Here is a 72,089-nt window from a genome sequence, read left to right as displayed (position 1 = left end):
AATGCAACATATCACCTATCATATCCTTTTCTATGTTCATCTAAACTGTTATATTTCCTACAACATATGTGGATAAAATATGGTCATGACAAAATGCATGAAAACCACAAAAGTCTGAATTTTTGCAGATTTACAGGGTTTGAGTCGACCGCAGGGTCGGCGCATAGCACGGTGCATTTCCTCACGGGTCAGCGCACGAAGGTTTGAGTCGACCGCAGGGTCGGCGCATGAAGGTTTCACTTTCCCACGGGTCAGCGCACGCCGACCTATGGTCGACGCATACTGATTTGTTTTTCAGATTGTCCAAAACTGCAGGCTATGCGTCGACGCATAGACCTGCTATGGTCGACCATTCGCGCGCAAATACAGCTTTTTGAGTAATTACCACTGTGTTTGAAAAGCTGTTAAGTGGGTTGGTTGGTTTGTTATTATAAATAAAAGTTCAGTTACTTGTATCAACAAACATTTTGAAAAATTGATTGAAGTGTACAAAGAACAAGAAAAAGTGAAATAGGTGTCCAAGATTCTTCATCTTCATCTTCAACATCTCACAACACATCAATTACACACAACCATTTTTGAAGTGCTTTGTGATTGGTTAAAGGTGATAACATTCGAAGCCGAGATTGGGGAATCCGGTTCGGGTTGAAGCTTGCGACATGTTTTTTCTTGAATAAAACCTTTAGGGTTTTGTCCTCCAAGATTGGTTTGATTTTGGGGGTTTTTTGGACGATTTCTTCATCAATTTTCAGCTGAGCAAAGGTGATTGAGAAGAGGAAGTCTTCATCAATCTAGTAGCGGATTCAGTGATATTGAAGGGAAGATTTCGGGTTCGATTTGTTGTATTTGAGATCAGCCAGGCCGAGGGTTTGAAGAAATGAAAGTTATTCAACAAAGGGGCTGGAATCGGAGGTCTATCAACAACAATCGAAGGACTTGATTCACCTTGAATCAAGGAACAAGGAGTGGAAGCAACATTCAACGTCTTGAGAATTTTGTTGTATAATTGCTTGTCAATCCTTGTATAAACTGTCATACTCAACAGGTGATATCTATTAAAGCAATCTCAATTCTAGTTTTAGAATTGAGGGCAGACGTACCCCGAAGCGAGGACGACGGGGGAACTGCCGCATCAAATCTTTGTCTTCTCTATTTTTCAGCATATTTGTTTTGGCTTAAAAATAAGTGATTTTTGTATAAGCACTTTTATCAAACCTTGATATTAATTGAGTAAGAAGTTAAAAATTTATTTTTGAATCCAAAGTACAATAAGATATTGTACTAGACTAATTGGAATCCCTTACTCAACATAAATATCACTTGGAGTGTTTTTGCACACCAAGTGTTTGATAATTTGCCCAAACCAAAATTATCTTAGTTGTGTATCTAGTTTGGTTTGCTCTTTAAATCATTGGAACTAGGAATCCTAGCAAGTGAAATAAATCATTGATAGTGTGACTAGTGTAGTGATTTTTATTCTATATTATCACTAATCCATAGGCTAGACGTATATCCGGTTTTCCAATAACCATTCGTTTTAGACTATATTTTCCTCGGCCGCTTCCGCACTTAAAACCAATTTTCAAAACCAATTTTTAATTGGTAGCGCCGACTCAAATTTTAATTGGGATCTATTCAACCCCCCCCCCCCCTTTCTAGATCCGTGCCATACTCTAACAAGTGGTATCAGGAGCACCGATTCACTCCGTGCTTCAAAATATAACTTTGATAGAAAATGGCTAACGAACCTAAAGGGGCTTATAATAGAGCTCCCATTTTCAATGGTGAAAATTATAGTTATTGGAAAGACTGTATGCGGGTGCACATAAATTCCATAGATAGCAAAATATGGAACGTTATTCTCAATGGTCCAATTGAAATAACCATGACCAATGAGAATAATTAATTAGTGCCAAAGCCCGAAGCACAATGTACCGATGATGATGAAAGAAAATACAATTATGATTGGAAAGCCAAAAATATCTTAATCTCCTCATTAGGTGTAGATGAATACTATCGTGTATCCCATTGTCCTACTGCTAAGGCCATGTGGGATTCACTACAAATCGCCCATGAGGGGACGAACGATGTTAAGTTGGCAAGAATCAACACACTAACACAAGAGTTTGATCTCTTTTTCATGGAGCAAGGGGAAACCATTGTTGTCATGCAAAAGAGATTTACTCATCTCATCAATCGATTACATTCATTAGGTAGGCCGGTTTCCAATGATGTTGCTACTAATAAGATCTTGAGATGTCTCAACAGGGAATGGCAGCCGAAAGTGACCGCCATCAAAGAAGCAAATGATCTTAGCATATTAGACTTGACAACATTATTTGGCAAACTACAAGAGCATGAACAAGTACTCTTGAGCCTGGAACAACACGAAAAGAAAGAAAAGAAGGACAAAACAAAGGTGAGTGAAAAGAAATCTATAGCTCTTAAGACTTCCTCCTCGAAGTCTCAAGCAAAAGAGCAAAGTGATTATTCCTCGAGCGACAAAGAAGAAGAGGACAAGAGCGAAGATATGGGGTTGTTCGTTAAACGTTACAATCGTTACGTGAGAAAGAACGACATCCAACATTCCGAGAAGAACTTGGTAAACTTCCGGAAACAATCGAGGTACTCTAAAAATGATGACTCAAAAGGTAAAAAGACTAGAGGGTCGTGTGTAACACCCCAAAATTTGCCCTCCTTATTCACGCATTCATTTTTAGGTCATTTAACATTAGATACATTGCATTTCATCATGTCAATCGGGATTAGCTCCAAGAAGCTTGAACATCATCCAGAACACTTTGTGGGTTCTATTTAGATGATCAGTCAACACAAGGGAAAGACTTGAGTTACTTCCAACAGGGGTCTATTCGTCAGTCAAAACGTTAATCTTGAAGGAGCAAAGGTTTGTTCATGAGCTGTCACGCTCGCTAGGCGAAGCCCACGTGTTCTGAAAAAAAAAATTAAATAAATAAAAAAAACAAAAAAAAACAAAAAAAAAACGAAAAACGAAAAAAAATACGAAAAATGAAAAAATAAATAATAATAATAATAATAATACTAATAATAATAAATAAATAAATAAATAAAAGAAAAAATCTTAGACTTGGACCTCTCTCATTTGAGCCCACAGGTCCACAAAAATCAGCTTATAAATTCAGAGTTTCAGTGAAACAAAATTTCATTCTATTCCTATTACCCTGTCTGGGAAAAGGATAGTGAGAGAAGAACCCATGACAAAACCTGAAGAGAAACCTAGACAGAGAGAGTGAGAATTAATTTGCAGCAACCTCCAGGCAACTCTGAAAGGTTCATTCTGACTCACACACTTTCAGCTCAAGCAAACCCTAAGATTGCTCTGCAAACCCAACAGTGCAATTCAATTTCATTCTATCTCTCCAATCAGGTTTTCCCTATATCCATCATCTTTATGCCTTTAATTTGAATGCTCTAAATGTATGAGGTGTTATGGGTGAATTTGATACCCTTTTGATGCATGTGTTTGTGTGGTTACATTTTGATTTGGGGGCAACTCTTGGTTACCCTATTTAGTTTTGTGAGGGCTCATATGAATCTTGCAGAGATGGTTTGCCTGGTGTTCCACTTTATTTGTGGGATACCGCCTGGAGGTTTCATTCCGATTACCTATACTGACTCACTTTCTTTGATGGTGTTAGCTTGGGAGGATCTCAGGGTTTCCTTGTTCCGTTAATTACTGTTACTTCGGCTCTTTATCCGTGTGGTACTTTTACATTTTCCCGTATTTTTACCGCTTTCTTAGCTGGAAGACCTCGATAGGAGGCAATGCTTTGTGTGTTTACTTTATGCAGGTTCCTTCGTCTAGGATTTCCCTTTTTCCTGAGCGGCCCTAACCCTACCAACTCATTGATTTTTCTTCTCCTAAGAACACGTTAACTCCTTCTACTACAGGCGAGTAAGTCTCCAAAGGTCGAGCATCCGGTAGATTGCGTATTAACGTTGTTCGTCCAAAACCCAATCCATAACCCTGTAGTTAGCCGAACTACGACTTGCTCTGATTCTTATTCCAGATGAGATACGTAGGCATAAGACGTGATGTCTTAGCGAGCACAATTACCCTTAACCCCTAGGTAGCCGAGCTACGAAGACTCTGATTCTCATATTCAGATGAGATACGTATGCAGTGGATGCGACATCCGTGCGAGTCATTTTCTTTTGACCCCCTTTTTTTAGTAAATAACACGTTAGATAAACCCACACCCTTTAGACAAGAACTACAAAAGTGGATCCCATAGAGTACCACGGATGCGTAGGGGTGCTAATACCTTCCCTTCGCATAATCGACTCCCGAACCCAAGATTTGGTTGCGAGACCCTGTCTTGTCCTTTCCTTTTTCCAGGTTTACTTCAAGCGTTTCCTTTCCCGCCTTTGGGATAAATAACGTACGGTGGCGACTCTCCTGTCTTTCTTCGCCGGTTGTTTTTTTTCGCATACCATTTTTGAGGTTGCGACATCGTGCTACACTTGTGGGAAGCCCGGTCATTACAAACCGGACTGTCCAATGAACAAGAAGACAAAGGAAAAGGAATCATCCAAATCACACAAGAAATCATCAAAGCCAAGGAGAGCATACATAGCTTAGGAAAGCGATAGCGACTCCTCCGATGATGAAAGTTCTAGTGATGAAGATGAAGCTGTAAACCTATGCCTCTCTGCTCATCAAAAGAACAAAAAGAAACAGGTACGACATGCTAAATATGAAAAATCCTCTAGTATGTCTCATCATGAATTACAAGCTGCATTTGATACTCTATACTGTGAAGCTAAAGAGGCCTTTAAAAGGCTTGCCTCAAATAACCAAATTTTTATCCATTTGGAACAAAAAATTCGAGAATCCGAAAGGAAACTTGAGGCACTCAAAGCTTCTATGGTAGAAAGCACAAAAGCAGGTTGTGAGGACCTTAGAAATACGATAATTAACTATGGGTGTGACACCTGTTATATTTGGCAAGGTGAAGTAAGAAACCTAAAGACCAAACTTGACAAGGCTCTTGAGCCCAAGATTACCTTTGCAATCGATAAATCTAACTTTCGAAAAAAGTATGGTTAATCCATAACAAAAATATAAATATGTTATAAAGGACGAAGATAGCAAAGGCAATCAAAATGTTAATTTCTCTTGTCTTTATTGTTGCAAGAAAGGTCACTCCATTGCTAAATGCAGGTTTAGGAGATTCTTAGTTCCTAAAGGCATTTATCAATGGCTGCCCAAATGCAACCATCTCATTACTAACTATTCAAGACCCAATAAGCCATGGGGTACCTTCTCGTGTTAATTGCATTTCCATAGGTACAATGCCTCGAGACCACCGAGAGAAGATGGGTTCTCGACAGTGGATGCTCAAGGCACATGTCAGGAGACATATCACTCTTCATTGACTTCGTGGCTAAGAAGAAAGGATATGTAACCTATGGTGACAACAACCGTGGAGCAATACTAGGTAAAGGTAGTGTAGGTAACCCTTCTTCCACTACTATTTCTCATGTATTGCTTGTCGAAGGTCTTAAACACAATCTACTTAGCATCAGTCAATTATGTGACAAAGGATACAATGTATCTTTTTCAACAGATTGTTGCAAAATTGTACATAATGATGATAAGAAGAGTATGTTTAATGGCCTGCGAGTGAATAATGTCTATATGTTAGACTTGAACGAAGTATCGTTAACAAGTGACAAATGCCTTGTAACAATGAGTGAAGATTCATGGTTATGGCATAGGCGTTTAGCACATGTTAACTTTGACTTACTAAATAAAGTAGTCTCAAAAGATCTAGTCTTAGGTCTCCCCAAAATAAAGTTCACCAAGGATCACCTTTGTGATGCTTGTCAAAAAGGGAAGCAAATGAGGATCTCATTTAAATCCAAAAATATCGTTTCAACAACGAGCCCTCTCGAACTTCTTCATATGGACTTATTTGGGCCGTCTAGGATTAAAAGTCTAGGAGGAAACTATTACGGTTTCATAATAGTGGACGATTTTTCTAGATTTTGTTGGACTATCTTTTTAGTAAGCAAGAGCGATACGTTCGCCGCCTTTGAAAGGTTTGCTAAGCTTCCCAAAATAAATTAAATACAAACATTGTTTCAATTAGAAGCGACCATGGGGGTGAGTTCGAAAACCATTTATTTAAAGAATATTGCGGTAACCATGGTATCGATCATAACTTCTCCGCTCCACGTACTCCTCAATAAAATGGGGTTGTGAAGCGTAAAAATCGAATTTTGGAAGAATTGGGAAGAACAGTGATTAACGAAAGTGGTTTACCGAAATATTTTTGGGTCGACGCCATTAGTACGGCGTGTTATGTTTTGAATAGGGTGCTCATTCGCCCCATTCTAAATAAAACACCGTATGAGCTTTCAAAAGGGCGAAATCCAAATGTTTCTCACTTACATGTTTTCGGTTGCAAATGTTTTGTATTAAATAATGGAAAGGAAAACTTGGGCAAATTCGATTCCAAGGCCGACGAAGGTATCTTCCTCGGATACTCTCAATCGAGTAAAGCATATAGAATATATAATAAACGATCACTTGTTGTGGAAGAGTCTGTACATGTCACTTTTGACGAATCCTATCTGAGAAACGTCGGAAAGGGTAGTGTTGTTCATGGTGCATGTACATCTACGGAAGACATACTCAAGGGTGGCGAGCCGGGGATTGATCAACCCGACAAAGTCAAAGTTGAGGAGGATAAAGATGTACACCATGAGGAAACCGAGGTAGCTCATCCGCCTTCAAACGATGATCTCCCTCAAGCTTGGAAGTCTCCCAAAGACCATCCAATTGACAACATTCTCGGAGATATCTCAAAGGGTGTTACAACTCGATCGAAGCTAAGTAATTTCTGTTATCACTTCGCTTTCGTTTCACAAATGGAACCTAAAAACCCTAAAGAATCCCTACTCGATGAACACTGGTTTTTGTCAATGCAGGAGGAACTAAATCAGTTCACTAGAAATGAGGTTTGGGACCTTGTCCCTCCTCCGCGAGGTCATCGAGTAATCGACACCCGATGGGTGTTTAGGAACAAGCTGGACGAAGACGGGGTAATAACCCGTAACAAGGCGCGTTTAGTAACGCAAGGGTATAACCAAGAGGAAGGCATCGACTATGAGGAAACTAATGCGCCGGTTGCCCGACTCGAGGCTATACGCCTTCTCCTTGCCTTCGCTTGTGCGAAAGACTTTAAACTATTCCAAATGGATGTTAAGAGTGTGTTCCTTAACGGTTACATAAATAAAGAGGTTTACGTCGCACAACCTTCGGGTTTTGAATCTCATGAGTATCCCGATCATGTTTACAAACTAAAAAGGGCTTGGTAATAGCGACTAAGTAAATTTTTACTTGATCAAGGTTACTCAAGAGGAAAGGTTGACACAACTCTCTTTATTAAACGTCAAGGAAAGCACTTGATATTAGTACAAATTTATGTTGACGATATTATATTTGGGTCTACTAACATGAATCTCGTGAGAGTTTTCGGATCTTATGCAGGGTGAATTCGAGATGAGTATGATGGGGGAGCTCACATACTTTCTTGGTTTGCAAATTAAACAACTCAAAGAAGGAACATTCGTGAGTCAAACAAAGTATTGTTTGGACCTTATCAAGAGATTTGACATGGCAAAAGCCAAGGCCATTGACACCCCCATGCCAACATGTGGAAACTTGAATAAAGATGAAAACGGTAAGGACGTAGAGGTAAAAAGGTATAGAGGTATGATTGGATCACTTCTCTATCTTACGGCTTCTCGTCCCGACATTATGTTTAGCGTGTGTATGTGCGCAAGATACCAATCATGTCCCAAGGAATCCCATCTAAAAGCTGTCAAACGAATACTTCGATACCTATCCGGTACTCCGAAGTATGGACTATGGTATTCCAAAGGTAATGATTGCTCATTGGTAGGTTTCTCCGATTCCGATTTTGCCGGTTGCAAATCGGATAGGAAAATCACTAGTGGTACTTGTCAGTTATTTTCAAATTCCTTGGTCAGTTGGCATAGCAAGAAACAAGTTTCAGTTGCTTTGTCAACCGCCGAAGCGGAATACGTTGCCGCCGGTAGCTGTTGTGCTCAAATCCTATGGGTTAAGCAACAATTATTGGATTTTAATCTCAAACTCGAACGTATTCCCATTTTCTGTGACAATACAAGTGCCATTAATCTTACCAAAAATCCTGTGTTGCATTCTCGCACCAAACATATCAAAATTCGACACCATTTTCTTCGGGATCATGTAGAGAAAGGTGATGTTGTATTTGAACATGTTAACACTAAAAATCAACTAGCGGACATTTTCACAAAGCCGCTAGCTACTGAGCCTTTCTTTCATATTCGCCGAGAACTTGGTATTCTCGATATTTCGGAACGGGCGTTATAAATTGCTTGCTTTATCTTATTTCATTTAAAACTATAATCTTGTACTTCTAACAAGTTAATGTTGTTGCAAGCACAAGTATATTGTTCATCAAGTTATTCCGGCATCGAGGTGATATTGTTCCTTTACCCTTCTCTCTCTCCCAACCTTCATGGTTAAATAGTTGTATTACATGATAATATTGTATATATATGACTTGTTTCTTATACCATATCTGTTTGGATGTTTAATGTTGTGTGGCATTCTATTTATGCATCAAACATGTGAGCATATGTGCATAACAGTGAAAATCTGCAAAATTTGCCTGTATGAGTCGACCATAACAGGGCAATGGTCGACCACACCTTAAAAACTTTCCTTTTTTAAAAAAATCCAAACAGTATGCGTCGACGCATGCAAAGGGTATGGTCGACGCATCGCACGAAAAATCAGTTTTTCTGCATAAAATGTTCAAACTTCCCATGCATTTGCATTTCAAATTCTCATTAAGTGTGCATTTAACCCACTACATTGTGAGTTGCACCTACCTAGTGCCTATTGTCTCTTGGCCTCTCCTCTTCCCAAAACCCTAAATCTTCATCTATAAAAAGGGCAAACCTCCTTCTTGCAAATCATTCTCAAAATCTTACACCAAGCTTCACTCTCCACCTTTACAAAAAGCTTCAGAATCTTTACCCATGGCTTCCTCATCCCGCAGACCTACCGGTAAGAGATCAAGGGTATCATCCTCTGCCTCCCTACCCATTACCGCTGTCTCATTAGTTCCACCGGCTCTTGTCGACACCTTCAACAAAGACATTGGTCATAGAGGAGTTGGGAGGCAACATGCCTTCTACAAACTCACAGCAGAACGCATGCATCTCGTAGACATCATGACTCTGTTACAGTATCATGGTATTGTTAAATTCCTGGAATGCAATGCCAAATATAGAGAAGACCTAGTCCGTGTGTTCTACACTTGCCTTCATGACAAATTTCGTGGTCAAAAGTTTCACTCCAGGATCGGCACAAGAAAGGTATCTTTCAAGTCTGTTGTTTGGAATAAATTTTTTGATCGGACATTGGCTGCTGATGAAAATCCTCCTGCTGAGGTAACTGATTCTCACACAATAGAAGGATATGAGTTTAAGAGCTCTTTGAACGCTATGCTGAAACGACCCTACCCAGACCACATTGTGAACAGTGATGCGTTCCCACGAACCGTCACTGTCGGTAAGCTGAAAACAGGTGAGCGCATTCTCCAGTGGATTGTGGCGCGCATCCTGCGGCCTAATAAGGGTGGCCTTTCTCGAGTTGAACAGGCTGAGGTTCATCTCATATATATCCTGAAAAACAAGCGCAAAATAAACTGGCCCTACTACATTGCTAGTAGGATGTTCAGTTTACGAGACTCCGGACGAGGCACTGCTCTTGCCTATGGATCTTTCATTCAAGAGGTTCTTACTGCAGCAGATGTTGATTATCCGTCCTTTCCGTATACCTCCATTTCCTCAGATAAAGAATTCAGCCCAAAAACTTTCTCTATGATGGGATACTTTTGGTGTGATGAGCGGAGAACATACAAATTTGTTCCCAGGGGGTATATTCCTAGGATTGAAAGTGATGAAAGTGATGAAAGTGAAGAAGAAGACCAAGAGGAAAACGAAGAAGAAGAAGCAGGACAAGCATTTGAGCAGCATGATAATCCTCCACAAGCAGACACACACGACTACACAAACACCGCTTGGGTTCAGAATACCTATTCGACTGAAGAAGATGCCCCCAACCGTGGTGGCTGGGGTGAATGGCAACATATGGGCTGGTCAACACAACTCCAATTCTATCAGTCATATCAATATGGTGCTGAAGAATCTCCACCGTCTCCTCCGCAGCAAGAAAATTCTTCTGAACTTTTAGATATGATGCGAAATATGCAGCTGGCTCAACAATCATTCATACAAACTCAGGATGAGCGATATGCTCATATAAGCAGCCAACTTCAAGCACAAAATGAGAGGCTCGATAGCCTCTCAACCAGCATGAATGAACGGTATGCAGCATTTACCGAAACATTTGAACGACAGGAGCGGTCCGTCGATGTGGGCCTCAAGTATCTAAGTAGTGTTGCTGACCAAATATCTTCTCTGGCAGATCCTTACAGAAACCCGGATATTTGTTACCATCGAGGACGAGGCCATTAGGGCATAAAACTGCATGTGCATCTGTACTTTTGTTGCTTGACTGAACTTATTATCTGTTATGCTTTTTTGTTAATCTAGTTTAATGTTGTCTCCTTTTCAATTTGTTCAGTAATAATATTTGGTGTGGTATTGTTATATGATTCGCTATCTCCTGTTGAACATCATGTTATGTTGAATAATAGTTCTCTTTCTCTTTTTGATATTGTCAAAGGGGGAGAAAAGCATGTACCAAAGCCAAGCCAAGATATTCACAACAATTAACAGTTTGTTTTGCAGCCAGCCTCAGATTACAAAAGAAAGGGGGAGTGTGTGTAAATATTGCATGTTGTTTTTCTTTGGTTTCACACAGGTTGTCATCATCAAAAAGGGGGAGTATGTAAGGGCAAACTGTCATACAACATACGATCATAGGTTTCGATGATGACAAATTACCACCATGGATGAATCGGCATTGTCGATTCCATCTCTACAAAACAAATGCAACATATCACCTATCATATCCTTTTCTATGTTCATCTAAACTGTTATATTTCATACAACATATATGGATAAAATGTGGTCATGACAAAATGCATGAAAACCACAAAAGTCTGAATTTTTGCAGATTTACAGGGTTTGAGTCGACCGCAGGGTCGGCGCATAACACAGTGGATTTCCTCACGGGTCAGCGCACGAAGGTTTGAGTCGACCGCAGGGTCGGCGCATAACATAGTGCATTTCCTCACGGGTCAGTGCACGAAGGCTTGAGTCGACCGCAGGGTCGGCGCATGAAGGTTTCACTTTCCCACGGGTCAGCGCACGCCGACCTATGGTCGACGCATACTGATGTGTTTTTCAGATTGTCCAAAACTGCAGGCTATGCGTCGACGCATAGACCTGCTATGGTCGACCATTCGCGCGCAAATACAGCTTTTTGAGTAATTCCCAATGTGTTTGAAAAGCTGTTAAGTGGGTTGGTTGGTTTGTTACTATAAATAAAAGTTCAGTTACTTGTATCAACAAACATTTTTAAAAATTGATTGAAGTGTACAAAGAACAAGAAAAAGTGAAATAGGTGTCCAAGATTCTTCATCTTCATCTTCAACATCTCACAACACATCAATTACACACAACCATTTTTAAAGTGCTTTGTGATTGGTTAAAGGTGATAACGTTCGAAGCCGAGATTGGGGAATCCGGTTCGGGTTGAAGCTTGCGACAGGTTTTTTCTTGAATAAAACCTTTAGGTTTTTGTCCTCCAAGATTGGTTTGATTTTGGGGTTTTTTTGGACGATTTCTTCATCAATTTTCAGCTGAGCGATGGTGATTGAGAAGAGGAAGTCTTCATCAATCTAGTAGCGGATTCAGTGATATTGAAGGGAATATTTCGGGTTCGATTTATTGTAGTTGAGATCAGCCGGGCCGAGGGTTTGAAGAACTAAAAGTTATTCAACAAAGGGGCTGGAATCGAAGGTCTATCAACAACAATCAAAGGACTTGATTCACCTTGAATCAAGGAACAAGGAGTGGAAGCAACATTCAACGTCTTAAGAATTCTATTGTATAATTGCTTGTCAATCCTTGTATAAACTGTCATACTCAACAGGTGATATCTATTAAAGCAATCTCAATTCTAGTTTTAGAATTGAGGGCAGACGTACCCCGAAGCGAGGACGACGGGGGAACTGCCTCATCAAATCTTTGTCTTCTCTATTTTTCAGCATATTTGTTTTGGCTTAAAAATAAGTGATTTTTGTAAAAGCACTTTTATCAAACGTTGATATTAATAGAGTAAGAAGTTAAAACTCTGTTTTTGAATCCAAAGTACAATAAGATATTGTACTAGACTAATTGGGATCCCTTACTCAACATAAATATCACTTGGAGTGTTTTTGCACACCAGGTGTTTGATAATTTGCCAAAACCAAAATTATCTTAGTTGTGTATCTAGTTTGGTTTGCTCTTTGAATCATTGGAACTAGGAATCCTAGCAAGTGAAATAAATCATTGATAGTGTGACTAGTGTAGTGATTCTTATTCTACATTATCACTAATCCATAGGCTAGACGCATATCCGGTTTTCCAATAACCGTTCGTTTTAGACTATATTTTCCTCGGCCGCTTCCGCACTTAAAACAAATTTTTAAAACCAACTTTTAATTGGTAGCGCCGACCCAAATTTTAATTGGGATCTATTCAACCCCCCCCCCCCCCCTTTCTAGATCCGTGCCATAGTCTAACAGAAGTGACTGCCCCAGCTTCATGGATCCAAGGCCGACCCAATAAACAACTATACGCAGCTTCTATGTCCATCACCTAGAATATCATCTGGAAAGTATGAGGTCTGATGGTCATAGGAAGGTTAACGTCTCCAATGACTATTTTTCTGGAACCATCAAAAGCTTTGACAATAATCCTGCTACTCCTCATAGGAGAACCTTGAAAAGAAAGTCTGAAAAGTGTCGACTTCGGCATGACATTGAGAGACGAGCCTGTATCCACTAACACACTTGACAAAGAGTCATTCATATAGTTGATTGAGATATTTAGTGCCATGTTATGATTTCTTCCATCTTCGGGGAGCTCTTCATTACTGAAACTCAAGTTGTTGCAGGCCGTGATGTTAGCGACGATACCATCAAACTGTTCGACCGTCACATCATGGTCTACATAGGCTTGTTCTAAGACTTTCTGCAAAGCTTCACGATGAGCCTCATAGTTCATCAACAAAGATAACACAGATATCTTGGAAGGTGTATGCAGTAATTGTTCCACCATAGTGTATTCACTTTTCTTGATGAGCTTCAACATCTTATCATCATCACTTTTCGGATTCATGTTATCGAATTGGCCAACCGGTTCAAAAGGGACCTCAACATGAGCCTGCTTTCCTGCTGCGATATCCTCGATCCTTTTTGCAAATATACGTCCACTCCTTGTGACTCTTCTTACATCAGTGACGTTAACAATTGAGGGTAGAGGAACATCCTTTCCATTCTCAGTCATTGTAGCATTATACTTGTAAGGAACAGCTTTATCAGATTGGTAGGGAACTGGGCCCGGTAAGTTAATGACCAGAGGAGTCACAAAAGTCTTTCGACTGTCATAAGTAATTTGTATAGGCTCAGAGTCGTTGAACTGAGGAACTATGATATTCACTTTGTTGTCATTATTGACCATATTGACTTGATTATAATCTTTGTCTTGCCAGGCTTCAATGTAACCTTGGTCCATTTGATCCTGGAGATCCGTTACAATAGTTAGTCATTCTTGAGAGTTCCTAGAACAAACCCTACAAGAGTCATAGTTATGTGGAGGCACAAAACCATTTTTGCTATATCTTGCGTGTTTCTTTACTAAGTTCTCTCCCAATAATCATACATCATAGATCCGGAAACTGCCCGGGCAACCATATACCATGTTAACTGAGGCTGAACCATGTTGTGGTAGAGGATTAACTTGAACATTGGGGTTTACGTCCTTAAATGAAAGGATACCACTCTTAACATCTGACTTTAGACCAAAACAGTTTTCAATGCTATGTCCTAGTGCCCCTTGATGGTAAGCACAAAATTGATCTGCCTTGTACCAATAGGGAAGGTCCTTTGGCACAGGTGGTGGAGACCTTGTCTGGACATGATTTTTAGCTCGCAGTGCAGGAAACAATTATGCATAGGACATTGGGATAGGATCAAATTGTGGCCTTTTATGAATACGATTCTGATTGTTGAATTGAGAGCGAGCCTGTTATGGAGGCTGTTGATGTTGTTGATTTGGTGGTTGTTGTTGAACATGTTGTTGTTGCTGATGTTGTTGAGGATAATGTTGTTGATGTTGATGCGAGAACTGTGGCTGATAATTTGGCGCTACCATTGGTGGACTAATGATTGGTGAAACGACTGCAACATGTTGATACTTTCTTCTTTGTCTGCCATATGAAACGACACTAACATATGATTCTTTCTTTTTGGAGAAATTATTGGTGAATTTCTTAACATGACTAGAAGCGCTGGCTTCCTTAGTCAAACGTCCCTCTCGGACTGCTTCCTCAAGTCGCATGCCCATGTTTACCATCTCGGTGAAATCACTGGGTGCACTAGTGATCATGCGGTCATAGTAGAATGAACTCAGAGTTTTCAAAAAGATTTTAGTCATCTCTTTCTCTTCAAGTGGAGGGAAAATTTGTGCAGCAATTTCACGCCACCTTTGAGCATATTCCTTGAAACTCTCTTTGTCTTTCTGAGACATGGCCCGGAGTTGATCTCTGTCTGGAGCCATATCTACATTATATTTGTATTGATGAACAAAAGCTTCACCAAGGTCATTGAAAATACGAATCTTTGCACCGCCCAAGCCCGTGTACCACTTAAGAGCGGCACCAGTTAAACTGTCTTGAAAGTAGTGGATCAGAAGCTGATGCTTATCAGTCTGAGTGGACATCTTCCTAGCATACGTAACCAAATGACTTTGAGGACATGAATTTCCTTTGTATTTCTCGAAGTCTGGTACTTTGAATTTAGGCGGAATTTGAACATTAGGAACCAAGCAGAGTTCGGAAGTGGTCTTGCCAAAAAGATCCTTACCTCTCCTTCTAACCTTTCATCTACTCCCACAACTTCACTTGGAGCAGCATGAAAATTTTTTTCTTCATTATAAGGAGTTGTATGCACCACGAGAGGAGGTACAAACATCACAGCAGTCACTACTGGAGCTTCAACGTTTTGAGGGAGGTATCCTGTTGGCATATAACCGTGAGGCATGCCCCAAGGGAAACCAGGTGGAATGTGATATTATTGATCGTTGACGGCCGCCACTGGAATGGGCGTCGAGATGTTCTCAGAGATTGTTGTTCATTGCAATGGATCTTGATGAATTGTTCGATGACCGATTCTGAGCAGCCACCAAAGTGTCCATAATAGCAGTAAGCCTTTCCAAACTGTTTTTCAAGGTGATTACTTCCTCCCTGAGCTCTTGGTTTTATTGTTCAAGTTGACTCATCCTTCTCCGGCGACTGGCTCGAGTATTGTACTGGTGATTCAGTTTGACTATTGGAGGGAGGAGACACGTGTAAGTTTCTTGAAATGCAGGAACTTGTGCTTGAATGATGCATGATATGCATATGCAAAGTATGAGTTTTAATTTTTAAGAAACTCAATAATTTATTGCAAATGTTATAGATACAAAATTTGGTATAAGCTGAACAAAAACCTATTTTTATTAAACAATTGAGGGATTACAAAGGATGAAATACAATTTCAACGATCCTAAACAATACAAGAGGAAAACAGCTAAGTTTATGAGTCCTAAGGAATCTCATATGTAGAAGGTCCTTCTGCTCGCTGATGCTTCCTTTTCTGCCTCTTTAGCTGAGCATTCTCGATCATAAGCTTGACGACAATTCCCTTCCAAGCACCTGAGGTGGGAGGTATGCTGGAGTATTCATGAAAAGGCTGGACTTTAGAGAGAAGTAAACCTTCTTGTTCCTCCTGTTTCTTCATAGCTTGTTGTTCCAAAATCTCAATCAAATCATCCTTCTCCTTTAGCTGCTGCTCCATCTCCATCTTCTTATCATTCAAGACATGGTACTTGCCTTCCCAAGTGTCTCTTTCCAATTTCAACCTATCCAAAATTTCTTGAAACTCTTCCCTATTCTCAATAGGAATGGTGGATGATGATGTTATAACATAAGGAAATGACGGTTTCTCAAGAGCATATGGCATCTTAAGTTCATTGGCTCTAGCACAAACCCATCGGGTGTAGGGCTCAAAAGCAACATAATTCTTTCTTCCTAATCGGTCTTTTCCTTTTCTGTGAATGTTGCTCCAAGCATGTATGATTCTATCCTTCAAACCGGAACTCTCTTCGTCATTGAGGTAAAAGAAACTTGACAACAGAAGGTTGTCGGGTTTATTTGCCATAGGATATCCTAACTGGCGTCTGGCAAGGATGGGGTTGTAGTTAATTCCCCCATGTACACCAATGAGAGGTACATTAGGAAATTCACCACAACTGTCAATAATTACTCCAACATCATAGGAGGGGTCATACCAATGTATACTCCCTTGATCAATGAACATGAACCTCTGAGACCATCTCAGCTTCTACGGATTCTCCCTGAAGAGCCTGGATCTGGGCAAGTGAGAAATAAACCACTTATATAGGAGAGGTGCACAACAAAGAATGGTTCCACCATCTTTCTTAGTCATGTGATGGATAGAATGGTAGGTATCTCCAAGTAATGTGGGTACTGGGTTACCAATTAAGAAGATTCGTATAGCATTAACATCCACGAATTCATCAATGTTTGGGAAGATAAAGGCTTTCTCTACTATCTGCTTCTTCAAAGGCATCTCTATTATCTGCTTCTACAAATATAAAGGCTTTCTCCAACAAGAATCTAGAGGTTAGACCTAGAATCCCTCCTTTTTTAGTGAAGTTGTCCTTCACAACAGACGTTTCTAGGTGAAGTGCTTCTGCAATAGCTACTGATGTAGGGGTCTTCTCTGAACCACTGAATGGTAATTTGTCAGAGACTGGCAAACCAAACCAATAAGAGTATTCTTCTAGAGTAGACATAAGCTTGTAGTCTGGAAATGTGAAGCAATGATAGAGTGGATCATAAAACTGTACCAGTGTGTTGAGAACTCCATTTTCAACCTTAGTCTTCAAGATACCCATAAGTCTTCCATATTGAGCTCTGAAATCCTCTGGACTAACTATCATAGAACCAAGCTTCTTCAACTCTGTTAAGTCAGAACATTTCAAAGTGTATTTCTTGGTATTCCTCCTTCCCAGTTCCATTTTACCTATCGATATTTGCAAAAGAAAACTATTGAGTCTCTTGGTTTTTATGCAAAAAGGTTTTTTATGGATGCATGAATGCATGAATGAATGTTTCATAAATACAGGTTTAGGATTTTGACATTAAGCATGGAGCCAAGGGTCTAACCATCCCACAATGTATGAACTAATAGGTTTATTTTGTACCTGTAGAATAAGGTTCTAAAATGGTCCCCAGAGTCATAGATCCATCTTTTGGATATTATCGGTTTAACGACTTGCTCGCAGACCAATAATATTCTCAAGAGAAACTCGTCCGAGTGTAGCATCGCGTAACAATTAACTCAGATCTTACACCTGAATAATCTCCGCACCACATCCTAAAAAGGCTTAGAGGGGTTGAAAGGGTTCTAAAGGTCCTCAGTTTCTTAGACTCCCAGATCGAAGATAATAATGCCACTACGATTTACTCGTAACAACAAATATTACCATCAAATGGGTCTCCACTGAGCGGGGTTATATCATATGTTAATCATGCTTAGGATTACTCCAGACATGTAACTTTGATTATACCACCATCCTATCTTATTTGTATTCTCTAATCCGGGTTAGGATTTTGTCACCACTTATAGATCTCCATAATGAAACCCAAGAAAACATATCAACAAATAATAATAAACACATATAAACAAGTTAGGTATCACCCACTTAATATTATTTCCCCAGTGAAGTCGCCATTTCTGTCGCGGTGACGAATCAGAGATCAAGCTATTGATTAGACTTGACTCATGAATCAAAATATCACCACCGAACTTTAATTTATCCAAGGGAAGGGGAAAATATTCAAAAATAACCCAATATGTATATGCAAGGTTATAAGATTGAACTTAAGCTAAGCAAAAGGGGGGAGATTCTAAAGGTACCGGGGTGTGTTATGAAAAGGGAAGGTATTAGCATCCTAATCATCTGTAGTACTCTACATGAACCTTTTAAATATATGTGTTTGGTTTAAAATTGTTTGCTATTTTATTGGGGAGATGAGGAAAAGAACATCTTTTTATTATTTGATGATTTGGAAAGACGTTGAGTCTTATGCCTACGTACCCGTGAAGGATCAAAACCTCGTAGTTCGGGTTCAAAAGTAAAAAGGGATTTGTTGAGGTTGGTTTTATGAGAAAGAGACAAAATGTACTCTAAAGGAGAAAACTCACATTTAAACCACCACAAACATGTGGAATATAGATCTTTGCATCAAATTGAAAGAAGGGCTCTCACTTGGATATAGAATCAACAAGTATGCCACATACCTCTTCTAAATGGAAAAGAATCAATATCAATCTCAACAATGTTATGGGGTAGGAGATTTAAATCTCAATTAGGGATGACTCATGTCTAATCCTTTTATGAAAAGGTTTTAAACATGGAAAAGCCAAAGTGGAAAAAGGGTTTGAATTAAGTTTGTGTTTTTTAGGTCTTATGAAAAGATCTTTGAATATGCTTAAGTGTTTTGAAGCATTTGATTAAGAAATAAAAAGGGAAACAATGACCTAAGTCAATGTTTATTATATAAGTGGTTATAAGAAGGAGAGAGATATAGAATCCTATGGTTTAAATTAAGGGGAACCTAAGATTGTATCTAGAAATTTTTGGATTAAGGGGAATAAAAAGTTGTATAAAATGTAGATGAACACACACATGCAAAATGACAATAATGTCATGATTTTTTTCCCTTGGATATAAACAATAACAAGATTGAACATGCATTAACATTAGGGTATAAAATATGGCTAAATACAATGGAAATCACAAGGTAGGGATAACAATATTAAACATGATTTTTTAGGCATTGAGGTAAGCATAAACAAGACATGACGAAGTTTCACACAACATCACAAGACACAACATATTGATGGTGAAGACAAAATCATACTTAACATGGTAAAAGCATTAATTGGTACATGGTAAACATAACATGGATAAAATTAGGTCAAACATGCATCACATTATAAGTCTTCACAAAATAAACATTAGACTTGAATCAAAGTTCATGATAAGACCAAACTTAAGTGGAAACATAATCACCTCCTAACCATTCAATCAAGCATGTTTTTTAAGGTGAATCAATTGATACAATGTATAAAGATACTCAAGTTCAAACATGTTAAGGATAACAATCAACATTTAAAAGAGTATGCTTTAATCATACAAACTTCCAACATCAAGAACAAATAAGACATAAGCCAAAAGAATCAATTAGGAGCCTTAAAAAACACTTAAAACACATGTTTTTCTATCCAATCAAAAGTGGTGAAATAAATAATATTTTTTAGTATTTTTGGTGTCACCATAAAATAGACATTCTCATGAACACATGGCAAAAAGAATGCGTCAAAAATGTTAAGGGATCATGAAGTTATGGATATTTGAAGCTATGAAGAAAAATGAACATTTTTTAAGAATGGGTCAAAAATGAAGAAAAATGTTAGGATGAAGGACAGGGTAAACAAAGTCGAAGGGGAACCAAGATGATGTCAGGTCGGAAGTCACGTATAGTGGTGTTGGTCGAAGTGATTACACGTCGAAGGGCATTGTAAGAGTTAGGTGACTTAGTGAAATTGAATACTTTGGTATGTGTAATACCTCAAAATTTGCCCCCCTCGTTCATGCATTCATTTTTAGGTCATTTAACATTTCATATTGCATTTCATCATGTCAATCGGAATTAGATCCAAGAAGCTTGAATATCATCCAAGACACTTTGTGGGTCCTATCTGGGTGATCAGTCAACACAAGGGAATGGCTTGAGATACTTCCAACATGTTCAAATGGGGTCTATTCATCAGTCAAAACGTTAATCTTGAAGGAGAAAAAGTTTGTTCATGAGCTGTCATGCTCGCTAGGCGAGCAGAATGGGTCGCCTAGCGAGTCCTAAGAAAAGCAACCAGAATCACCTACGCTCAGAGGAATTTCTTGAACTGTCATGCTCGCTATGCGAAGCCCACGCGTTTTGAAAAAAAAAAAAAAAATATATATATATATATATATATATATATATATATATATATATATATATATATATATATATATATATATATATAAATAAAATCTAACAGAAAAATCTTGGACTTGGACCTCTCTCATTTGAGCCCACAAAGTCACAAAAGTCAGGTTATAAATTCTAGACTTCCATCTCCCAAAAGACCCTGGGAAAAAGATAGTGAGAGAAGAGCTAACAGAGTTCAGAGCAACCTCCAGAGACTGAAAGGAACTCATCTGCAAAGAGCCAATTCCATCTCATATAAACCCTCAGATTGCTTTGCAAACCCAACTGGGGAATTCAATTTCATTCGATCTCTCCAATCAGGTTTGCCCTATTTCCATTACTCTATGCTTTCAATTTGAATGCTCTGAATGTATGAGGTATTATGGGTGAATTTGGAAGAGTGGGTATCGTTAGGTTTTGCATGTGGGCACATGTTTTAGTATGTATGTCATGTCTTGATGTGTGGATCCTTGCCCCCTGACTTTGAATTTTGATACCCTTTTGATGCATGTGTTTGACAAGAGGTTTAGGCCTCCTACACTTGGTTGCTTTTTGTGAGCTCTTTTTGTGAATTTTAATGGCATGATTCATGTGGTTACATTTTGATTTGGGGCAACTCTGGATTACCCTATCTTGTTTCTCTAACCTGTTTGTTGAGTTTTTGTGAGGGCTCACATGACTCTTGCAGAGGTAGCTTGCTTGGCATTCCACTTTATTTGTGGGATGCCCTTTGGAGGTTTATTCCGATTACCTGTATTGACTTGCTTTCTTTGATAGTGCCAGCTTGAGAGATCTCTGGGTTTCTTATTTCTTTAGTTGCTGTTACTTTGAACTTTTATCCGTGTGGTAGATCTCTTGATCCATTTATCTTTCCCGCGTTTTACCGCTTTCTTAGCTGGAAGACCTCAATAGGAGGCAATATTTTCTTTTGTTTGTTTACTTTTGTGCCCAAAGACCTCCGTAAAGAGGCAATTGACGGATAAAAGGGATTAGTAGTCAATCCCCCGTTATTCAGTGTGTCGTTCTATAAGATCACACTACGTGTTGATGCTTCAGAACAAAAGCCCAAGATTTTTTATCCGGTCAGTCAGTGGAGAGGGTTCCACCTTTCTGAATCCCCACTTTTTGTCATGAGCTCACCCTGTCCAGGGTTAAGAGCTATGAGGTCTTATCCTCATTACCCTTTTGATCTGCTCACCCTGACGTTCAATGTCAGTGGTTAAGAGCCCATTTGATTACCTATTCCATGGCTTGTTTGTCGAGGTTGATATGACCCCTCTTGACTAAAGCCCTACCCATGTATGTTTGAGCCCCCTTGGTGGCATTTTACTTTATGCATGTTTGTTTTGTATGGTGTGATCGTCTCCCCATAGGATTGCTAGGCTTCGTATAGTCTCTCGTTTGCATGTCAATTAAGGTAGCACTGTTCCTTCATCTAGGACTTCCTTTTTGCATGAGCATTCCTAAAACACAAACAAAATCATTGATTTTTCTTCTCCTAAGAACACGTTAACTCCTTCTACTACAGGCGAGTAAGTCTCCAAAGGTCGAGCATCCGGTAGATTGCGTAGTAACGTCGTTCACCCAAAAACACAACCCTTAACCCGTAGGTAGCCGAACTACGGCTTGCTCTGATTCTCATTCCAGATGAGATACGTAGGCATAAGACGCGATGTCTTAGCGAGCACACTCCTCTTTAACCCATAGGTAGCCGAGCTACGAAGACTCTGATTCTCATATTCAGATGAGATACGTATGCAGTGGATGCGACATCCGTGCGAGTCATTTTCTTTTGACCCTTCTTTTAGTAAATAGTACATTAGATAAACCCACACCCTTTAGACAAGAACAACAAGAGTGGATCCCGTAGAGTACTACGGATGCGTAGGGGTGCTAATATCTTCCCTTCGCATAATCGACTCCCGAACCCAAGATTTGGTTGCGAGACCTTGTCTTTTCCTTTCCTTTTTCCAGGTTTACTTCGAGCGTTTCCTTTCCCTCCTTTGGGATAAATAACGCACGGTGGCGACTCTTCTGTCATTTCTTTCTCGGCGGTTGTTTTTTCGCATCTCCTTTTTCAGGTTACGACAGTATGTTGGCTAAGGTTGGAGTTCATTATTAAAATGGAAACAATGTCATCTTGGGCATTGCATGAGGAAAATTTTGGAGTGGGTTATCGTAGCATGGTTAACATTAAAGACTTCGACGTGAGAAGTCGGTTCCTAATGACAAGTAAAAGTAGTTAAGATATTTGAATGATGTTAAAAGAGCGGGAACTGGTGTAACATAGACGGTTACTCAAGGACGCGTGGAGGTTGGTTGGGGAGAACCGCTGCATGGGGATGAAACGTGTCGTGATAGGATTAGTCGATCTTTCTTGGGTAGTTATTTTAGAGTAGTATATAAAGGAACTTATGTTCATTTGGGAAGAGGTTTGCAATTGTAGACATATTCTGTAAACTCAAATTATATGCGCATTTGAGAAATGAGTGAGGAAAATGTACCTATGCGTTTCATAATTTATAAATTTCAGCTCTTTTCATATTTAAGTATCTTTTATGTATTGAATTACCTTTCGATTTCACTTTATAGTTCATGCTTCTACTTCACCTTGCATTTTGTTTTCAATCTTTATTATTATAATCTTTTTTCCAAATCTTACTTCAAACTTTGAAATAAATCGAAGAAGTAACCCTTCGATTTTGATACATAATGTTGTTTAAAACCATAAATGCACATAAACATGTCCCGTCGAGTTTGATCCCTTAAGTATTAATAGAAAATTGTGTTTGTTTACGAAATTTCACACTAAACACATACCACCATCACCCACTATGGGGGACAACTGCAAAAATGCGAACAAAATTTTCGGTAGTTCATTCAAAATTTCCAACAACATACCAAATTTCTGGTAGTTCATTTTTAAATTGTCGGTAAGAATTTTTCTTGAAAAGTGTTGTAGTTTATCAAAAATTTCGAAAAGTGTTTGTATTTTATCGGAAATTTCAAAAAGTGTTGTAGTTTACTTGAAATTTTGAAATTTTTGATAATATAATTTTTTTTTCTAAATGTTTGGAATTTTTTTTCAAAAGTTCCCGTATTTCTTCAATTTTTTATAGAAAAATATTAATTTTTTATAAGAAACTTTTGATAAACACAATAAAAAATTCAAAAAAAAATAATAAGGACGTAAGGGTAATAACAACCATGACATGGAGGTGTAAAATTTAATTAAAGACCAACATGTTAAATCCTATACTTATTCATTAAATTTCACTTCACGGTCCAAAGAATATTTCAACAAAGTCCAGTGTAAGAAAATGCTCTATGTATACAAATAGTCATCATCTTCTTCCTAAGTTATCATTGTCATAATAATCATCAAGAAAGCAGAGTAGTCATGCCTCGTTTACAATACAGTAGAGTCGTGTCTCATAACATTAAAAAGGGGGTATATTGGCGTGGAAGGAGATGGAGGTTAATACTTCATGATAACCAAGTTAAGATTCCTCTCAATGTAAACGAGAATCAGATTCGGGTGAGTAATCTTGATTTTTTTTTATTTTAAGGTATATTCACATTGTATTCATGGGGTTTGTCTATATTTCAGCTCAAGTTTGACAGGTTACTGAATGCTAATCCCGCCCTAGAATTCATGATCGAGGGTCCTAAAGAGGAAGCCATTCAAATTTTGACTCAAGAAGTCGAGACACTGTTCGTTGATATCGACTTGAACAATGTAACTGTTGTTCATGGTATCATGTCATTTTTAAAAGTGATTTTATTTCAAAAATTAAAATTAAAATTAATTTTGCTTAAAAACAATGATACCTAGTCAAAAATATGAATACTAAGAATTTACCATTAAATTATTGCATTACAAAATGCATTTTACTAAGACAATGTAAGTATTTTGAACTTAAAGGTCAAATGACAAAGATAGATTTATTAGGTAATACTTTCACTTACCATTAAATTAGTGTATTACATTTTTTTTATAAGTTATGCAAAATAACGTTGGAATTTATCATTTTTTATAAATTTTTTAATATTGTTTTAATTATTAAAATAAAAAGTTTATTTTTTTTATATTTAACAATTAACTCAACGTTAATTTTTTTTAAACAAATTATATTTAATTTATCGCATTTTCTTTACTTTAAAAAAAATCTTTATGCAAAGAGTTACTAATATGTTCTCATTCTCATCATCATTAGAAAACATGATAGATTTTAAAAAGGAAAACGTCAAGTAGAAAAGTAAAACTTCAGGGTTGATTAAGAATCTATTTTCCGGAAAAATCTTTCTCTTTTCCAAAGCAATATATCTTGTGGCTTGCTTTGGCCCGACAAATTTATCGGTGTCGAATTGTATTGGTACGGAACGGGAAGTGTTCCCTCCCTTTCTCTTTTTCGAAGCTCCGGATCTGGATTCCATCTGCACAGACATAGAGAGGAAACCACACAACACAAACAGATTAGAAAGCAAAACCAGAATTCCAAGTACTGTCATGCTCGCTGCTGCTTCGCCTAGCGAGAACCTAGCAAACCTTCGCTACAGGTTCGCCTAGCGAAGTGCCAGCGAATGCGCGCCACTGATTCGCCTAGCGAGTTGCTAGCGAATCTTACGGGTTTTTGGGTTCTGCAATGTTTACAGTGAAATTTTGGCAAAACCCAAGTTCTCATGGTATCTATTTCAGAACACAATGATCTATCAAGAAAAGCATCGTTATAATGTACATGTAATTCTAAACCCACATGCAAAACCTAAAGTTTCCCACATGCAAAACCTAAAGATTCCCACACCACCAACATCACCCTAAATGTCTCATGTTCAGAAATTTCAAGCAATTGGAAACAGAAAGTAATGAAGAAGGGGCAAACCTGATTTGAGATCAGTTGAATTTGAAACGCACAGGAGGTTGGTATGCAATGTTAGGGTTTAGAGTTTTTTAGATGAAATGTGAGAGAGTGTTTGTGAGAGTGGTGTGTGAGTGCTTCGGTTCAGAGTTACGAAAAGGAAAATTGCTTTTGGGCCCAAAATGAGTGGCCTGTTGAGAATTAAATTAGTGTTGCCATGCAGCGCTCGCTGCTGCTTCGCCTAGCGAGCAGCTAGCGAATCTGCTCGCTACTGCTTCGCCTAGCGAGCATCCAGCGAGCATGACAGCATTTTCTTTTTCAAAAATAGCATTCCTGGTACATTCAGCAAGGTTTTAACAATTGGAATCCCAATACGACACAACAGAAAAACTGTAAATACTTACAATGGTGGGGTGCCTCCCAACAAGCGCTTGTTTAACGTCGGATAGGCTCGACGGTGCGATGCTCACAGAGGAGCATCCAAAGGAATAGCACAGCTCTCGCGATCCACATGACCGCCAAGATAAACCTTCAAACGTTGGCCATTAATGGTCCAACTGTCCTTCTTTTCCATGTCCTCAATGACAATAGCTCCGTACTCCTTAACTTATTTGACCCGAAATGGCCCGGACCATTTTGATTTCAACTTTCCGGGGAATAACTTCAACCTGGAATTGAACAGTAGGACCAACTGTCCGGGCACAAATTCTTTCTTTCGAAGCTTTTTGTCATGATATTTTTTTACCTTTTCTTTGTACAACCAACTTGAGTGATATGCAGCATTGCGCATCTCTTCCAACTCAAGCAGTTGCACCTTCCTTTTCTCACCGGCCAAATCCTTTTCAAAATTTAAAAATTTCAGAGCCCACAAGGCTTTGTGCTCCAATTCGACCGACAAATGGCAAGTTTTACCAAACACCAATTGAAAAGGAGTTAGGCCAATTGGAGCTTTAAAGGCGGTACGGTATGCCCATAACGCTTCATCCAATTTTTGTGACCACTCTTTTTTCGAATTTGACACAGTTTTTTCGAGGATTCTCTTAATCTCACGATTAGAGACCTCGGCTTGCCCATTAGCCTGTGGGTGATACGGAGTTGCCACTCTGTGTGATACACCGTAATGTTTTAAAATGCTTTCCAACGGTGCATTACAAAAGTGTGACCCTCCGTCACTTATCAACACTCGGGGGGTTCCGAAACGGGAAAATATGTTTTTCTTCAAAAAATTTATTACCGTTTTCGCATCCGCCCGAGGTGAGGCAATCGCCTCAACCCACTTAGAAACGTAATCAACTGCGACAAGCATATACTCGTTACCATGAGAGGGTGGGAATGGTCCTACAAAATCGATGCCCCAACAATCAAATACTTCGACCTCTTGGATGTTTTGGAGAGGCATCTCGTCTCTCTTACCAATCTCACCGCTTCTCTGGCAACTATCACAACTTTGCGCATGGGTATGTGCGTCTTTGAAAATAGTGGGCCAATAAAATCCTGACTGAAGGATTTTAGTGGCCGTTCTCACCCAATTATAGTGTCCGCCGTAAGGCGAGTTGTGACAATGCCAAAGGATGCTCTGCGCTTCATCGCCAGTAACGCATCTCCTTAAAAGGTTATCACTACCCAACTTAAACAAGTACGGGTCATCCCATACGTAATACTTGGCATCCGACAGAAACTTCCTTTTTTTGTTCAAAGTTAGGTCGGGAGGCACAAAACCACTAGCCTTGTGGTTCGAAAAGTCTGCAAACCACGGCCTAACTTGAACTTTGAACAGTTTTTCATCAGGAAATTCTTCCCGGATTTCCTTCTCTGACGCGGTAACCTCCACATTAACTAAGCGGGATAAATGATCCGCCACCAAATTTTCCGATCCTTTCTTGTCTTTGATTGCAACATCAAATTCTTGCAACAAGAGGATCCAACAGATGAGCCTTTGCTTCGAATCCGGTTTGGTGAGCAAATATTTAATCGCCGAGTGGTCGGTATACACTACGACTTTAGACCCTATAAGATAAGACCTAAACTTTTCAAGCGCATACACTATCGCAAGTAATTCTTTTTCAGTGGTGGCATAGTTAATTTGAGCCTCATTAAGAACTTTACTTGCGTAATGTATCGCATGAATTTTTTTTCTTTTCTTTGGCCTAATACCGCTCCGATTGCATAGTCGCTTGCATCACACATTAACTCAAAATTTAAATTCCAATTTGGAGCGACTATAATTGGAGCGGTAACCAATTTTTCTTTCAAAGTTTCAAAAGCTTGCAAACATTCATCGGTTAAGAGAAATACCTGGTCCTTAGCTAGCAAATTACTCAAAGGCTTAGCTACCTTTGAGAAGTCTTTGATAAAGCGCCGATAGAACCCGGCGTGCCCCAAAAAGCTTCGGATTCCCTTCACATTCACCGGAGGCGGTAACTTTTCAATCACTTCAACCTTAGCACGATCAACTTCAAGCACTCTTGAAGAGACTTTATGGCCAAGCACTATCCCCTCGGTCACCATGAAGTGGCACTTCTCCCAATTAAGCACAAGATTGGTCTTCACACATCTTTCAAGCACCGTTTTCAAGTTTGCCAAGCATAGACTAAAGGAACCACCAAATACCGAGAAGTCATCCATGAAGACTTCCATTGTTTTCTCAATAAGGTCGGCAAAAATGGCTTGCACACATCTTTGGAAAGTCGTCGGTGCATTGCACAACCCAAAGGGCATTTTTCGGTATGCGAAAACTCCAAACGGACATGTGAAAGCCGTCTTTTCATGATCGGCCGGGTCAACCGCAATTTGGTTATACCCGGAATAGCCATCCAAGAAACAATAGTATTGTTGCCCCGAGAGTCTTTCGAGCATTTGATCCATGAACGGGAGTGGAAAATGATCTTTTTGAGTTGCGGTATTCAACCGCCTATAATCAATATACATTCGCCACCCCGTTGCAACTTTAGTAGGGATCAACTCATCCTTGTCATTTCGGATCACGGTAATTCCACCTTTCTTCGGAACCACATGCACAGGACTAACCCATGGACTATCCGAAATCGGGTAAATCATTCCCGCATCCAACAACTTTACAACTTCCTTTCTAACAACCTCCTTCATAGTAGGATTTAAGCGGCGTTGTGGTTGAGCTACCGGCTTAAAATCCTCTTCCATTAAGATCTTGTGCATGCAATAGGAAGGACTAATTCCTTTTAGATCGGAAAGAGTCCAACCCATGGCTTCTTGATTTTTTTTCAGCACATTGATCAAACGAGCTTCTTCATCATTTGACAAAAGGTTTCTTATGATGACCGGCTTTGCTTCGGTCTCATCTAGGAATACATACTTCAAAGTAGAAGGTAATATTTTCAATTCAATAGGCACTTTTTCGTCATTAACCTCCTTCTTCAAGTCTTCCTTCTCAATTTCCCACGGTTGTAGTTCGTTTAAACCATCAAGTTCCCTTAAGCATTCATCAAGAGCTTGCTCTTCTTCAGCTGTGAAAACTTCAAATGAGTCGTCAAGAGCTAACTCCATAGGAGATATCTCATGAATATGCTTAGAAACCTCCAAAATTGCCTCTTCGATCACATCGATGCGAAAGCTATCACTTCTATCTTTTGAATGCTTCATTGCTTCGAATAGATCGAATGTAACTTCTTCATTTTGGACTCTTACCTTCATCAAACCGTCATCAACGTCTATCATCATGCGCGCGGTTTTCATGAACGGTCGGCCCAGGATGAGCGGAGCATCATCATCCTCTTCCATATCAATAACAATAAAATCGACCGGGAAAAAGAATTTGTCGACTTTAACCAAAACATCTTGGGCTACGCCATGAGGATGGGTGGTCGACTTATCCTCCAATTGCAACGTCATCCGGATGGACTTAGTTTCAATGTTGCCAAGCCTCTTTATAATAGACAAAGGTATAAGATTAATGCTTGACCCCAAATCAATTAGTCCTTTCCCGACATAGATATCACCAATTTTAACCGGCAAAGTAACTCGTCCCAGATCAACCTCTTTTTTCGGAAGCGTTCTTTGAATAATTGCACTACAGCTCGCATCTAGGACGATGGTCTCCGGTTCCGTATACCTTTGCTTTTTTGTAAGTATGTCCTTCATGAATTTGGCATACCTGAGATTTTGCTCCAAGGCTTCGGCAAACGGAATGTTGATTTGCAGTTGTTTAAAAATATCCATGAACCGGGCGTAATGCCGTTCATTCTCCCTTTTGGACGGAGCATGAGGATAAGGAAGGTTTTGGATTGGAGTAGCGCTCACTACCTCCTTTCCCTTAGCTACTCTAGAACTTCTCGCTCTTTTCTTTTTCACTTCCTCCCCCATTACTTCACCACTCGTATTTTTCTCAATTTCCACACTTTCTTTCTTTTCAACTTCACCATTCTTTTCGTTCTTTTCAACTTTTTCCTCCTCACTCCACTCCCCCACTTCACCATCAATATTTTCCTCCAATACTTCCTCCTCATTTTCTTTCTTTTCCTCTCTTTGTTCTTTCTCGTCTCTTTTTTTATTCTCACTAATCAACTCCCTCCCACTTCTCGTCATGATTGCTTTACAATGTTCCTTAGGATTTGTTTGCGTGTTTGCCGAAAAGGAAGGACCGGGTTGTTGTTCCGCGAGTTGCTTAGCAAGTTGCCCAACTTGAGTCTCGAGATTTTTTATAGTCGCGTCGTTGCTCTTTTGATTAGCCATTGACATTTGCATAAATTGTGTCAATGTCTCTTCCAACTTAGAAGTTACGATCGGCGGTTGTTGAGGTTGATAAGGATTTTGGGGAGGGTTTTGACGGCTAGAAGAACCACCTCCATAACCTTGGTTATGGTAATAGTTACTCCTAGGTTGGAACCCTTGATTCCCTTGGAAATGTTGTTGTTGATTTTCAGGGTGTGGTTGATAAGGTTGTTGTTGTTGTTGTCTCGGTTGGTAGTCCCGTTGGTTTGCCATGTAGTTTACTTCTTCGAACCCGGGAGGTGGACAAAATCCGGTGTCATGCTCACCCTTGCAAAGCTCACAATAAGCTATTTGTTTAGCTTTTGAAGGTTCTCTCAACTCTTTTATTTGCTGCGTTAAGAGTTCCACTTGTTGTGAATGAGTTTGTTTTGGGCAAGGATGGCATCGTTCGTCCCAAGTTCAAGCACTCCCAGCTTCTTCAAAGAGTTGCCTCTACTTTGACTCTGAAGATCATTTAGAGCCATTCGATTTATAATATTTGTAGCTTCTTCGGCGCTTTTAGACAATAAAGACCCACCTGAGGTAGCATCCAACAACGTCTTGCAATTTGGTTGAAGTCCATTTTTCAAAATATGGATTTGAGTCAATTCATCAAATCCATGCCCTTTACACTTCCGAAGCATGGATTTGAATCTTTCCCACGCCTCATTTAATGATTCATTGATTCCTTGTGAAAACACTGAGATGGCCGTCTTGGATTCCATGAACCGGTTATGGGAGAAGAATCTTTCGATGAACTTCTCCTCCAACACGTTCCAGTCTGTCATGACGGTTGGTATTTGATCTAAGTACCAATCTTTTGCTTTGCCGAGCAAAGCGTGGGGAAATAATCTTTTGAACAACGGTAGCTCTTGAGCTTGATCCACTCCGGCCGTCAATGCTATCTCGTAAAATTTTGTGAGAAAAGCAAAGGGATCTTCATGGTCCATTCCGGTGAATGGACTTCCATATAATAAATTAAGAGTTCCCGTTTTCATCTCGGCTTGCCTTCCCGTGTGGTTGGCAAACTGAGCAGTATTCCTTGGACTGTTTACACATGGAGTGGAAATGGGCGGTGGTGGTGGTTCCATGATAGGTATGAACGGTGGTGGATGTGTGGTAGAAGAACTTTCTCCTTGTTCTTGTCGTTGCCTAGCCTGTTGCCTCCTTCGTCTCGTTTTGCTATTCAGCCTCCTTGCGGTTCTCTCGATCTCGGGATCAAAAAGAAGTTCGTCCACAGGGATCTGCCCTCGCATAAAACGAAAGTTGCACACTAAACCAAACAAATTACAAGCACAAGTCAAAAATTCGAAAGCTAAAAATTAAGCAACCATTGCGATGCTCGCAATATCAATTCACAATCCCCGGCAACGGCGCCATTTTGTTGATTATAATTTTAAGTGTCGGGTTTTTGTTATCGTCTCCACAGGGATTGTGAGATATCACCGCCTTTCGACAGTTGTTTTAATTCTTAGCTTAAGGTAACAATGGGGTTTTGGTGTTTGTCACGGTATCTTGCATAAAAGTGTAATAAAATGCGGTAAAAGTTTTGGTTTTAATATTTGAGAAATATTGCCAAAGTTAGGGTTCGACGATCACTTTGCATGTATATGTTCGATCAACAAAACTTATAAACTCCTTTAGATGATAAACTATTTCACAAAGTCCTCCCAATGTGTTTATCTCTAACACACATTGTGAGTTTTCCCATTTTGATCCATTGTTTATCTCTAACACAATCTATCAAAATGATAACTTTTTGGTTCAACCTTATGGTGAACAAAATCATTCATTACTATCTCTAGCTAACAAACAAGATTGGATGAAAACCTAGGTTAAGAGTTGGTAAACATCTCTCGATCATAAACCAACACAAAGAGTTTTGAATAAGAACAAAGTTTTCACCATATATTCACCATTAAAGAGTTTACAAATGAAGATCATCCCATTTACACACAAAGCTAATGATCATCTACATCTAACCTTGACAAAATGAAGGACTTAGCTACTCATTTTCATGGTAGCTTGGTCAACAAGTTTCGGAAGAAGGTTGATCAACATCCGAGTCGAATAATCGAGATTGGATGGGAATCCACCTTCTTTTTGTGAAAGATTGTTAAGAGATGAAGAGCAATGATTTCTAGGTCACAAAAGATCTCTAGAGAAATGCTGGAAAATATCTAAAAGGTACAAAAGTATGGAGGTGTAAAAGTATGGCTCCAAAAAGTAGCCCTTGCTACTTATAGAGCTGCTACTGAGCTGTCATGCTTGCTAGGAAAGCAGAATGGCTCGCCTAGCGAGCCCCTAAATGAGGCACCTGAGGCACCTGCGCCTAGAGAAATAACCTTTGCCAGACTGGCATGTTCGCTAGGCGAACAAAACCTTCGCTAGGCGAAGCCCACGCTTCAACCTTCGCTCCAGCGAGCTTGAGAGGTTTTGCTACTGGAATGCTCGTTGGGAGCTCGCTAATGGCTCGCCTAGCGAGTTAGTGCTGGCTGCGCTTTTCACCAAGTCTGGACGTGTTCGCTACACACTTCGCTGGCAGCTCGCCTAGCGAGATTGTTGATGTTTGCCACTGTAAAATACTGGAGCTTTTCGCTGGGTTCTCGCTGGGTGCTCGCCTAGCGAGCCCTTCGCCACAGCCCTCGCCTAGCGAGCAAGCCGATGAATGCATCCTTTCTTTGGTCCATTTGCCAACTTTCTTATGGCTTCATTTTCTATTATTTCATGCCTAATTCCTGCACAATAACACACAAATCAAAGGTACCAAGATCGTTTATCATTGTATTGCAATTCATCTAAAACAAAGGTGTTTTCGAACACTTTAGCAAGGAAATGGAGTGAAAGATACCCATATTTGATAGCTCAAATAAGCACTTTTGGGTATCTAACATTTGTGTGTGTGTGTGTTTGTGTGTGTGTGTGTGTGTGTGTAATTTCCCTTAATAGTGGAACCTCATCTTAATGTGATTGCTCCTTCGATGTGCAATTGGGTTCTTATTAAGATTAATTGCGGAAACATTGTCAACTAAGACTATAACAACCTCACCCTCACTGCTGCCTAACTCCTCCAATAGATTCGTAAGCCATACGGATTAACACACGCATAATGAAGGGGTAATATACCCGACCTCACAAGATGAGATTACAACTACCAATTCTTTCTTCAAACACCAAGAGATTGGTGTTGCACTGAACATAAAGATGTATCCAACAATAGACTTTTGATCATCCTTATCTCTGCACCAGTTAGAATCGGTAAAATCGAGCAAATTTCATTTTCTACTCGTACCACTACGAGAAAGAGTATTATACAGCCAACAAGACCTTTGACATAATGCAGTATTCTCTTGACTGCTGTCATATGGGCATCTTTGGTCTCTCCATGAATCTACGCACAATACTGACACTAAACGTTAAGTTTGGTTGTGTATTGTACAAGTAACACAAAGACCCAATCAGCCTCCTATATTGAGTTGGATCAACATCTTCCTCATCCTCATTCTTAGACAACTGCAACCTTGGTTCAACTGGAGAAGTGACATCATTACAATGCTCCGTTTCACACTTTTTCAATATCTCAAGAGCATGTTTCCTTTAATGCATGAGCAATCCCAAATTTGACTTGTGGAACTCAATGCCAAGAAAATAAGTCATGAGACCAAGTCCTGTTATATCAAGTTCATGCATAAGTTAATTCTTGAACTTTGAAATGTACTCACCATTGCTGCTCGTGATCAATAAATCATCCACATATATATAAAGGATGGTTACTCCTTCATTATCATCGGTCTTCACATATACTCCATGCTCTGATACACATTTATTGAAGCCAATGCCCTTTAGGAAGCCATCAATTCTTTTATTCCAGGCTCTTGGAGCTTGCTTCAAACCATATAGCACTTTCCTTAACTTGTAGAACTTCAGATCTTGATCTGGGTAAGAATCCTTATGAAATATGGAAGAACATAAAACCAAACATTTCATATTTTTATCCTTTTGGTTGTGATTGTTTTATTTTGAACATTATAGACAATCTGAACAAGTTTAATTCTAAGGCAAACAAGTGTATTGTTTTAGGATAATCTGAATGATCTAAGGGCTATATATTATACAACACATAAATATGAATTGTTGAGGAATCAATTCATGTTAGATTTGATGATAAGCTTGAACCTAAAAAGTCAAAGCAAGTTGAGAAGTTTGCAGATCTAGAAATCAATTATTCATGTTCTAAAGGTAAAGCATTAGAAGCCAAGGAATCTGAGACTAAAGACTTTGAAACTATTCAACCAGAAGTTGTTGAAGTTCAGACTCCTTTGAGGAAGCACATACAAAGATCCTCACATATTTAAGAATTGATTCTTGGAGATAAGATTGAACCAGTCAGAACCAGATCCTCATTCAAACCTTCTGAAGAGATGCTTCAGGGTTTGGTATCCCTCATAGAACCTACATCTGTTGATGAAGCTCTTCTGAACATAGAGTGGATTCTGGCAATTCAATTAGAAATGAACCAATTCTCTAGAAATTATGCATGGACTCTTGTACCTAGACCCAAAGGATCTCATGTTATTGGGACACAATTAGTCTTCAGAAACAAGATGAATGAACAAGGAGATATGGTAAGAAACAAGGCCAGACTGGTTGCACAAGGCTATAGTCAGCAAGAGGGGATTAACTATACTAAGAACTTTGCACCAGTTTCCAAGTTAGAGTCTATTCGTCTCTTAATTTCTTTTGTTGTTATTAATAACATTATCTTATATTAGATGGATGTTAAGAGTGCATTTTTGAATGGTTACATAATTGAAGAAGTGTATGTACACCAACCTTCTGGTTTTGAAAATCATAAAAACCCATATTTCATTTTCAAACTTAAGAAAATTTTGTATGGTTTGAAACAAGCTCCTAGAGTATGGTATGAAAGGCTATGCAACTTTCTTTTAGAAATTGATTTTACCAGAGGGAAGGTTGATAGAATTTTGTTTTGTAAAAAAATTAATAGTGACATTCTTGTTGTTCAAATTTATGTAGACGATATCATATTTCGTTATACTAATGCTACTTTGTGCAAGGAATTTGCTAAGTCAATGTAGGTGTAGCGGTGTATTCGTCACTTTATGATTTATTGACTAAATCAAAAGCAAATCATACAAAGATAGAGTCGCCACCGCACTTCTATTTATCCAAAGGAATGGCTAGAAAGCTAACAAAAGCCTAAGAAGTTTTACACAAAGAAAACTAATAAAAGGTCAGAGATCTGGGTAAGGGGGTAATTATGTTGTGGGAAGGTATTAGGCACCCACAACATCCTAGGTACTCCTAGGGAACCTCTTTTCACAACTTGTTGTAAAAATTATTTGTTTATGAAATATTTTTGTGTAAACATTGATTGAAGAGATGAGAAAAGAATATACAATTTTTATTATTTTTGTGTTTGAATGGATGAACCCATTGCCTACGTACCTTTTCATGAAAGATAAGGATCAAAACGCCGTAGTTCGGCTAAAAGATTTCCAAAAAAAATGAGTGGATTGATTTTAAACAAGAGCCCTAAGGTCTTTCAGTATCAACGGGAGAAAACTCAACCTATACAACCACAAGTCCACCATGTGAGAAAAGCTTCAACTTGCTAGTGAGGGACCCTGCCCCATAATAAGCAAGGAAGTCTTACAATTCAATCACTAAGGACGAAAGGTGAGATTCACATCAACCACTAAGATAATTGAGATCTATGACTAAGGTATGAAAACTTATCAAGAAGTGGACAAGGGCCGCAAAAATCAATTGAGTGAGTGAAATTAACCAATTAGAGTATTCACAAAAATGGTAAAAAGTTGACATTAAGTTCAATTCAGAAGAAGTATTGTGAAAATGAAGTTTGAAAATCAAAGGCTTAAGGCCTAGGTTTCTAGTTTGAAAACAAGTGAAAATGTTTGCATAAAGTTTTCTGGTTTTGAGTTAAGGATGAAACCAAGGTTCAAAGTTAAGCACAAAAGGGGTGAGGGTTAAGATTAAGGGATAAAGCCATGGATAGGAGTTGCTTTCTCAAGATCATAGAAATGATCCAAGGAAGTTCCTTTGGAATTAGCAACAAAGTAAAAAGCAAGTAATTAGGTTCAAGGAGCAACAAAACTGGAAATGGATGGCCAATAAATGGTCTTACGTCCAACTCCGAAAACAAATGGGAAACGGAGTGCCAATAAATGGTCTTACGTCCAACTCCACAAAGCAACATGAGATAGGAAACAGGTAGCCAATCAATGGTCTTACACCGGACTCCACAAAAAGAAACAAAATAGGAAACAGGTAGCCAATCCATGGTCTTACACCTGACTCCACAAAAACAAAACAGGAAAGGAAATGGAGTGCCAATAAATGGTCTTAAATCCAGCTCCCCAATAGGAACAGGAAACAGATGGCCAATCAATGGTCTTACATCTGACTCCTCAAGCAAAGCAAAGAACAAATGCAAAAGCAATATGCAACAACATGCAAAAGCAGTATGCAAGGACAATATGCAAAGTAAGCACAAACAATCACAATCAATCAATTAGCACACACTATACACAATCAAGAGGCTCAATCAGGGTTAGGCTTTAGTCAAAGGGTCATATCAACCTCAACAAACAAGCCGGTACTGTATGGGTGTTTTGAGCTCTTAACCCTAACATTGAGAGTTAGGGTGAAGCAGATGAAATGGGAAATGAGTATTAGACCTCATAGCTCTTAACCCTGGCCGGGGTGAGCTTGAATCAAAGAAGGCGTGGGAGTCCAGAATGAGGAACTCTACTCCACAATGACTGACTCTATATACAATGATCTTGGGTGTTTATTCAAATGCATCAGCACGTAGTGCGAGCAATGCGAAAGACTCAACTGAATAGCAGGGGATGGATTGCACATCCCTTTTATCTACCAATTGCCTCTTAAGAGTGAAGGAGAATTGCGACCCAAAGCGCAGCGGAAATTAAAAATTTCTCCTTTAGAGATCCTTACGAATGGTCATGATCAGTGATAGAATATTTACCTCTTGTGACGGTTGAAACCTTTGGTGCAGATCTCTTGTGACAATCAAAACCTTTGATGCAAATCCACGAAGCGATCACGAACGTTGAACGATGACAACGTCTCTACTCAGTCCACACGAACGGATTCCTTCAATCTCAGTGCTAGCTGGTACGAATGAAGGCTTTGAGTGAGAGAGAGAGAAAATGAGAAAACGAAAATAATGCAACCGCACTTTGTGCTTCTGCACAAGGGTTCTATTTATAGAACCACTTGTGTGGGCTTCAAGCTAAAAGCCCACTTAAGTGTATTTTGGCCCATATCTTATAATATGCCCAAAATCACTTAAGCCCATGGTACCTTACCATATTTCGTATTCTACTCAAGTACACCGTACCTTACGATGTTCTATAATCCACTCAAGGGCACCGTACCTTACGATATTCCTTAGTTACTCTATCTCTCATCAATCCGTCCTTTGTGTGTGACCCTGTAGGTTTTCGCGGCGTTGACAATTATATTAAATCATGTATTTAACATAATAAACAGTGAGCGGTATCTAGCAACACATCACTGCTACCCAAGACACGAAAATGTCATGTGATCTGACAATTCCTTCTGTGATAATACTTATGTGTATAATTTCCCTTTTGCCCTTATGTCTATATTGAACACAAGGCATAGACCGTGTCATCCTTGTCCAATTCAATATTGGGCCCATAGACATTTATCCTGTTATGCAGGATGGGCAAATTCCATCTAGGTCACTCATGTCCCTCAGCATGCTTCGTGGAGTACCCATCGACTGTCTTTATGGTTATCCAGTTACGGACAACGTTGGATCAGCAATAAAGCACTCGACTCCACATCTAGGATCCATAGTGGTTTCAGGTCGAAGAGTGGAATACACTATTATCACCATGAGAATAACTTATGACACTTTGCATAACTTTCTATATAGTGTTCTCACAGCGGGTCAATCCGGTATAAATATTACTCCTAATATTCATACCTATGTTTAAGACTTGATAACTCTTTATCCATGATCCATGAGATGTGATCATCAGTCTACAAACATAATAGTCTTAATGCTTTAATGTTATCCCACTTCACACTAAAGCTCGACTACGGATACTTTAAGAATAGTGTCCTTATGTTTAATGTGATCTCATGATTAAGTTATACTTGATACATTAAACAGACTAACTATTCTAGGGACTTTATTAAACAAACGTAATAAAGAAAAAGCCTTTTATTATTAATAAATAATTCGATACAAGTACCAAAAGTATTGGCCTCTAGGGCTTACACCAACAAAGAGGACTTAACCTGCTTGGCACAACTATAAACAATCAAATACATGGCCTCTTAAGGAGGGCTTCAGACAGGTGCCTGCCAAAAGAACATGACAGGTCTTCCAAACTACATGAAGAAAAGGAAATTACCTAAGTGGTATGCCAACCACAAGCAAAGCAAAGCAACTCAAATAAATGAGTTAAAGCGGCTAAAGTACCTGTAAGAAAAGCTAAAACAGTCAATATTTACATTCAGACAAATCAAACAATCAATAACAGTCAGACAACCAATCATCAGACAACAATGGTGCAAGGCATAAGGTGCAAGCAAACTAAATTGATTCACCATCCACAAGACCTACAAAATAGCAAGGTTAGTCAACCAAAATAATTTGTATCTCAAGTGATGAGATCATATCAACCAATGTGGCTAATTGCTTGAAGACCTGAAATGCACAGCTCAAAATGTGAGTCCAAACCCCTAAGGCAAAGCCTAGGGTCAAAAGTGAAGAAAAAATTCAAAATAGAATCTAAAACTCAACATTAATCATCTTTAATCAATCATGAACATGTCCTAAAAAGGACCAAATCAAAATCATTAAGCAAGGGCATGTAATAAGCAAGAGAAGTCAAAGGCAAATTCAAAGCATACATTTGGACATTAAGAATCAAAATTCCATATCAAAACAGAAATGACTCAAACAATTCTGGAAATTTTTATGATCACACAACATGTCCAATACAATCATCATGCCAAAAATCATAAACAGAGGAGCTCATTTGACATGGAAATGAAAATGCACAAGTTGAACATCAAATTATGTGACACACATTGTCACACCATACAAACATGTATGCAAAACAGAAATGGCAAATGAGAAAAATATCAAACCAAGCCTCAAAGGTCAAGCATCAAGTTAGGAATCATCACACAAAATTTCATGGCAATTGGATCAATATTGAACATTTCACAGTAGAAAGAATGGAGCAATGTCACACATGCATACATGATCACATAGTCTAACACAATTAAAATTCCAGCCAGGCATAATTCCAGAAATCCACATCAAAAAATAGAAGACATTCATATGATCATTTTGCAAAAAAATTGGAATTAATTGAATGATTTTTCAATTTGATATGAATTTTTGAAGTTGGCAAAAATATTTGAATTAAAATGAACAATGCATATGGAATTATGGAGGGAAATAGGAAATGAGGAATTAATTTTGAAATATGGCATAGGCAGGAATCGAAGCTGGTTCACAATAAAGAAATGCGCTGAACAACATTTGCATAATCCAAGAATCGAAGTGATGTAAGGAATCAAAACCCAGAGTTTAACTAATGCGTTGGCGCTCATGTCATCAGTCAAAGGCGCGTGCGTGGCTAGTCAACGAAGCTAGGCCAATAGAAAGGCCAAGTAGACGCACACGTGGCAAAAAACCCTAGGAATCTTATCCAGAACCAGACGGCAGCGCTAGCGGCCAAGCAAGGCGGAAAACACCGTCTTCTTCGTGAAGACGGTGGTGAACAGTAGCATATTCAAATTGTTTTTTTGCAGAATTTGCGAATAGGTACACCAAACGAAAGGCCATGGCACGAGGAATACAGATCAAGCATTATTTCACACTAACTCAACATAACAAATGCAAATCGAGCAAAAACATTAATGAATTCAAAAACTTCAATCACACGTATCTCACTCAATAGTACACCAAATCACATGAATTTTAGCTCAGATTAATCAGCATGGAAGGATCTACATGAACATGTGCATTATTTGAGGAATTAAGAGGTTCAAAAAACCTACCTCTTGAAGAATAGTTTGAGAAAACGCACGATTCAAGGCTTCAAATGATCCAAATCAACTCCTGAGATGATAACTTGAAGCTTTGTGCAATAATTGAGGCTTGGCACGTCCTAGATCCAGCTCAATTCACCACTTCCATCTTCATGTTCTTGAGATTCAAGTGCTTGATTATGGCTCGAATTCTTCAAACAAAAGCTGGATCCACACTCAATCAAGCTCACTGATCATGATTCTTCAATAAAATCAAGGTGCTATGTGGAAGAAATTGAAATTTCAATTGAGAGAAAAATTTGGTGTGAGATGAAAACTAGATCTAAAAATGGTGAAGCTTCAGAAATTCTGTTAGGATTTAGTATATATACTCTGTACTAATCACCTCCTAATCAAAATTAAACATGGTTTAGTTGAGATTAAGCAAGATAAGGTGTATGGCAAAAAAATGAAAATTGGTGGTGCATGGAGTATTCTCACGTGAACAGTACCCAATGTAAGCTCAAATGCACTTAAAATCATTTTATCAACACAATGGCAATGGAAATTAGTTCATGTAATGCACCATTTTTAAATTTATCATTTTCCCTCCAAAATGGGCATGAAAGAACAAATGATCACATGATGAAATTTTATGCAATGTGATGAGTGATTTGGAAAGTTCATGTCATGAGAAGAAAAATGCAAGAAGGAGCACTCATTTTGGAGTTATGAGTCAAAAGTTATGGCCTGTTGAAGTTCCATGCACACTTGGCAATGATTTGATCATATCTCCTCAACCATTCATCATATACTCATGATCTTGGACTTTTTGAAAATTGGAGAGAGATATATTCAACTTTCATGTTGGACAAAAATTCATTTGAAGCTTCTTTGATGTTGGAAAGTTGAGTTAAAGTTGGTCCAAAAACTTTCCATTTTTGGAAACTTGAAATTATAGGTCACTTTCCATTTTTGGAAACTTTTGATTTGACTTCAAATTCTTCAATGTAGATGTTTGACATGATGAATAGGCCTTGTTTAACATGAATGGGATGAAGAAACTCAATTCTCACACTCAAAGCCTTCAGTTGACTGCATTGGCCCTTAGATGACCTGAAATTGTCCTGATGAACTTGAGCCTCAACCACTTGGGGATTTTGCTCCAAAATGAACCTATAGCTCATATAAGCTCAAAATAATGATCACATGATTCATATCTCAATGGAAACTTCATCTCTTGCACAAAGGATTCACTTGACTTGCCTTGACTTGTTGACTGCTTAAGCTGCAAGTAACAAAGGTTAATGACATATTTTTGTACATTTTGGTTAGTGATTAAAAGAAAAGCAATGATATACAAATGCAAGCAAGGCTTGGTGATCAAGAACCACTCTCAAGAAAGATACCACCCACAGGGAAGGAAGCAAGATGTCCAATGATCCTTGAGGCAATGCAATGTTATGATATGACGCCATGAGGGATCTTAGGGACAAAATTGGGGTCTTACAGATGCCCCTATTTAAGGTCATTCTAGCCGGAGAAGTGAAGGTTAAAATCTTCATCTCGACGCGGTGGAATGGGCTTAAATAATAACAAAGAGACAAATTTTGGTCCCTAAGAGACCTCATAATGCAAATGTATGAATGCAAAAGAAACAAACTCTGTGGGGAATATAGGTCCACAAAGAAGAAAAGACGATCCATCGGAGTAATACACTCACTAGGAACAGAGAATCTAACAGGACTCTCATGGGGATAAGAAAAAAAGAATGCGTGAGCAGGACACGACTCTGAATTAGGGGAAACAATAACTTGACACTGCGTGAGCTGGACACGACTCGACTGGAGACCTTACTGGGGAGTAAAGGACTCAAACTGGGGAAAAAGAGTTCCAAAGGGAAACACATCCGATGGAAAGACTCAAGCTGACTCAAAGATGCGTGTATTGGGGGAAATGCCAACACAGCAGGACTATCCACAAAGGATACTTCGGATAAAAATCCGGACTCAGGCTGGGGAAAGATTCACACAGAACCTCCCTGCCGGGGAAAATCGCATATATTGGGGAGTTATGCCAATACAGCAAAAGGGTGAATCACAACAGAAACTCCGCTGGGGAATGCCTAACAAAGACTCTCCAGAGGAAGCAAAAGGATGAGGTGTTACCGGTTACTGGGTAACAAGCTCGAAGAGTCATGCGATCTGAACACCGGTTACTGGGTGAAAGAACAACAAACTCATGAAGAATGAATATCTAAGACCGGTATAAGGGTGAGAGATATCAATCAACCAAAACATCTGAGGAAGACCTGAAAAAGGTATATCAACTCAGGAAAATCTGACTCCACAAGGGACCAAGGTCATAATAGGGAGCAGAAAGGAAGGAACACCAGGGATACCGGTTACTAGGTATATAATAGGTGACCAACCAAAGCGTGAATTGGTTTTTACTGCCAAGACACTCATCATCCGAAAGGAGGGCTTGAAAAAGCAAACCGACTTACAGGATGGACATTCGACTCCGCAACGGGAACACGAATCTTACTCAATTGGGGAAGGACAGAAGGCTTCAACCAAAGAGCGCATGAGATATATTATCCATTACCGTCAGAACGTGGATAGTATACTCGCATGGAAGGAACACCAGGGATACCGGTTACTGGGTATATAATAGGTGATCGACCGAAAAGAGAAACAATCGTTACCAACAACAACAGGGTAGACGAAAGATAACTCGCTGGGGATAAATTGCAAGCATACGACAATTATCCAAGAAACATATCACCGGTTACTGGGAGATACGCTCAAAAAGGGGTAGAAATGAACATTCGATTCCACAAAAGGAACACAAATCTTACTCGACTGGGGAAACACAACAGGCTTCGACTGAAGAGTGCATGAGATATATTATCTATTACCGTCAGAACGTAGATAATATACTCACATGGAAGATTATCCACAACCGGTTACTAGGTTAATAAAGGATAAATCATCCGAAAAGAAAGGCATCGGGATACCAAAACTAGGTATATAATGATGACCGATCAAAGGGAGCAACAATCACTACCAACAAAAGGGTAAATGAAAGAGAACTCACCGGGGATGCATTGATAAAAATCAATGATCCGGGGAACAAATCACTGGAAAACGGTGAAAGGACCCGCTGAGGATAAAATTGCTAGCATACGGCAATTATCCACAAAAAGACCTGCTGGGAATACAATTGCTTACTCAGAGCAATTACCCAGAAGAGGGTGAAGAAAGATCAACATCGAATACTGGATATTGATAACCACCAAGAGTAACCGTCATCAACTGGGATGAACCACAAAAGGTTAACTCTGCAAAGGGGAGAGATTAGGATTTACAACCACCGAATACTAGGTAGAAGACCATCAACTCTGATGAGGAGAAAACACAGGGTTTACAACTACCGAATACTGGGCAGAAGACCAAACCTCTGCGTGGGGAGTGAAAGAATCACAATTCCGCACGAGAAAAAAAAATAGGGTTTATAACTACCAGTTACTGGGTAGAAAACCACAAACTCTGCTGAAGAGCAAGAAAATAGGATTTACAACTACCGAATACTGGGTAGAAGACCAAAAACTCAGCTGAGAATAAAGGTGAATGATTGCCGGTTACTGAGCAAACATCCAACTATTCCACAAGGAAGCACAGACTCCGATAGGGGGACAACAACAACATAGGATTTACAACTACCGAATACTGGGTAGAAAACCACAAAATCCGCCATCAACCAGGATGAACCACAAAGGTTACCTCTGCTAGGGGATAAAAGTAGGACTTATAACTACCTGTTACGGGTAGAAAACCACAAACATAGGACTTACAACTACCGGATACCGGGTAGAAGCCACAAATTCTTGCTGAGGAACAACAAGTACACAAATACCAATCTCTTGGTAAACAACCACAAATTTCGCAAAGAGGGAAAAAGGTATATAGGATTTACAACTACCGAATACTGGGTAGAAAAACGCAAAGATAGGACCTACAACTACCGGTTACTGGGTAGAAGCTACAAAATCCGCTGGGGATAAGATGAACTATTGCCGGTTACTGGGCAATTTATTCATTTATTCCACAGGGAAGCATAAGAGACAGTTGAAAAAAGGCCAATTCAGGATCAAACCAAAAAGGCAAACTGAATCAAGACTCGTCCTAATGAGGAAAGAACTCAAAAGGGAAAACCCATCCCAATATATATGTTGGAAGGAAGCGGAAACAACCGCCATCCACGAGGGTATATCTCAGTGGGGAACTGCAGAAGGAAAGAAATACACTTTCTGCTTATGGGGCTGACTCTATATTGAGAGATTAAACACCCGACATCTGCTTGGGGAGATCTACTGGAGAGATCTATATCACCATTAGCAGGAGACAACAAACAAAAGATATATGGTAAAAAATGCAACATGAATATCTGAATGTTGAAAGTATGCATGAATATGCGTGATTTATGTTTGATGAATGCTGACAAAACAAACATTTCTAACACAAACAGGTCCAGGAATCAAATGCCCGGTACTACACCACAGGAGAGAAAGCCAGGATCACCGGATAACAACAATCTGTCGGGATCAGGAAACAACAAGATCTCTGCAAGGATGGATCATCAGCCTCAGCTGGGAAACAGGAGCTCACTGCGTTGGCAAGAACTTTTACGAAAACAGACCACACAAGTAGAATCTGGCCGCACAAGCAACTCTACTGGGGATATTGTCAGCAACTCCATTGGGGATCAGAAACATCAGGAAATCAACCAAATCTCTGCAAGGGAGAAAATCATTATAGATACAATCCACCATGCCACACATCTACGGGGGATTTATCTGAGGCAGAGAAGGAGAACTGGGGATCAACCACCAAATACCTAACCTTCCAAAAGGAAACCATAACTGCTGAGGAGGAAAGAAACACTGCTCTGCTGAAGGGAGGAGAGGTGAAAACCTCAACAAGCATTCTGATGGGAAGAGTCCTAACAAAGGCTCTGCTCAACAAAAATCTACTAGGGAGAAATCCCAACAAATACCCTGCTTAGGGAACAAAATCTCAACAGAAGCTCTGCTTAGGGAGAAATCCCAACAACAATCTGGAGAAAGAGGATACAGCCATGCCAGGAATATGAACAAATGTCTTACCCTGTTGGAAAACATGCCACCTTGGGGAGAGCACTGCGAGTTTCTTAAGTATCCTTTTATCATTGTGAATGTTCACTTTGTTTTAAAACCAATTTTTATGAAAAATTTTGTTTGTTTAAAACAATGACATTTTATCAATTAAAACATGCAAAATATTTATTGAATAGAAACAAATAAGAGTGCAAATAATTGGATAAAAGCTCAAATTTATTTGATGGAATGGTAGCCTGCAAATGGCAAGACTCCATAGATCTGTACAAATTTGAAATCGGTGATATATATTGGAAGAGGGCTACATTGAACATAATGATCCTTTCTCTACCAAATTGAATCCGATGTATTTGAAGTTTCAGTTGACGATGACTGAACGAGAATCTCTGACGAAAAGACAGCTGTGAAACAGAAAGTCTTGTCAGGATGCAGTTACTTGCCAAATCCCTAATTTTGCCTAGATTGCCCCAGGGTGAGGTACTCAATCTAGCGGGATGCAAATTCATTTTTTTTATGTCTCTAATTTTTGCCTGGATCGCCCTTTCGGGTTATCCACCGAGACACTCATTTTTGCCTAAGCCGCCCTTTCGGGTTTTCAACTTAGCGAGCTATTCTGTTTTTATTTTTAGGCAAAGTATTTCTTGACTGCATCTGAATTCACAGGACGAGTGAAATCCTCCCCATCCATAGTTGTAAGCATCAAAGCACCGCCTGAAAAGGCTCTCTTGACAACATATGGACCTTCATAGTTTGGAGTCCACTTGCCCCTGGAATCGGGCGCGAAAGACAAGACTTTCTTGAGCACGAGGTCACCTTCTCGGAACACACGAGGCTTGACCTTCTTATCGAATACTTTCTTCATTCTCTGCTGATATAACTGACCATGGCACATGGCAGTCAATCGCTTCTCTTCAATCAAATTCAGTTGGTCATAACGACTCTGAATCCATTCAGCATCAGTCAACTTGGCTTCCATCAAGACTCTCATTGATGGGATCTCCACCTCTACTGGGAGAACAACCTCCATGCCGTAAACAAGAGAAAAAGGGGTTGCCCCTGTTGAAGTGCGGACAGATGTACGATATCCATGCAAAGCAAATGGCAGCATCTCATGCCAATCTTTGTACGTGACTGTCATCTTCTGGATAATCTTCTTGATATTCTTATTAGCAGCTTTAACAGCCTCATTCATCTTGGGTCTGTGTAGGTGTTTAATTGGCTGCATTGTATGGTAAAACACTAGTTGGATTCTAATGTCTTGACTGATGTCATGACATGCTGTGAAGGTGTTTGTGTGATTGCATTGTAGGTTAGAATATCTAGTTGTACTCTGATGTCTTGACTGATGTCATGACACACTTGAGTAGGTTACTGCAGGATTAGCTAATACATGATTTATTGAATGTCAAATTGGATGTGGTGACATTCATCCCTGTCAGCAGATACTGAGGAATAGAACAGTTGGTGTCCTGTTAGAACTCAGTATTTATTTTCAGTCTGGTTATCAAGGAAATACCAGATCTGGCATAAGGCCTACTGTCTGAATGTCAAACTGGATGTTATGACATTCATCATTGACAGCATATATTAAACAATAGACAAAGTGGTGTTCAGCTACACTTCAGTATGTTTATCAGTTTGTTCTTCAAGAGGATAACAGAACTGACTTAAGGCTAAATGTGTAAATGTCAAATTGGATGCTTTGACATTTATTAACGTAAGTTGTTACTGTAAAATGGACAGATTGGTCCTGTACAGTTCAGCAAATTTGTACAGTCTGTTTTCAGGAAAAACAGACTTAGCATATGGACCTTGATGTCAAGCTGAATGTTGTGACATTCATTCCTGACAGCATATGCTAAATTGTAGGTTGTTTAGTTTTTCTGTTTCAGTTTTTTCTCAGGCTATTCTTCAGGGATTCAACAGCTGAGAGAAAATCCAGGAAATCAACAACCAAGCTACATTTAATGAACCTAACAAATAGCCTATTTGTTAGTAACCTAGATATGGAATTTAGGGGAACTTGCGTGTCCTTAAATTCAGGAGAATACAAGTACAAGGCCCAAGTACTGCACTATAAAAGGAAGTCATTCCTTCATTCAGAACTGGGGATTTTGAGGCGTGAAGATTTAGTGTGTCCATCATACTTCACTGTTGTATTTTTGTGAGTCTTGTATTAGACATATCTTGTAAGCCAAGCTAGTATCACATAGATGATTGCATTGGTATAGGTTGTTCATTGAGTTGTAAGTGTTGTGTCACTCTAAGCTTTTAAGCGTGAGTGTTGTGTATCTTGATTAAAGCTGTTAAGCACAATCAAGAGTTGTTTGAAGTGTGTCTTCAAAATTGTCTTTAATATTGATTAAAGGTAGTAATCACTGAGGTGATTGAGGGGGAGTGAGTAGGAACTCTGATCTTCGTGTAAGATTGAAATTGCATTTGGTAGGTATTAAGTGATAGGGTTAAACAGTTGGTATAAGGTCTGAATTAATACTACTAATAGTGGATTTCCTCCCTGGCTTGGTAGCCCCCAGACGTAGGTCATGTTGGACCGAACTGGGTAAACAATTACTCGTGTTATTTACTGCACTTACTGTTTTCTGCATAATCCTTGTCTGCGCAGAATTGAATGTCATAACAACCCGTGTGACATCGAAAGTCTGTTAACTAGAATTTCAGTCTGTAAGGAGAGGAATTATGGTGTGCAATCTTGAACTCAGCGCACAACTCTTCCATCATCTTGTTGTTCAAGTTAGATCCATTATCAGTAATGATCTTATCAGGCACACCATAACGGCATATCAACTGATTCTTGACAAACTTCACGACCACCTGCCTGGTCACATTAGCATACGCTACCGCTTCAACCCATTTGGTGAAGTAGTCAATTGCTACGAGAATAAACCTATGCCCGTTGGACGCTTTAGGTTCAATCATGCCAATCATGTCGATTCCCCACATAGAGAAAGGCCATGGTGATGAAATCACATTCAGAAGTGTCGGAGGAATATGAACCTTGTCCGCATAAATCTGACACTTGTGGCACTTCTTCACATATTTGCAGCAGTCAGACTCCATTGTCAGCCAATAGTAGCCTGCTCTCAACATCTTTCTAGCCATGGCATGTCCATTGGAATGAGTACCAAATGAACCCTCATGGACCTCAGTCATTAACAGGTTTGCTTCGTGTCTATCCACGCATCTGAGCAGAACCATGTCAAAATTTCTCTTATACAGCACTTCACCACTGAGGTAGAAACTGCCTGACAACCTTCTCAGAGTTTTCCTATCTTTCACAGATGCCCCAGGCGGGTAGACCTGGTTCTAGAGGAAACATTTGATATCAAAATACCAAGGCTTGTCATCTTGTACTTCTTCAACTGCAAACACGTGAGTTGGTCTATCCAAGTGCATCACGGTGATATTGGGAACTTCATTCCAATACTTGACCACAATCATGGAAGCAAGCGTGGCAAGAGCATCCGCCATCCGATTATCCTCTCGAGGAATATGATGAAAGTCAACTTCTGTAAAGAACGTTGAAATCCTCCTCGCATAATCTCTATATGGAATGAGACCAGGTTGATTCGTTTCCCACTCACCTTTGATCTGATTGACAACGAGGGCCGATTCACCATACACATCAAGATGCTTGATCCTTAGATCAATGCACTCTTCTAATCCCATAATGCAGGCCTCATACTCAGCCATATTATTCGTGCATTTGAAAGTTAGCCTTGCTGTAAACGGAATATGTGTGCCCTGAGGAGTAATGATTACTGCCCCAATACCATTTCCGTACTGATTTACAGCGCCATCAAACACCATCGTCCATCTGGAACCAGGTTTCGGACCTTCATCAAGTGTAGGCTCATCACACTCCTTCATTTTCAAATACAGAATCTCCTCGTCTGGGAAGTCGTACTGAACTGACTGATGATCTTCAATCGGCTGATGTGCCAAGTGGTCAGCCAAGATACTACCTTTGATAGCTTTCTGAGCTCGATACTCAATATCATACTCAGATAACAACATCTGCCAACGGGCAATCCTCCCGGTTAAAGCAGGCTTCTCGAAGATGTACTTGATTGGATCCATTCTGGATATCAACCAAGTTTTATGATTTATCATGTACTAGCGTAGACGCTTAGCAGCCCAGGCTAAAGCACAACACGTCTTCTCAAGCATAGAGTATCGAGACTCACAATCAGTGAACTTCTTACTCAGGTAGTAGATAGCAGATTCTTTCTTCCCTGATTCATCTTGCTGACCGAGTACGCAACCCATCGAGTCTTCAAGAACAGTCAGGTACATGATCAAGGGTCTTCCTTCTACAGGCGGAGACAAGATCGGAGGTTCAGATAGATACTCTTTGATACAGTCGAAAGCTTTCTGGCAATCCTCGGTACAATCAAGAGACTGATCTTTCTGGAGGAGCTTGAATATCGGCGCACACGTAGCAGTCATGTGGGATATAAATCTGGAAATATAGTTCAAGCGGCCAAGAAAACCTCGGACTTGCTTTTCAGTTTTGGGCGCAGGCATCTCTCGTATTGCTTTGACCTTTGCAGGATCAACCTCAATACCTCTTTCGCTGACAACAAAACCCAATAACTTGCCAGAACGGACTCCAAATGTACATTTGTTCAGATTCAGACGAAGCTTGAACTTCCTCAAACGCTGAAAAAGCTTCAACAAATGCTCAACATGTTCAACTTCCGTTCGTGACTTAGCAATCATGTCATCGACATAGACCTCTATCTCCTTGTGCATCATATCATGAAACAAGGTAGTCATAGCTCGTTGATACGTGGCTCCGGCGTTCTTCAAACCGAAGGGCATCACTCGATAACAGAATGTTCCCCAAGGTGTGATGAATGTTGTCTTCTCCATATCCTCGGGTGCCATTTTGATCTGATTATATCCGGAAAATCCGTCCATAAAGGAAAAGACTTTGAATATAGCTGTATTGTCTACCAACATATCAATGTGTGGTAGAGGGAAATCATCTTTCGGACTAGCTTTATTCAAATCTCTGTAATCAACACACATACAGACTTTTCCATCTTTCTTAGGCACAGGAACAATATTGGCCACCTATTGAGGATACGTAGAAGTCACCAGAAACCCCACATCAATTTGCTTCTGAACTTCCTCTTTGATCTTCACTGCCATATCTGGATGAGTTCTTCTGAGCTTCTGCTTCACAGGCACGCACTCAGGCTTCAGAGGCAGGAAATGTTGCACAATATCTGTATCTAGACCCGGCATGTCTTCATACGACCAAGCGAAGATATCAGAATATTCTCGTAGCAAACTGATCAACCCCTTCTTGACAGACTCTTCAAGGAGTGCCCCAATCTTCACTAATCGAACACAATCTTCAGACCCCAAGTTGACCGTTTCCAGATTCTCAAGATGCGGCTGAATGATCTTCTCTTCATGCTCAAGAAGACGGGTAATCTCATCAGGAATCCCTTCAACATCATCTTCCTCTGCCTCGAATACAGGGAATTCAAAATTGGGAGATGGCGTTGGATCATTATGTTCAATGGGTTTAAGAATCAACGCTGACTTATGAATGACTGTAGGAACATCCACAACGACCCAATTGTGGCAGATCCCGCCAGGGATGACAAAATTGTCAGAGTCCTCTGCATCCTCTTCCAGAATAGCAGCAGCTTCCTCAGCTTGATCGGCGTGGATGAAACCTCCACTCTTGAACATCCCTTCTTTGTTGAAGACCCCAGGAGAATAGCCAATGCCAGCCCGGGACTTGTTGTCTTCAAGCTCAATCATTTTTCCTAGACCAGCAACTGCACCACATTCAATGGCCAGTTTCGCATCTCGATAGGAAGCAAATAAAGGAGTTTTCTTCTCAATAGGCTCGGCTATAAATAAAGCTTGGAAAGGAGTTCCAACTTCATCCTCAGCATCAATATATGAGAAAGAAGACAAATGGCTAACCAGGAGAGCCTTTTCTCCCCCTACCACAACCAGTTTCTTGTTCTTAACAAATTTCAGCTTCTGGTGTAGGGTGGATGTCACGGCGCCAGCCTCGTGAATCCATGGTCTAACAAGGAGACAGCTATAAGATGGGTGGATATCCATAACCTGAAAGGTAACTTGGAAATCACTTGGTCCAATCTTGATTGGGAGATCAACTTCCCTAATCACAGTCTTACGCGACCCATCAAAAGCTTTCACAACAACCCCACTCTGCCTCATGGAAGGCCCTTGAAATGACAATATAGAGAGAGTGGATCTTGGCAATACATTCAAAGATGACCCAGTGTCCACCAGCACATTGGACATGGCGTCACTCTTGCAATTCATGGATATATGTAAAGCCATGTTGTGGTCTCTTCCCTCCTCAGGGAGATCAGCGTCACAGAAACTCAAAGTGTTGTAAGCAGTGATGTTTGCAACTGTCGCATTACGCGAAAAACCGGCGGGAAACAAGAACAACAGAGCCGCCACCGTGCGTTATTTATCCCAAAAGAGGGAAAGGAAATGCTCAAAGTAAACCTGGAAAAAGCATGGTCTCGCGACCAAAGAGAATGGGATCGGGAGTCGGTTATGCGAAGGGAAGGTATTAGCACCCCTACGCATCTGTCGTACTCGACGGGATCCACGCATAATAGGAAGGAAATGGTTGCTAAAACACTGCTCACAAACACACACACACTGGCTGAAAGAGACACTGGAAAGCAAACAAGACTGACTCGGCAGGATATCGCATCCTGGGCCTACTTAGTCTATCAAGCATAGACATCAGAGTCAAAGTAGTTCAACCTGGGGAAACGACACATGCTCGCTAGGATGTCGCATCCTATGCATACGTATCTTCTTGGACGAAGAAGAATCAGAGCATTCGTAGCTCGGCTCACACGCACACAAACAAATACAGGAAAAGGCAAACGTGGAGCCCGAATGCCAATCACTGGACTTACATCAGCATCCGAACCAAACACACGCACACTAGAATCCGAATGCCACTCGATGGACTTACATCAGCTTCCAAGCACACTACAAGAAGAAGGGTCTCGATTGCAACTAGGGCAAGAGACGGGGAAGGTCTCAATCGCAACGAGGGCGAGAGAAAAGAATTAGTGTTAGTTGTTAGTCAAACTCGACAAGACATCGCATCTCGTGCCTACGTATCTCATCTGGACATGAGAATCAGAGTTGTCGTAGTTCGGCTAAACTATTCCTGTTGGTTTGTGTTTTTTAAGTGGACAACGTCACTGCGCAATCTACCTGATGCTCGACCTTTGGAGACTTACTCACCTGTAGTAGAAGGAGTTGACGTATCCTTAAGAGGGGATAATGTTTGTTTGTGTTTTAGGAAAGCTCAAGCAAGAAAGGAAGTCCTATACGAAGGAACCGTGCTACCTTAATTGACATGCAAACAAGACTACGCGGAGTCTAGCAAACCTAGGGGATACAATCACACCACACAAACACATACAGCATGAAGTAAACACACCAACAAGGGGCTCAAACATCAAGGCTAGGCTTTAGTCGAGGGGTCATGTCAACCTCGACAAACAAGCCTCTGTATCAAGGTAAGGTTAGCTTTTAACCTTGACATTGAGAGTCAAGGTGAAGCCAGATGAAAGGTGAGTGAAGATGAGACTTCACAGCTCTTATCCCTGGTCAGGGAGAGCTTCAGACAAAGGAGCGTGGGTTCAGAATGTGGGAACCCTTCTACACTCAAGACACGGACTCAACTGTACAATGTACAAGATCTTGGGTTAGTGTCCTCAATGCATCAACACAGTGGTGTGAGCAGAGGGACGACTCAACAGAATAGCGGGAGATAGATTGCATATCTCTTATATCCGCCAATTGCCTCATAGAGGTCTTTACCTGCTTGGGGACAAAAGTAAACAATCACAAACAATGCCTCTTAAGGAGGACTTCAGACAGGTGCCTGGCCAAGTAACAGGCCAGGTCTTCCAGACTACATGGAGACAAGAATGTTATACCTCAGTGCAAATTGCTTATCAAGCAAAGCAAAGCAATATTAGCAACTAATGTACCTGAAATCAATCAAATACAATCAGTATACCAATCACAGAATTAAACAGCAAATGGTTCACACTTAACTATACACAGACAAACACAAGCCAATGCACCAAGGTGCAAGCCATTAAGGCTCAAACTCAAATATCAAACCCTGCAAAACAAAGTCAAAATTAGCTATATACAAGTCACAAGTCAACTCCAATGGAAGCACATCATCAAGCATAGGCCATTTGTGCTATTAACCTGAAACACAACTCAAAAGTGAGATCACAAACCACTAGTCCAAGACTAGGGTCAAAAGGAGATGAAAAATCCAAAACAGCAAGTGAAAAATGATCAAAACCAAGATAAATCAATTAAGAAGAGAATCCAATTGGTCTCACATCAAAACTATGCACCAAATTCATTTTATGCACAATTTAAGTCAAACTAGGCAAGTGTGAACCACATATGAGAAAACAGAATGATCACACTCAAAAAAATACCAAAACAGCTCAATAAATTTCACCAAAATTCAAGTCTAAACAGAACACATTCAATGAGCTTCATATTAAATTTCATGCTATTTGGACAAGAGGAAGTAGGGAAATTAAATTCAACAAGTCAGGTCATGCAAAAATCAATCCAAACTAGGTCACAAAGCATGTGTCAACTTCAAGCAAATGTAAAACAGTGATAACAAATGAGAAATGAATGGGACCAAAGCCAAAATTAAGTTAAACATGTTAAGAATCACTCCACCAAATTTCATCTTCATATGATAAGGTATGAACATTTCACAAAGCATGTAAGTTAATCACTCAAGAAAACCCTAAAAATGACTAAACAGCAAACAAAAATCCCAATCAAATAGGAAATGGCTCAACAAATCCTACAAAAAGTCATGGCAAAACTAGACATATACAAGTGATCACATGCAAAAATTGGGAGCAGATGGAAAAGCATAGGCATGGAAACAAAATTCATGAAGTTAGCATAACATAGTGTGACACAAATTGTCACACTCAACTTGATCACATCATATCTCTCTAACCAGGGACTCAAAATTAGCAAACTATACATCAAAATCACCAGGAAAGAGTCAAGAATATACCTATAAAATTTCATTCATTTTGGATAAGGCATCAAGATTTCATGATCAATATGGCAAAACATATACACATAACATACATGATCAAAGGCATTAGGCAAAGTCAAAAAATCTACCAGGCACAACTTTGACTATCATACCTAAACAAAACTAGAGACAATTTGGAGATCAACACAAAAATCCCCATCCAATTTGGATTATCCATGATTTAATTATGATTTTTTGAAGTTTAGTGATGAAATGAAATATTTATTTAAGTATTTAAAATGAATTAAGGCGCGCAGTGGCAATCTTGTAATTATGCCTGGCCAGAACCAAAACGCGGCGTTTAAATAAATTGCGTGGCAACGCATGATTGGTTGATTCCGGCGGTAAACACGAATTCAAACGCAAAAGCCAGGCAGAAAGATCTAACACGCGATTGGAGCTGTTTTTCATCATCTTCACCAAATAACTTTCCAGAAAATTCGCGATGAACAAAGTTGCACCAAAATGAACAAATCATATACCGTTGGAACCGTCTAAGCTATTACATTCACAATATCACCATGAAATTTCCTAATTCCTAACGTACTGAACGGATCGAGCAAGAAAAGGTTTCACATCAAAAATTCAATTCAAGATTTCTCTCTCAAATCTTAATGGTTTTCAATTCTACAACTTGCATTGTGTTCTATGAACTAAGCTCTACAATAACCATATCATGATTTTGGCAATGGTTGAGATCGAAGTCTAACCTTATGATGAAGCAGTCGGTGATTTCGTGCGAATCCAGGCGTGAAATGGTGAAACTGAAGCCGGACAATGCCTAGGGAGATGATTGGAACACGTGTTGTAGCTCAGCAATGCTCCAGGTAGAAGAATTCTCCAGCTGTTATGAACTTGTTCTTGCTTCAACAGTCGTGATTTTCGATCCCTTGGCCACGATTGAGCTCAAACAGATGGATGATTTCACCTGTAAATAGCAATGCAAGCAAAAACAATGCCAAACAATGATGAGATTTGATGAAATTGGTGAAAAAGTGTGTGAAAGCTTGAAGAAAATTTGAGAGAATTATGATGATTTTCTGTTTAGATCTGAAAGAATGAAATGTAATTATGCAATTCTGTTACAATTAAGACTTTATACCTCACACTAATCCACTTGTTAATCTCAATTAGGCAAATTAGAATGATTAGTACAAAATGCATTTTTATGATTTTTGGCCAAAATGCTCTTTTCAAGTTCAGTCAATGTAACAGTGTGAGATCAGTTCAAGCAAGTTTTAAATGACATTTTGGATGTGTTGCAATTGGTCCCAAGTGCATATGGCTGGTATTTTTGAAAATCACTATTTCACACCAAAAATTCAAATGAGTTCACTTAAAAAATGCCATTTTGCTATGATGATTTTCGGAAAAATGTAATGATGCATCATGCAAGTTCATGTTAAATGTGGTTTGCTCAAAGAAAAATCAACCAATTTGGCCATTCCATGTGAAAGTTATGGCACTTTGAATTTAGGCATTTTCTGAAAATGATTGGACCATATCTTGCCAACCACACATGGGAATTTCAAGTTCTTGGACTTTTTGGAATGGTGAGATCAAGATCTTCAACTTTCATGTTGGACAAAATTCCATTTGAAGCTTGTATAATGAAGTAATTTTGAGGAGCAAAACTTTCCATTTTGGGCAGTTGAAATTACAAGTCACCTGCCATTTTTGGAAACTTCTTGTCTGACATTATTTTCTTCAACCTTGGTATTTGATATGTCAAATGAGACTTATATGGACATGAATGAGGCCTTTCAAACCATCTCCCACCTTCCAATCCATAAAATCAGGCACAGTTGACTACAGTTGACTTTTTAGGGTTTCAGCTGAAATTCAGCTTGACTGATGACTTCTGAGCATCCAATCTTTGGCCAAACCACTTCATAATGATCACATAATCATATGAACTTGATAAACCAACCCTAGGACCTTGTCTCCATGGAAATGGCACATGCTTGCTTGTTTGACCTGATCTCCTGACCAGTTTGACCTAATTTGTCAGTTGAACTTGCACTTGGGCAAAGGGCAATGCAATGTTATGCAATGGACTATGTTATGTTAATGACCTAAAAATGAAAATGTATGCACAAAAGGTAGGGTGCAAATTTGCGGTGCTACAATTGCCCCTATTCAATCAATTGGGAACCCGAATGGATGAGAGCAACGGCTGTCAGACTTTCAGGGTAAACAGGGATTGAATACCAAGAACCGTAGAATTTGCACACTGCTGGGAATCACCAACGGAAACGTGCACCGGGATCTGATACTTATTTTTGAGATTTTGATTTTTCTTCTCACAGGATGCAGTCATCACATCCAGACATCACAACGGCGATGAATGGGAACGGGAATCACAACTAGATGCCAACGGACAACTAGGAAAAACTCAACGTTTACCAAAACCAACGGAGAGGTAGATCAAACCGGGGACGACCAGGAAAAAATCGACGTTTACCAAGACCAACGGAAAGGTAACCATACATCAATGAATAACTGGAAGAGATACAACCACATGTCAGCGGACAATAGTGGGAAAAACTCATCGTTTACCAAAACCAACGGAGAGGAGGAACTTTTGAGGGGAACCATATGGTATTACCAAATGATCTGCGGGGAACAAGCAACTAGACGTCATCGGACGACTAGGAAAAACTCGACGTTTATCGACACCAACGGAGAGGAGATTCAACTGGGGACGACCCTGTGGGGAAAGATATCGACTATACGCCAACGGACGCATAGGAAAAACTCGACGTTTATCGACACCAACGGAGAGGAGGAAACTCACTGGGGATCAAGGTCACGACAGAGAGGAAGGAACACCAATGGATACCGGGTTGTAGGTATAAAACAGGTGACCAACCAAAACGTGAATTGGTTTGTGTTCCAAAACACTCAACATCCTGAAGAGGGCTAGAAAAGCAGTCTTGTTAAAGGATGGACATTCGATTCCACAAGGAATACGAATCTTACTCGACTGGGGAGGACGACTTCGACCCAAGAGCGCATGAGACATATTATCTATTGCCGTCAAAACGTAGATAATATACTCGCATGGAAGATTATCCATAACCGGGTTGTAGGTTGTTAGATGGATAAACGACCGACATCATCCTGAAGAGAGCGAAAGCAAACTTGTTAAAGGATGGACATTCGATTCCACAAGGAATACGAATCTTACTCAGCTGGAGAAAACAATTAAAAGACTGACCAACGAGTGCATGAGATATATTATCTTGTAGCCGTCAAAACGTAGATAATAACCTCGCATGGAAGATTATCCATAACCGGGTTGCAGGTTGTTAAATGGATAAATCGACCGAAAAGAAAGGCATCGGGGTACCAGGACTAGGTATGCAAAAGATGACCAATCAAAAAGGGATAAAGTTGCTAACTCGGAGCAAATACCCAAAGGGAAGGGGAAGACCTACTGGGGACAATACTGCTTGATCAAGGCCAGTATCCCGAGGGGAAAAGAATATCAATACCGCCAACGGGATACTGATAACTGCAAAGAGGGGATTACATCTACCGGTTTGTAGGTAGAAAACCACGGAAAAGTAACCAGTCATCAATAGGATGAGCACAAAGGGTTAACTCTGCTAGGGGGAGACCATGGAGTTTATATCTACCGGTTAGGAGGTAGAAAACCACAAAGATAGGACTTACAACTACCGGTTTGTAGGTAGAGGCCAACAAATTCCGCTGAGGATAAGATGAATGAGTGCCGGTTAGTGAGCAACTATCCATTTATGCCCCAGGGAAAAACAGTCAATAGGAAGCCAATTTAGGATCGATCCAAAAAGGCAGACTGAATCAGGACTCATCCTAATGAGGAAAGAACTCAATAGGGAAAACCCATCCCATTAGGGAGGGAACGGAAGCACCCGTCATCCATGAGGATGTATCTCAGTGGGGAGCGCAGAAGGAATGGTAGACACTTTCTGCTTAAGGGGTAGACTCTACATGGAGAGATCAGACACACCCACATCTGCTAGGAGGCTACTGGTGGGAAGAAACAGGTTTTCCTTTCACCAACGGATGAGGAAATAAACCTCTCTAGGGGTACCAATCCTGAAAGCCGTCAGGAGCAACTGTAGCAATCGTGCCGTACAGATGTCGAACAAGAATCTGCCTCTGCCGGGGATACGGTCTGATCGGGTTAACACATGAATGCATATGTTTGAATTTTTCCATGGCGTAGTGCTCCATTATGAATGGAAATGCTACGCAGTTGAGGATGCAATGATCACTACATGCAAAATGCAAAAATGAATGAAAACTCCGCTAGGGAGCCCACTGATCAAATACTCCAACTCTGTGGGGAGACTCTGCTGAGGCAATCTGCTCGAGGAAAACTCTGCAGGGAGAGCACCGACTTCTCACTTATGCTGGAGAACAAAATATCCAGGATCAACCAGATCTCTGATGAAAATAGATAGGCATTAATGAAGTTCCTCATGTCAGCCACTCTGCTGAGGACCTACCCGAGAAAATGACGGAATACTGGGATGTCAATCCACCAACTACCGAATCGTTGCAGAAAAGCACCCGCGCCAGAGAGAGAAGAAGACTGCTCTGCTGGAAAGACGAAAATTGAAGTCTTCAGTACACCTACTGCTTGAGAACTGGCCCACAATAATGTTCCAACCACAAACTTGTTAGGGATGCCCCACGATAGGGCTCAAACAGCACTCTACTGGGGATGCCCCACCATAGGTGCTAATAGGGACTTGGAGGAAAAAAACTGCACTGCCGGGGACATGAAGATGAACAACTTCAACCGACACTGCACTGAGCAACCTCGCTGAGGAGTAACCATGAAAAGGTTCTGCAGGACAAAGATACAGTTATGCTCGAGATACGAACAAATGTCTTACCTGTTGGTAATCATACCACCCTTGGGAGAGCACTGCAGGTCTCCTAGGTATCCTTCCCTCATTGTGAATGTTCACTTTGTTTAAGAAGAACAATTTTGAAAAATTTGTTTATTTTGAAAACAATGATACTTTATCAATTAAAACATGCAAAACATTTGTTGAGTTGAACCAAATAAGAGTGCAAATAATGGGATAAAAGCTCAAATCGATGTGATGGAATGGTAGTCTGCAAAGGGCGAGACTCCATAGATCTGTACAAGTTTGAAATCGGTGATATATATTGGAGAGGGCTACATTGAACATAATGACCCTTTCTCTACCATTCTGAATTTCGATGTATTCGGAGCTTCAGTCGACGACGCATCGAGAATTCCTGGCGGATGACAGATATAGAACACAATCTTGTCATGATGCAGTTACTTGCCAAATCCCTAACTTTTGCCTAGATTGCCCCAGTGTGAGGTGTTCAATCTAGCGGGATGAAAATTCTTTTTTTCAATGTCTCTAACTTTTGCCTTGATCGCCCTTTCGGGTTTTCAATCCACCGAGACGTTCCTTTTTGCCTAAGTCGCCCTTTGGGGTGTTCGACTTAGCGAGCTTTTTGCTTCTTTTTTTTGTTTTAGGCGAAGTATCTCTTGACTGCATCTGAATTCACAGGACGAGTGAACTTATTCATCCATTGTTGTAAGTGTCAAATCACCGCCTGAAAAGGCTCTCTTGACAACATATGGACGTTCATAGCTTGGGGTTCACTTGCCCCTGGAATCGGGCCCGAAAGACAAAACTCTCTTGAGCACAAGGTCCCTCGGAACACACGAGGCTTGACCTTCTTGTCGAATGCTTTCATCACTCTCTGCTGATATATCTGACCATGACACATGGCAGTTGATCTCTTCTTTTCGATCGAATTCAGCATCAGTCAACTTGGGACTTTGAGAGTGCTATTTTCTTTTGTTCCTTTCTTTTTATTTCTTTTGATTTTGCACCCTCTCTTTCCTTGTTTTTTTTTTTGATTGATTTTTTTTTGATGCCCCAGTTGGTTGTTCTGCTGATTCTCGAGATGCAGCTGAGTGATCTTCTTTTCTTGCTCAAGAAGTCGGGAAATCTCGTCAGGAATCCCTTCAACGTCATCTTCTTCCGCTTCGAATACATGGAATTCAAAATTGGGAGATGACGTCAGATCATTATGTTCAATGGGTTTGAGAAACAACCTGCATAATGATCTCGATATGAAAAGCTTTTTGGAAACAAACAAGACAATCGTTATGCAGATGAAAAGATTGCTTTTATTCTTGTTTTTAGGGTTTTTTGTGATCACCGATTTCATGCAAAAAGCGAAAAGGGAAAACAATTGGAAAAACAAATGTTTAACATGCATTTATTTGAATGAAAATATCATTGCATAAAATGTTGCCAACAATGTCATCACTTCTCCTTTTGGCATGGGAGAAGGGTTTTTAAACAAAGTGATTATTACTCTGACTTCTGAACAACTGTAGGAACGCCCACAGTGACCCAATTGTGATAGATCCCACCAGGGATGACAACTGTCAGTATCCTTTGCATCAGCAGCTTCTGCTTTTGAACAACCCTCTCTGTTGAAGACCTCAGAAAACAAGTCAGCGCCAGCCCGGGACTTGTTATCTTCAGCCTTGATTAACACGGGGACCCAAGTCTTCAAAATTCAGAATACCTGACCTTACGAGGTCTTGAACTTTCATCTTCAACTGAAAGCAACTATCCACATCATGACCAGGAGCACCCGAATGATACACACAATGCTGTTCAGGCCTATACCACCACCGAGGGTTGACGGGTATAGCCGGCGGGTCTCTGGGAGTAATCAAGTTCCGCTCTATCAAAGAGGGATACAACTCTGAGTAGGACATAGGGATCGGATCAAAAATGATCCTCTTCCTCTCATTACCCGTATCGGCTTGATTATCATTGGGAGGCTGGTAAGCCTGCTGTTGTGGATGATGTTGCTGATGTTGATACTGCTGAGTTGGTCTTCTCTGTTGCTGTGGAGTTTGAGTTGCTGGGATAGTCACAGCAGCGACCTGACGATATGGTCCTCTGTTCATACTCCTCCGACGGTGCACAACATTTGTTTCACCCTCTCCCCTTCTGGGTGCCCCAGAGGATGGTTTTCTAGAACTTGAAGAGTTTGAAAAGCCAGGATCTTGAATCTTTCCTGCTTTGATAAGGCTCTCAGTCCTTTCCCCACAGACAACAACATCAGAAAAGCTACTGAACGGGCAACTTCCCATGCGGTCCATGAACACACCTTGCAAGGTTCCAATGAACATGTCAGTCAGCTCTCTCTCCAGCATAGGAGGTTGCACTCTAGCGGCTAGCTCACGCCACCTCTAGGCGTACTCTTTGAAGCTCTCACCAGTCTTCTGACACAAGCTCTGCAATTGGGTTCGGCTCGGTGCCATGTCCATGTTGTGCTTGTATTGCCTCAGAAAGGCTTCACCCAGATCTTTCCAGCTTCTGACTGATTCTTTTCTCAGGTCCATGTACCAGTCCAAGGACGCTCCAGACAAACTGTCTTGGAAAAAGTACATCCACATCTTCTCGTCGTCAGTGTAAGCAGAGATCTTCCTGAAGTAAGCCTGCACATGGGTGCGAGGACAGGAGGTACCGTTGTACTTTTCGAATGAGGGTGCTTTGAATTTGTACGGGATCCTCAAACCCTCTACTAGCCCCATATTTGTAACATCGAATCCGAGGGAGTTTTGGCATTCCATCGCATGGATCTTCTCAGCCAGGGCATCAACCTTACGATCCCTATCCTCAACTCTGACCACCTCATCATCTTCACTCAGCATCGTGAACATGTCTTCTTGTCTGTCGATAATAGGAGCTGGATGACGAACAGGAGCCCGGGTAGCTCTGGCACTGACCTCTGCAACAAGAGGCTGTCCATTGATTCTTATTCCTCTCAACTCATCCCCGACGGCATAGTCGTTAGTGGGAGCAGCAACATTGACATCCTCATAAGCAGGTGCAACAACAGGCGAGGCACGGTTGGACGTCTGGATCACAGTCTCCTGTCTCTGAACCAGGGCTCTAAGCTCCTCCTGACCCTGAGCACCCCCCTGCATCATGGCCATGAACTGGACCATGTTCGTCCTCATCTCAGCTAACTCAGTCTGAACCTGATCCATATTCCTCTGATGGTTGAGTCTGGTAGAATACCGGTGTGGTCTCTGATCAGCTATCCTGCCTGACACAGGAACCAGAGTGAGAAGTCCGAACTAGAACACCTGTTATGTAACATGACATGAGTATGATGCTAATGCATATGATGCAAATGATAATGATCATTTCTCAGGCATTCAAAGGGCCTGATTCATCTCCAAAAGATAGCAATCTGCAGCAACACGACACAGTATACAAGAGCAATGAGTACCGAGTGAAACCAGCAATTCCATCCGTAAATGAGCACTCGGATCTATCAGTGAACAGACTCTGGAATGTTCCTGAGGAATGATATGCATGCAGAGATCAGTTTTTCTTTTTTCTTTTTTTTTTTCATTTTTATTTTGCATTTCTTTTGAAAAATAAACATGCTATGATGCACATGATGCAGACACGGCTGGCAAGCTGTGCATTTCTGAACACAGGATCAAACTTCGGCTCGAGCTCTGATCACAATCATCTGAAACCCAAAGTCAACTGGTCAATTGTCCTCTGAACCCCATCTGAGAAACTGAGTCACCAGCAGAACTCTGAGTCACCATCAAGTCACCTACCGGTCACCAACAGTCACCATCTGTACCTGTTAAAATGATCATTCCCTCCCCACTCACGGGTGTCATCTAGGCCAGGGTAAGGTCAAGAGAAACGCAGGATAAACAACCCTTTCAAGAATATCATCCTGTGCACACCAGATGTATGCACCGATAATACCCCATCAGAGTCTGAACTGCTCGTGATATCAATGTTCCGCTAAGTGGCGCATACCACCCGCTTCCCATGAATCACTTTATTCCTAGGTTTCATAGATTTCACTCATAGCCTGGGTATTGGGCCTTTTACCTCGAGTAACTCCCACCCCCAAACAGAGAAATACAGCCAGCACAGCAGATGAATATGAATGAATGCAAACATTAATGCAAACAATAAACAATGAATGCAATAAGTAACACAGCAAAAAGCAACCAAAGCCCTAACCTAGAGAGCGCTAGGAGAGACCCGCTTAGGGAAGATGGACCAGCACAGGTCAACTTCTCTTTGGTCAATCTTTCGATTGTTATCCCCAGCAGAGTCGCCAGCTGTCGCATTACGCGAAAAACCGGCGGGAAACAAGAACAACAGAGCCGCCACCGTGCGTTATTTATCCCAAAAGAGGGAAAGGAAACGCTCAGAGTAAACCTGGAAAAAGCATGGTCTCGCGACCAAAGAGAATGGGATCGGGAGTCGGTTATGCGAAGGGAAGGTATTAGCACCCCTACGCATCCGTCGTACTCGACGGGACCCACGCACAATAGGAAGGAAATGGTTGCTAAAACACTGCTCACAAACACACACACACTGGCTGAAAGAGACACTGGAAAGCAAACAAGACTGACTCGGCAGGATATCGCATCCTGGGCCTACTTAGTCTATCAAGCATAGACATCAGAGTCAAAGTAGTTCGACCTGGGGAAACGACACATGCTCGCTAGGATGTCGCATCCTATGCATACGTATCTTCTTGGACGAAGAAGAATCAGAGCATTCGTAGCTCGGCTCACACGCACACAAACAAATACAGGCAAAGGCAAACGTGGAGCCCGAATGCCAATCACTGGACTTACATCAGCATCCGAACCAAACACACGCACACTGGAATCCGAATGCCACTCGATGGACTTACATCAGCTTCCAAGCACACAACAAGAAGAAGGGTCTCGATTGCAACTAGGGCAAGAGACGGGGAAGGTCTCAATCGCAACGAGGGTGAGAGAAAAGAATTAGTGTTAGTTGTTAGTCAAACTCGACAAGACATCGCATCTCGTGCCTACGTATCTCATCTGGACATGAGAATCAGAGTTGTCGTAGTTCGGCTAAACTATTCCTGTTGGTTTGTGTTTTTTAAGTGGACAACGTCACTGCGCAATCTACCTGATGCTCGACCTTTGGAGACTTACTCACCTGTAGTAGAAGGAGTTGACGTATCCTTAAGAGGGGATAATGATTGTTTGTGTTTTAGGAAAGCTCAAGCAAGAAAGGAAGTCCTATACGAAGGAACCGTGCTACCTTAATTGACATGCAAACAAGACTACGCGGAGTCTAGCAAACCTAGGGGATACAATCACACCACACAAACACATACAGCATGAAGTAAACACACCAACAAGGGGCTCAAACATCAAGGCTAGGCTTTAGTCGAGGGGTCATGTCAACCTCGACAAACAAGCCTCTGTATCAAGGTAAGGTTAGCTCTTAACCTTGACATTGAGAGTCAAGGTGAAGCCAGATGAAAGGTGAGTGAAGATGAGACTTCACAGCTCTTATCCCTGGTCAGGGAGAGCTTCAGACAAAGGAGCGTGGGTTCAGAATGTGGGAACCCTTCTACACTCAAGACACGGACTCAACTGTACAATGTACAAGATCTTGGGTTAGTGTCCTCAATGCATCAACACAGTGGTGTGAGCAGAGGGACGACTCAACAGAATAGCGGGAGATAGATTGCATATCTCTTATATCCGCCAATTGCCTCATAGAGGTCTTTACCTGCTTGGGGACAAAAGTAAACAATCACAAACATTGCCTCTTAAGGAGGACTTCAGACAGGTGCCTGGCCAAGTAACAGGCCAGGTCTTCCAGACTACATGGAGACAAGAATGTTATACCTCAGTGCAAATTGCTTATCAAGCAAAGCAAAGCAATATTAGCAACTAATGTACCTGAAATCAATCAAATACAATCAGTATACCAATCACAGAATTAAACAGCAAATGGTTCACACTTAACTATACACAGACAAACACAAGCCAATGCACCAAGGTGCAAGCCATTAAGGCTCAAACTCAAATATCAAACCCTGCAAAACAAAGTCAAAATTAGCTATATACAAGTCACAAGTCAACTCCAATGGAAGCACATCATCAAGCATAGGCCATTTGTGTTATTAACCTGAAACACAACTCAAAAGTGAGATCACAAACCACTAGTCCAAGACTAGGGTCAAAAGGAGATGAAAAATCCAAAACAGCAAGTGAAAAATGATCACACCAAGATAAATCAATTAAGAAGAGAATCCAATTGGTCTCACATCAAAACTATGCACCAAATTCATTTTATGCACAATTTAAGTCAAACTAGGCAAGTGTGAACCACATATGAGAAAACAGAATGATCACACTCAAAAAAATACCAAAACATCTCAATAAATTTCACAAAAATTCAAGTCTAAACAGAACACATTCAATGAGCTTCATATTAAATTTCATGCTATTTGGACAAGAGGAAGTAGGGAAATTAAATTCAACAAGTCAGGTCATGCAAAAATCAATCCAAACTAGGTCACAAAGCATGTGTCAACTTCAAGCAAATGTAAAACAGTGACAACAAATGAGAAATGAATGGGACCAAAGCCAAAATTAAGTTAAACATGTTACGAATCACTCCACCAAATTTAATCTTCATATGATAAGGTATGAACATTTCACAAAGCATGTAAGTTAATCACTCAAGAAAACCCTAAAAATGACTAAACAGCAAACAAAAATCCTAATCAAATAGGAAATGGCTCAACAAATCCTACAAAAAATCATGGCAAAACTATACATATACAAGTGATCACATGCAAAAATTGGGAGCAGATGGCAAAGCATAGGCATGGAAACAAAATTCATGTAGTTAGCATAACATAGTGTGACACAAATTGTCACACTCAACTTGATCACATCATATCTCTCTAACCAGGGACTCAAAATTAGCAAACTATACATCAAAATCACCAGGAAAGAGTCAAGAATATACCTATAAAATTTCATTCATTTTGGATAAGGCATCAAGATTTCATGATCAATATGGCAAAACATATACACATAACATACATGATCAAAGGCATTAGGCAAAGTCAAAAAATTTACCAGGCACAACTTTGACTATCATACCTAAACAAAACTAGAGACAATTTGGAGATCAACACAAAAAACCCCATCCAATTTGGATTATCCATGATTTAATTATGATTTTTTGAAGTTTAGTGATGAAATGAAATATTTATTTAAGTATTTAAAATGAATTAAGGCGCGCAGTGGCAATCTTGTAATTATGCCTGGCCAGAACCAAAATGCGGCGTTTAAATAAATTGCGTGGCAACGCATGATTGGTTGATTCCGGCGGTAAACACGAATTCAAACGCAAAAGCCAGGCAGAAAGATCTAACACGCGATTGGAGCTGTTTTTCATCATCTTCACCAAATAACTTTCCAGAAAATTCGCGATGAACAAAGTTGCACCAAAATGAACAAATCATATACCGTTGGAACCGTCTAAGCTAGTACATTCACAATATCACCATGAAATTTCCTAATTCCTAACGTACTGAACGGATCGAGCAAGAAAAGGTTTCACATCAAAAATTCAATTCAAGATTTCTCTCTCAAATCTTAATGGTTTTCAATTCTACAACTTGCATTGTGTTCTATGAACTAAGCTCTACAATAACCATATCATGATTTTGGCAATGGTTGAGATCGAAGTCTAACCTTATGATGAAGCAGTCGGTGATTTCGTGCGAATCCAGGCGTGAAATGGTGAAACTGAAGCCGGACAATGCCTAGGGAGATGATTGGAACACGTGTTGTAGCTCAGCAATGCTCCATGTAGAAGAATTCTCCAGCTGTTATGAACTTGTTCTTGCTTCAACAGTCATGATTTTCGATCCCTTGGCCACGATTGAGCTCAAACAGATGGATGATTTCACCTGTAAATAGCAATGCAAGCAAAAACAATGCCAAACAATGATGAGATTTGATGAAATTGGTGAAAAAGTGTGTGAAAGCTTGAAGAAAATTTGAGAGAATTGTGATGATTTTCTGTTTAGATCTGAAAGAATGAAATGTAATTATGCAATTCTGTTACAATTAAGACTTTATACCTCACACTAATCCACTTGTTAATCTCAATTAGGCAAATTAGAATGATTAGTACAAAATGCATTTTTATGATTTTTGGCCAAAATGCCCTTTTCAAGTTCAGTCAATGTAACAGTGTGAGATCAGTTCAAGCAAGTTTTAAATGACATTTTGGATGTGTTGCAATTGGTCCCAAGTGCATATGGCTGGTATTTTTGAAAATCACTATTTCACACCAAAAATTCAAATGAGTTCACTTAAAAAATGCCATTTTGCTATGATGATTTTTGGAAAAATGTAATGATGCATCATGCAAGTTCATGTTAAATGTGGTTTGCTCAAAGAAAAATCAACCAATTTGGCCATTCCATGTGAAAGTTATGGCACTTTGAATTTAGGCATTTTCTGAAAATGATTGGACCATATCTTGCCAACCACACATGGGAATTTCAAGTTCTTTGACTTTTTGGAATGGTGAGATCAAGATCTTCAACTTTCATGTTGGACAAAATTCCATTTGAAGCTTGTATGATGAAGTAATTTTGAGGAGCAAAACTTTCCATTTTGGGCAGTTGAAATTACAAGTCACCTGCCATTTTTGGAAACTTCTTGTCTGACATTATTTTCTTCAACCTTGGTATTTGATATGTCAAATGAGACTTATATGGACATGAATGAGGCCTTTAAAACCATCTCCCACCTTCCAATCCATAAAATCAGGCACAGTTGACTACAGTTGACTTTTTAGGGTTTCAGCTGAAATTCAGCTTGACTGATGACTTCTGAGCATCCAATCTTTGGCCAAACCACTTCACAATGATCACATAATCATATGAACTTGATAAACCAACCATAGGACCTTGTCTCCATGGAAATGGCACATGCTTGCTTGTTTGACCTGATCTCCTGACCAGTTTGACCTAATTTGTCAGTTGAACTTGCACTTGGGCAAAGGGCAATGCAATGTTATGCAATGGACTATGTTATGTTAATGACCTAAAAATGAAAATGTATGCACAAAAGGTAGGGTGCAAATTTGCGGTGCTACAGCAACAATACTGTCAAACTGTTCAATTGTGACATCATGATCAACATAAGCCAAGTCCAAGACTTTCTGCAGAGCCTCCCTATGGGGTTCTGAATTCAGAAGCAAAGATAACACGGAGATTTTGGACGGCGTTTGTAGAAGCTGGTCTACAACGTTGTACTCACTCTTCTTGATGAGCCTCAGCATCTCATCACAGTCTTCATTCACAACGCCACTAGGGCCAACAGAAGAAGTAGGAGTCTTTTGTACAGAGGAGGGTTTAGCAACAGGTGCCGGGTTCGGAGAATTCACAGCATTCCCAACCAGACGCTCAACACAATCAGCTTTAGCCTGAGGCTTCGGAGGTGAAAACACGCGACCACTACGAGTCAATCCGCTCACATCAGCTATGTTCACAACAGAGGGAGAAGGCAAAGGCACTTCTTTCCCATCTTCAACAGCAACGACATTATAGCGGAAAGGAATTGCTTTATCAGATGAATAAGGCACAGGACCTACAGGTTTGATAATCAGGGAAGGAGAAACCTTCTGCTTGCTACCATCATATCGAATGACAATAGGCTCAGGGATCCTGAACACCGGAGAAATCACATTCACCTCTGGCTCATCTTCATCAACATTTCTGTTTTGAAGAATCTCGATAGTCCCATCATCTAGCAATTCTTGCAGATCTTTACGCACTTGGCGACAACCCAATCTATTGACAGAACAAATTCGACACTTATCATGATCATGCTCTAAATGACTGTACTGACACAGCAGCCGGTGCAACTCAACAAGTGACTGTCGAATATGGCTCACATATTTGACCTTATATTTTCCAGGGCAACCCTGGACCATGTTAACAGACTTCCCATGCTCGGGCAATGGGTTCTTCTTAACATTGGGACCAACGTCCTCAAAGCACAAAATTCCGCACCTCATAAGGTCTTGAACCTTATTCTTCAACGGAAAGCAGTTGTCCACATTATGACCGGGAGCACCCGAATGATAAACACAATGCTGGTCGGGCTTATACCACCACTGCGGGTTAGCAGGCACAGCCGGTGGGTCCCTGGGAGTAATCAATTTCCGCTCTATCAAAGAAGGATATAGCTCTGCATATGACATAGGAATCATATCAAAAGTGATCTTCTTCCTCTTATAACTCGTACTAGCTTGATTACTGTTGTTGCGAGGCTGGTAAGCCTGTTGCTGAGGACGATGTTGTTGTTGATATTGTTGCTGAGATGGTTGCTAATTGTTGTGTTGATATTGCTGATTATCCCTGAAAACAGGTGCTATATGAGCCACCTGGTGCTGATTACCGGCTGGACGTGCGGTCTTCCTCCTCACAGAGGGTCTTCGAGGTTTCACATGGGATTGCACAGCATGTGCCTCCCCATCTTTCTTCTTCGCAAACGCCCCATATCGCTTGCTAGAAGAGCCCTCATTCTTGGTGAGTCGTCCTTCACGGACTCCCTCCTCTATACGCATCCCCATGTTCACCATCTCGGTGAAATCAGAAGGAGCGCTAGCAATCATCCGCTCGTAATAAAATGAACTCAAGGTCTTCAGAAAGATCTTGGTCATTTCCTTCTCTTCCAGCGGAGGAGCAATCTGAGCTGCCAGCTCTCGCCACCTCTGGGCGTACTCTTTAAATGTCTCTTTGTCCTTCTGGGACATGGCCCTGAGCTGATCCCGATCGGGAGCCATATCCATGTTGTATTTGTACTGCTTGACGAAGGCTTCGCCAAGATCATTGAAGGAACGGATGTTTGCACTGTCAAAACTCATATACCATCGCAGTGCAGCACCGGACAGACTGTCCTGGAAATAATGAATAAGCAACTGATCATTATCCGTTTGAGTAGACATTTTCCTGGCATACATATCCAGGTGGCTAAGAGGGCAGGTGTTCCCCTTATACTTCTCAAAGTCAGGGACTTTGAATTTGACCGGTATTTTCACACCGGGAACTAAATAGAGCTCGGCTGCAGATTTGCCGAACAAATCCTTTCCTCGAAGGGTCTTCAATTCCTTGCGGAGTTCAAGAAATTGGTCATTCATAGCATCCATCTTCTCATGAAAATCTGGGCCCTCAGACGGCTCAGAATGATAGATGGTGTCGTCTACCCTGGGAACGGTATGCACGACAGGAGGAGGCACAACAAGGACCGGGCTAGATGCCGGCATGGAAGCAAATGTTGGTGCAGGAATATCAGGCATAAAGCCAGGAGGCATACCCCACGGAAACCCGGCTGGCATGGCTGTTGGCACGAAATGGGCACTGGCAGTTGGCACTGTAGCAGAAACAACCTCAGAAATAACAGTCCTCTGGGGAGGAGTTGCAGGTGTTGGAGACGGCTGATTCTGAGCGGCTAAGAATTGCTCCATCAGAGCAGTGATTCTGGAGACTTCATCCTTCAGCTCACGGTTCTCTTGCTCAAGACGATCCATCAATCTGGAAGAGTTGGCTCTGGTGTAGTACCGATGAGTCAGCTTGTCTTCAATATAAATGAAGATCACAGAGTTAGGCCACAGACAAGAAGACCGGAACTAACACCTGCTTATGCAAATGATACATGCAATGCTCGTGCACATGATTTGTTTTTATTCTGAAGGAACTTTAGGGCATTATTTGCAAATTTTGAATATTAAGCATTTAATCGCATATGGAAATATCTCATCAAATATATTTGAGAAAAAAGAAGTACAGCATTGTCAATTATTACAAGAGAAAAGGAAAATAAACATCCTATGGATCCCTAGAAGCTCGGGATGCCGGAAGATAAGCTGCACGAAGCCTCTTAACCTCTCTCTCATATGATGCTTCCATATCCGCCTTCTCTTTGGCGAGTCTGTCATACCTCCTTTTCCAAAACTTGAAAGACTGAGGAAGTAAAGAAGTCCAAGCATCATTAGGATCATCAATGACCTGATGCTCGAGGAACTCGATCAGAGCATCCTTCTCCTTAAGCTGTTGAAGCAACTCTTCTCTTTCACGGATCCAGGCACGTGAAAGGTCTTCGTCTCTCAACTCCTCTACGCCTTGGTTAGGGAGGGTTGAAGGCCCAGCCACAACCAAAGGTGTAGGTCTCGGATAATCATAGGGCATGAGGTACTCAGATGCTCTCTTCCTCACCCAAGTAGTATATGGCTCCAAAGCAATACAGTTCTTCGGACCCAACTCACTTCTACCTTTCTTGTGAATCTTGTGCCATGCGCGGACCATCCTAGTTTTCAGGCCTTGGGGATCTTTACCCTCCTGAAAGAACACACCTTCTAACAGAATGTTATTAGGTTTATCCTTTAGGGGGAACCCAAGCTGACGTCGTGCTAAGATAGGGTTGTAGCTAATCCCACCACATGTACCAAGAAGAGGCACATTGGAGAATTCACCACAAGAATCAATAATCTGCACAGTGTCATATACGCGATCATACCAAGAGATATCATCATTAGTGAGAGACATGAGTCTCGTAGACCACCGTAGACATCCCTTGTTTCCTTGAAAGCGACCGTCTGAGGTAAGTGAGAAATAAACCACTTATACAACAGAGGCAAACAGCACACAATAGCACCACCACCCTTTGCATTCCTCAGGTGCAAAGAGACATAGGTATCACCCAACAGAGTCGGAACGGGATTAAGAACAGAGAAGATCCTAATAGCGTTCACATCCACAAATTTGTCGATGTTGGGGAAC

The sequence above is a fragment of the Lathyrus oleraceus genome, chromosome 3 (assembly GCF_024323335.1).
Source record: "Lathyrus oleraceus cultivar Zhongwan6 chromosome 3, CAAS_Psat_ZW6_1.0, whole genome shotgun sequence".
Taxonomy (NCBI): Eukaryota; Viridiplantae; Streptophyta; class Magnoliopsida; order Fabales; family Fabaceae; genus Lathyrus; species Lathyrus oleraceus.
This window is presented reverse-complemented; position numbering follows the sequence as displayed.